Raw genomic sequence first — 72089 nt, forward strand, 5'->3', positions numbered from 1 at the left:
TATGCTCTCTGTTTTCCAACTAGTACTGTTCAGCTGAGTTGAAAAAACACATGTATCTCTTAGAGAAAACCAACTATGTTGCAAACTTCATCATCCAGCACATTGTTCCCCTTTTAGAAATGAATGAGTTGTCATAGAAATACTTCCTGGGAGTCAGGGTGTTCCAGGTGGACAAAGCCTCAGTTTGTGACCAATAGACTTATCCAGCTAAGTTGAAGAAACCCATGTGTATCTCGATCGAAAACCATGCGTGTTAGAAGCAGGAGCATCGAGCACGTTGGTTCCTTTTGAGAACTGAGTTGGTTTTACTAAGGAAAACCTTCTCACAATCAGAGATTTCAAGGTGGAGAAAGGCTCGTTTTGTCCCAAGTAGGCCTATCAAGCTAATTTGAACACATATATCTCTCCAAAGAAAACCATGTACGTTGGAAGGAGGAGGGTCTAGCATGCTGTTTCCCTGTGAGATCTGAGTGAGTTCTTGAAAGGAATACTTCCTGCAACTTACGTTGTTCAAGTTGGAGATGGGCTCTCTTTCTTCCAATAGGACTATTCAGAGGAGTGGAAGACACACCCATGTCTTTGGAAAGAAATCCGTCTGTGTTAGAAGCAGGAGTATCTAGGACATTGATTCCCTGTGAGAATTGAGATAGTTTTTGAAAAAAATACCTCCTGCAACTTAGGTTTTCCAAGGCTCAGATAGGCTCTCTTTTTTTTCCATTTAGGCGTATTCTTCTCAGTTGATGAAGCACATGTGTCTGTCCGAAGAAAACCTTCTATGTTAGAATGTGCAACACCTAGCATGTTGATTCCCTGTGAGAATTTACTTAATTTCTGAAAGGAATTGTTCCTGGAACTTAGGGTTTCCAAGGGGTAGATCGGATATTGTCCTTCCAAATAGGCCTTTTCAGCAGAGATGAAGAAACACATGCAATTCTCAAAAGAAAACCATTTGTGTCTGAAGCAGAAGCATCAGGCATATTGATTTTCTGTGAGAACTGAGTTAGTTTATGAAAGGAATACATCCTCCAGCCTTGGGTTTTCACAGTGGAGTTTAGCTCTTTTTATTTCTAGTAGACATTTTCAGGTTATTTGAACAAACACAAGTATCTCCTGAAAGAAAACCATCCACGTTAGAAGGAGGAACATCTAGCGCATTGTATCCCTGTGAGAACTGAATAGGTGTTTTAACAGACTACTTCCTGCAAGTTCGAATTTTTGAGGGTGAGATGAAATCACTTCCTTCCTCATAGGACTTTTCAGCTACTTTGAAGAAACACATTGATCTCTACAGGAAACCATCTGTGTTGGAAACTGCCACATCTAAAACATTGTTTTCTTTGAGAATTGAGTTAGTTTCTAAAAGGTACACTTCGGGTAATTCGGTTTTTCAAGGTGGATTTAGGTTCTCTGTTTTCCCACTAGGGCTGTTCAGCCGAGTTGAAAAAACACATTTATGTCTTAAAGAAAACCATTAATGTTGCAAACTTCAGCATCTAGCACATTGTTCGCCTTTGAGAAGTGAGTGAGTTTTCCCAGAAATACTTCCTGCCAATGAGAGTGTACAAGGTGGAGAAAGCCTCGTTTTGTCACAAATAGGTTTATCCAGCAACGTTGAAGAAACCCATGTGAATCTCCAAAGTAAATCACGTGTGTTAGAAGCATGAGCACAGAGCACATTGTTTCCTTTTGAAACTGAGCAGGTTTCACCAAGGAAAACCTTCCCACAATCAGAGATTTCAAGGTGGAGAAAGGTCATATTGTTCAAAATTGGCCTATTCAGCAAGTTGAAGGAACACATGTATATGTCGACAGAAAAGCATGTGTGTTAGAAGCAGAGCATTCAGCATAATTTTTAACAGTGAGAATTGGGTGTATTTGTCAAAGGAATATTTCGTACAACTTAGGATTATCAACGATGAGGTAGGCTTCCTTTGTTTATCGTGGGCACATTCATGTTAGTTGAAGAAACACATGTATCTCTAAAAGAAAACCATGTATGTTAGAAGCTCCAGTATGTAGCACATTGATTCCCTCTGAGAATGGAGCAACTTCTTAAAAAGAACACTTCAGTCAATTTAGGTTTTTCAAGGAGAAGATAGGCTCCCTTTCTTCCAGCTGAGTTGAAGAAACACATGTGTCTCTTGAAAGAACACCATCGGGTTTAGAAGCAGGAGCAACTACCACATGTTTCCAAGTGAGAACTGCATTAGGTTTTGAAAGGAAAATGTCCTGCCATTCAGAGTTTTCCAAAGGGAGATAGGTCCTCTTTGTTTCATGTAGGCCTATTCAGCTGATTTGAAGAAAATCATGTATCTCTCCAAAGAAAACCATGAATCATAGAAGTAGGAGGATCTAGCACATTGTTTCCCTCTGAAATTGAGTTAGTTTTTGAATGAAATACCTCCTGCAGCTTTGGTTTTCCATTATCAAGTGAGAATCTCTTTCTTCCAAATATGTCCTTTCAGATGAGGTGAAAAACACAGTTATGTCTCCAAGAGAACCATCTATGTTAGAAGCTGCAGTACCTAGCACATTTTCTCCCAGGGAGAAATGACTTCGTTTTTCAGAGGATTATTTCCTACAATTTAGGTTTTCAAGGTTCAGAGAGGCTCCCTTTGGTCCAAACAGACCTGTCCAGCTGAGTTGAAGAAACACATGTGTCTCTCACAAGCACACCATCTGGCCTTGAAGCAGGAGTATCTAGCACATTGCTTCCATGTGAGAATTGAGTTACTATTAGCTAGAAGACAGCCGGCAACTTTGCTTTTTCCAAGTGCACTTAGGCCTCTTTCTTCTAAATAGGCCTATTCTGCTGAGTTGAAGAAACACATGTATCTCTACAAGAAAACATTCCCCATTACAAGTAGGAACATCTAGCAGATTGCATCCCGGGGAGAATGGAGATAGTTTTTGGAAGACTATCTTCCTGCCAATCATAGTTTTCAAGATGGAGAAACTCGTTTTCTTCCAAATGGGCCTATTCAGCTAATTTGAAGAAGCACATATATCTCTCCAAAGAAAAGCATGTATGTTAGAAGCAGAAGGGTCTAGCACATGCTTTCCCTTTGAGATCTGAGTAAGTTTTTGAAAGAATACTTCCCTGAAACTTAGGTTGTTCAAGGTGGAGATGGGCTCTCTCTGTTCCAAACAGGCCTATTCAGCAGAGCAGAAGACCCACACGTATCTTTTGAAAGAAATCCATCTGTGTGCAAAGCAGGAGTATCTAGGACCTTGATTCCCTGTGAGAATTGAGGTAGCTTTGGAAAGAAATATCTCCTGCAACTTAGGTTTTTCAAGGATATGTTAGGCTCTCTTTTGTCCAATTAGTGCTATTCTGCTCAGCTGATGAAGCATATGTGTCTGTCCAACGAAAACCATCTGTGTGAGAACGTGCAGCACTCAGCACACATATTCCCTCTGCGAATTTATTTGCTTTTGGAAGGAATTGTTGCTGGAACTTAGGATTTCCAAAGGGTAGAGAGGCTATATTCCCTCCAAACAGGCCTTTTCAGCAGAGTTGAAGAAACACATGCAATGCTGAAAAGGAAACCATTTGTGTCTGAAGCAGTAGCATCAGACACATTGCTTTTCTGGGGGAACTGAGTTAGTTTTTGAAAGGAATACATCCTCCAGCATTGGCTTTTCAAGGTGGAGATCGTATTAGTTTTTGAAAGGAATACATCCTCCAGCATTGGCTTTTCAAGGTGGAGATCGGCTCCTTTTGCTTCTAGTAGACATCTTGAGCTTACTTGAACAAATACAGGTATCTCCTGAAAGAAAACTATCCAGGTTAGAAGCACGACCATCTAGCACATTGTTTCCCTGTTGGAATTGAAGAAGTGTTTTTCAAAGACTCCCTCCTGCAACTTAGGCTTCTTTAGGGTGAGATGGAATCACTTTCCTCCAAATAGGCCCTTTCAGCTCACTTGAAGAAACACATGTATCTCTACACGATAGCATCTATGTTAGAAGCTGAAGCATCTCGCACAGTGTTTTCTTTGAGAATTGAGTTAGTTTTGACAAGGCTTACTTTGGGTAATTCGGTTTTTGCAGGTGGATTTATGCTCTCTGTTTTCCAACTAGTACTTTTCAGCTGAGTTGAAAAAACACATGTATCTCTTAGAGAAAACCAACTATGTTGCAAACTTCATCATCCAGCACATTGTTCCCCTTTTAGAAATGAATGAGTTGTCATAGAAATACTTCCTGTGAGTCAGGGTGTTCCAGGTGGACAAAGCCTCAGTTTGTGACCAATAGACTTATCCAGCTAAGTTGAAGAAACCCATGTGAATCTCGATCGAAAACCATGCGTGTTAGAAGAAGGAGCATCGAGCACGTTGGTTCCTTTTGAGAACTGAGTTGGTTTTACTAAGGAAAACCTTCTCACAATCAGAGTTTTCAAGGTGGAGAAAGGCTCGTTTTGTCCCAAGTAGGCCCATCAAGCTAATTTGAACACATATATCTCTCCAAAGAAAACCATGTACGTTGGAAGGAGGAGGGTCTAGCACGTTGTTTCCCTGTGAGATCTCAGTGAGTTCTTGAAAGGAATACTTCCTGCAACTTATGTTGTTCAAGGTGGAGATGGGCTCTCTTTCTTCCAATAGGACTATTCAGAGGAGTGGAAGACACACCCATGTCTTTGGAAAGAAATCCGTCTGTGTTAGAAGCAGGAGTATCTAGGACATTGATTCCCTGTGAGAATTGAGATAGTTTTTGAAAAAAATACCTCCTGCAACTTAGGTTTTCCAAGGCTCAGATAGGCTCTCTTTTTTTTCCATTTAGGCGTATTCTTCTCAGTTGATGAAGCACATGTGTCTGTCAGAAGAAAACCTTCTATGTTAGAATGTGCAACACCTAGCATGTTGATTCCCTGTGAGAATTTACTTAATTATTGAAAGGAATTGTTCCTGGAACTTAGGGTTTCCAAGGGGTAGATCGGATATTGTCCTTCCAAATAGGCCTTTTCAGCAGAGATGAAGAAACACATGCAATTCTCAAAAGAAAACCATTTGTGTCTGAAGCAGAAGCATCAGGCATATTGATTTTCTGTGAGAACTGAGTTAGTTTATGAAAGGAATACATCCTCCAGCCTTGGGTTTTTACAGTGGAGTTTAGCTCTTTTTATTTCTAGTAGACATATTCAGGTTATTTGAACAAACACAAGTATCTCCTGAAAGAAAACCATCCACGTTAGAAGGAGGAACATCTAGCTCATTGTATCCCTGTGAGAACTGAATAGGTGTTTTAACAGACTACTTCCTGCAAGTTCGATTTTTTGAGGGTGAGATGAAATCACTTCCTTCCTCATAGGCCTTTTCAACTACTTTGAAGAAACACTTTGATCTCTACAGGAAACCATCTGTGTTGGAAACTGCCACATCTAAAACATTGTTTTCTTTGAGAATTGAGTTAGTTTCTAAAAGGTACACTTTGGGTAATTCGGTTTTTCAAGGTGGATTTAGGTTCTCTGTTTTCCCACTAGGGCTGTTCAGCCGAGTTGAAAAAACACATTTATGTCTTAAAGAAAACCATTAATGTTGCAAACTTCAGCATCTAGCACATTGTTTCCCTTTTGGAAGTGAGTGGGTTTTCCCAGAAATACTTCCTGCCAATGAGAGTGTACAAGGTGGAGAAAGCCTCGTTTTGTCACAAATAGGCTTATCCACAACGTTGAAGAAACCCATGTAAATCTCGAAAGTAAATCACGTGTGTTAGAAGCATGAGCACAGAGCACATTGTTTCCTTTTGAAACTGAGCAGGTTTCACCAAGGAAAACCTTCCCACAATCAGAGATTTCAAGGTGGAGAAAGGTCATATTGTTCAAAATTGGCGTATCCAGCAAGTTGAAGGAACACATGTATATGTCGACAGACAAGCATGTGTGTTAGAAGCAGGAGCATTCAGCATAATTTTTAACAGTGAGAATTGGGTGTATTTGTCAAAGGAATAATTCGTACAACTTAGGATTATCAACGATGAGGTAGGCTTCCTTTGTTTATCGTGGGCACATTCATGTTAGTTGAAGAAACACATGTATCTCTAAAAGAAAACCATGTATGTTAGAAGCTCCAGTATGTAGCACATTGATTCCCTCTGAGAATGGAGCAACTTCTTAAAAAGAACACTTCAGTCAATTTAGGTTTTTCAAGGAGAAGATAGGCTCCCTTTCTTCCAGCTGAGTTGAAGAAACACATGTGTCTCTTGAAAGAACACCATCGGGTTTAGAAGCAGGAGCAACTACCACATGTTTCCAAGAGAGAACTGCATTAGTTTTTGAAATGAAAATGTCCTGCCATTCAGAGTTTTCCAAAGGGAGATAGGTCCTTTTTGTTTCATGTAGGCCTATTCAGCTGATTTGAAGAAAAACATGTATCTCTCCAAAGAAAACCATGAATAATAGAAGTAGGATTATCTAGCACATTGTTTCCCTCTGAAATTGAGTTAGTTTTTGAATGAAATACCTCCTGCAGCTTTGGTTTTCCATTATCAAGTGAGAATCTCTTTCTTCCAAATATGTCCTTTCAGATGAGGTGAAAAACACAGTTATGTCTCCAAGAGAACCATCTATGTTAGAAGCTGCAGTACCTAGCACATTTTCTCCCAGGGAGAAATGACTTCGTTTTTCAGAGGACTATTTCCTACAATTCAGGTTTTCAAGGTTCAGAGAGGCTCCCTTTCGTCCAAATAGACCTGTCCAGCTGAGTTGAAGAAACACATGTGTCTCTCACAAGCACACCATCTGGCCTTGAAGCAGGAGTATCTAGCACATTGCTTCCATGTGAGAATTGAGTTCCTATTAGCTAGAAGACAGCCGGCAACTTTGCTTTTTCCAAGTGGACTTAGGCCCTCTTTCTTCTAAATAGGCCTATTCTGCTGAGTTGAAGAAACACATGTATCTCTACAAGAAAACATTCCCCATTACAAGTAGGAACATCTAGCAGATTGCATCCCAGGGAGAATGGAGACAGCGTTTGGAAGAATATCTTCCTGCCAATCATAGTTTTCAAGATGGAGAAACTCGTTTTCTTCCAAATGGGCCTATCCAGCTAATTTGAAGAAGCACATATATCTCTCCAAAGAAAAGCATGTATGTTAGAAGCAGAAGGGTCTAGCACATGCTTTCCCTTTGAGATCTGAGTAAGTTTTTGAAAGAATACTTCCCTGCAACTTAGGTTGTTCAAGGTGGAGATGGGCTCTCTCTGTTCCAAACAGGCCTATTCAGCAGAGCAGAAGACCCACAGGTATCTTTTGAAAGAAATCCATCTGTGTGCAAAGCAGGAGTATCTAGGACCTTGATTCCCTGTGAGAATTGAGGTAGTTTTGGAAAGAAATATCTCCTGCAACTTAGGTTTTTCAAGGATATGTTAGGCTCTCTTTTGTCCAATTAGGCCTATTCTGCTCAGCTGATGAAGCATATGTGTCTGTCCAAAGAAAACCATCTGTGTGAGAACGTGCAGCACTCAGCACACATATTTCCTGTGAGAATTTATTTGCTTTTGGAAGGAATTGTTCCTGGAACTTAGGATTTCCAAGGGGTAGAGAGGCTATATTCCTTCCAAACAGGCCTTTTCAGCAGAGTTGAAGAAACACATGCAATGCTGAAAAGGAAACCATTTGTGTCTGAATCAGTAGCATCAGACACATTGCTTTTCTGGGGGAACTGAGTTAGTTTTTGAAAGGAATACATCCTCCAGCATTGGCTTTTCAAGGTGGAGATCGTGTTAGTTTTTGAAAGGAATACATCCTCCAGCATTGGCTTTTCAAGGTGGAGATCGGCTCCTTTTGCTTCTAGTAGACATCTTGAGCTTACTTGAACAAATTCCGGTATCTCCTGAAAGAAAACTATCCAGGTTAGAAGCACGACCATCTAGCACATTGTTTCCCTGTTGGAATTGAAGAAGTGTTTTTCAAAGACTCCCTCCTGCAACTTAGGTTTCTTTAGGGTGAGATGGAATCACTTTCTTCCAAATAGGCCCTTTCAGCTCACTTGAAGAAACACATGTATCTCTACACGATAGCATCTATGTTAGAAGCTGCAGCATCTCGCACAGTGTTTTCTTTGAGAATTGAGTTAGTTTTGACAAGGCTTACTTCGGGTAATTCGGTTTTTGCAGGTGGATTTATGCTCTCTGTTTTCCAACCAGTACTGTTCAGCTGAGTTGAAAAAACACATGTATCTCTTAGAGAAAACCAAGTATGTTGCAAACTTCATCATCCAGCACATTGTTCCCCTTTTAGAAATGAATGAGTTGTCATAGAAATACTTCCTGTGAGTCAGGGTGTTCCAGGTGGACAAAGCCTCAGTTTGTGACCAATAGACTTATCCAGCTAAGTTGAAGAAGCCCATGTGTATCTCGATCGAAAACCATGCGTGTTAGAAGCAGGAGCATCGAGCACGTTGGTTCCTTTTGAGAACTGAGTTGGTTTTACTAAGGAAAACCTTCTCACAATCAGAGTTTTCAAGGTGGAGAAAGGCTCGTTTTGTCCCAAGTAGGCCTATCAAGCTAATTTGAACACATATACCTCTCCAAAGAAAACCATGTACCTTGGAAGGAGGAGGGTCTAGCACGTTGTTTTCCTGTGAGATCTGAGTGAGTTCTTGAAAGGAATACTTCCTGCAACTTACCTTGTTCAAGATGGAGATGGGCTCTCTTTCTTCCAATAGGACTATTCAGAGGAGTGGAAGACACACCCATGTCTTTGGAAAGAAATCCGTCTGTGTTAGAAGCAGGAGTATCTAGGACATTCATTCCCTGTGAGAATTGAGATAGTTTTTGAAAAAAATACCTCCTGCAACTTAGGTTTTCCAAGGCTCAGATAGGCTCTCTTTTTTTTCCATTTAGGCGTATTCTTCTCAGTTGATGAAGCACATGTGTCTGTCCGAAGAAAACCTTCTATGTTAGAATGTGCAACACCTAGCATGTTGATTCCCTGTGAGGATTTACTTAATTTCTGAAAGGAATTGTTCCTGGAACTTAGGGTTTCCAAGGGGTAGATCGGATATTGTCCTTCCAAATAGGCCTTTTCAGCAGAGATGAAGAAACACATGCAATTCTCAAAAGAAAACCATGTGTGTCTGAAGCAGAAGCATCAGGCATATTGATTTTCTGTGAGAACTGAGTTAGTTTATGAAAGGAATACATCCTCCAGCCTTGGTTTTTCACCGTGGACTTTAGCTCTTTTTATTTCTAGTAGACATATTCAGGTTATTTGAACAAACACAAGTATCTCCTGACAGAAAACCATCCACGTTAGAAGGAGGAACATCTAGCGCATTGTATCCCTGTGAGAACTGAATAGGTGTTTTAACAGACTACTTCCTGCAAGTTCGAATTTTTGAGGGTGAGATGAAATCACTTCCTTCCTCATAGGCCTTTTCAGCTACTTTGAAGAAACACATTTATCTCTACAGGAAACCATCTGTGTTGGAAACTGCCACATCTAAAACATTGTTTTCTTTGAGAATTGAGTTAGTTTCTAAAAGGTACACTTCCGGTAATTCGGTTTTTCAAGGTGGATTTAGGTTCTCTGTTTTCCCACTAGGGCTGTTCAGCCGAGTTGAAAAAACACATTTATGTCTTAAAGAAAACCATTAATGTTGCAAACTTCAGCATCTAGCACATTGTTTCCCTTTTAGAAGTGAGTGGGTTTTCCCAGAAATACTTCCTGCCAATGAGAGTGTACAAGGTGGAGAAAGCCTCGTTTTGTCACAAATAGGCTTATCCAGGAACGTTGAAGAAACCCATGTAAATCTCGAAAGTAAATCACGTGTGTTAGAAGCATGAGCACAGAGCACATTGTTTGCTTTTGAAACTGAGCAGGTTTCATCAAGGAAAACCTTCCCACAATCAGAGATTTCAAGGTGGAGAAAGGTCATATTGTTCAAAATTTGCGTATTCAGCAAGTTGAAGGAACACATGTATATGTCGTCAGAAAAGCATGTGTGTTAGAAGCAGGAGCATTCAGCATAGTTTTTAACAGTGAGAATTGGGTGTATTTGTCAAAGGAATAATTCGTACAACTTAGGATTATCAACGATGAGGTAGGCTTCCTTTGTTTATCGTGGGCACATTCATGTTAGTTGAAGAAACACATGTATCTCTAAAAGAAAACCATGTATGTTAGAAGCTCCAGTATGTAGCACATTGATTCCCTCTGAGAATGGAGCAACTTCTTAAAAAGAACACTTCAGTCAATTTAGGTTTTTCAAGGAGAAGATAGGCTCCCTTTCTTCCAGCTGAGTTGAAGAAACACATGTGTCTCTTGAAAGAACACCATCGGGTTTAGAAGCAGGAGCAACTACCACATGTTTCCAAGTGAGAACTGCATTAGTTTTTGAAAGGAAAATGTCCTGCCATTCAGAGTTTTGCAAAGGGAGATAGGTCCTCTTTGTTTCATGTAGGCCTATTCAGCTGATTTGAAGAAAAACATGAATCTCTCCAAAGAAAACCATGCATCTCTCCAAAGAAAACCATGAATCATAGAAGTAGGACTATCTAGCACATTGTTTCCCTCTGAAATTGAGTTAGTTTTTGAATGAAATACCTCATGCAGCTTTGGTTTTCCATTATCAAGTGAGAATCTCTTTCTTCCAAATATGTCCTTTCAGATGAGGTGAAAAACACAGTTATGTCTCCAAGAGAACCATCTATGTTAGAAGCTGCAGTACCTAGCACATTTTCTCCCAGGGAGAAATGACTTCGTTTTTCAGAGGACTATTTCCTACAATTTAGGTTTTCAAGGTTGAGAGCGGCTCCCTTTCGTCCAAATAGACCTGTCCAGCTGAGTTGAAGAAACACATGTGTCTCTCACAAGCACACCATCTGGCCTTGAAGCAGGAGTATCTAGCACATTGCTTCCATGTGAGAATTGAGTTCCTATTAGCTAGAAGACAGCCGGCAACTTTGCTTTTTCCAAGTGGACTTAGGCCCTCTTTCTTCTAAATAGGCCTATTCTGCTGAGTTGAAGAAACACATGTATCTCTACAAGAAAACATTCCCCATTACAAGTAGGAACATCTAACAGATTGCATCCCAGGGAGAATGGAGACAGCGTTTGGAAGAATATCTTCCTGCCAATCATAGTTTTCAAGATGGAGAAACTCGTTTTCTTCCAAATGGGCCTATCCAGCTAATTTGAAGAAGCACATATATCTCTCCAAAGAAAAGCATGTATGTTAGAAGCAGAAGGGTCTAGCACATGCTTTCCCTTTGAGATCTGAGTAAGTTTTTGAAAGAATACTTCCCTGCAACTTAGGTTGTTCAAGGTGGAGATGGGCTCTCTCTGTTCCAAACAGGCCTATTCAGCAGAGCAGAAGACCCACAGGTATCTTTTGAAAGAAATCCATCTGTGTGCAAAGCAGGAGTATCTAGGACCTTGATTCCCTGTGAGAATTGAGGTAGTTTTGGAAAGAAATATCTCCTGTAACTTAGGTTTTTCAAGGATATGTTAGGCTCTCTTTTGTCCAATTAGGGCTATTCTGCTCAGCTGATGAAGCATATGTGTCTGTCCAAAGAAAACCATCTGTGTGAGAACGTGCAGCACTCAGCACACATATTCCCTGTGCGAATTTATTTGCTTTTGGAAGGAATTGTTGCTGGAACTTAGGATTTCCAAGGGGTAGAGAGGCTATATTCCTTCCAAACAGGCCTTTTAAGCAGAGTTGAAGAAACACATGCAATGCTGAAAAGGAAACCATTTGTGTCTGAAGCAGTAGCATCAGACACATTGCTTTTCTGGGGGAACTGAGTTAGTTTTTGAAAGGAATACATCCTCCAGCATTGGCTTTTCAAGGTGGAGATCGTATTAGTTTTTGAAAGGAATACATCCTCCAGCATTGGCTTTTCAAGGTGGAGATCGGCTCCTTTTGCTTCTAGTAGACATCTTGAGCTTACTTGAACAAATACCGGTATCTCCTGAAAGAAAACTATCCAGGTTAGAAGCACGACCATCTAGCACATTGTTTCCCTGTTGGAATTGAAGAAGTGTTTTTCAAAGACTCCCTCCTGCAACTTAGGCTTCTTTAAAGTGAGATGGAATCACTTTCCTCCAAATAGGCCCTTTCAGCTCACTTGAAGAAACACATGTATCTCTACACGATAGCATCTATGTTAGAAGCTGCAGCATCTCGCACAGTGTTTTCTTTGAGAATTGAGTTAGTTTTGACAAGGCTTACTTCGGGTAATTCGGTTTTTGCAGGTGGATTTATGCTCTCTGTTTTCCAACTAGTACTGTTCAGCTGAGTTGAAAAAACACATGTATCTCTTAGAGAAAACCAACTATGTTGCAAACTTCATCATCCAGCACATTGTTCCCCTTTTAGAAATGAATGACTTGTCATAGAAATACTTCCTGTGAGTCAGGGTGTTCCAGGTGGACAAAGCCTCAGTTTGTGACCAATAGACTTATCCAGCTAAGTTGAAGAAACCCATGTGTATCTCGATCGAAAACCATGCGTGTTAGAAGCAGGAGCATCGAGCATGTTGGTTCCTTTTGAGAACTGAGTTGGTTTTACTAAGGAAAACCTTCTCACAATCAGAGTTTTCAAGGTGGAGAAAGGCTCGTTTTGTCCCAAGTAGGCCCATCAAGCTAATTTGAACACATATATCTCTCCCAAGAAAACCATTGGAAGGAGGAGGGTCTAGCACGTTGTTTCCCTGTGAGATCTCAGTGAGTTCTTGAAAGGAATACTTCCTGCAACTTACGTTGTTCAAGGTGGAGATGGGCTCTCTTTCTTCCAATAGGACTATTCAGAGGAGTGGAAGACACACCCATGTCTTTGGAAAGAAATCCGTCTGTGTTAGAAGCAGGAGTATCTAGGACATTCATTCCCTGTGAGAATTGAGATAGTTTTTGAAAAAAATACCTCCTGCAACTTAGGTTTTCCAAGGCTCAGATAGGCTCTCTTTTTTTTCCATTTAGGCGTATTCTTCTCAGTTGATGAAGCACATGTGTCTGTCCGAAGAAAACCTTCTATGTTAGAATGTGCAACACCTAGCATGTTGATTCCCTGTGAGAATTTACTTAATTTCTGAAAGGAATTGTTCCTGGAACTTAGGGTTTCCAAGGGGTAGATCGGATATTGTCCTTCCAAATAGGCCTTTTCAGCAGAGATGAAGAAACACATGCAATTCTCAAAAGAAAACCATTTGTGTCTGAAGCAGAAGCATCAGGCATATTGATTTTCTGTGAGAACTGAGTTAGTTTATGAAAGGAATACATCCTCCAGCCTTGGTTTTTCACCGTGGACTTTAGCTCTTTTTATTTCTAGTAGACATATTCAGGTTATTTGAACAAACACAAGTATCTCCTGAAAGAAAACCATCCACGTTAGAAGGAGGAACATCTAGCACATTGTATTCCTGTGAGAACTGAATAGGTGTTTTAACAGACTACTTCCTGCAAGTTCGAATTTTTGAGGGTGAGATGAAATCACTTCCTTCCTCATAGGCCTTTTCAACTACTTCGAAGAAACACATTGATCTCTACAGGAAACCATCTGTGTTGGAAACTGCCACATCTAAAACATTGTTTTCTTTGAGAATTGAGTTAGTTTCTAAAAGGTACACTTTGGGTAATTCGGTTTTTCAAGGTGGATTTAGGTTCTCTGTTTTCCCACTAGGGCTGTTCAGCCGAGTTGAAAAAACACATTTATGTCTTAAAGAAAACCATTAATGTTGCAAACTTCAGCATCTAGCACATTGTTTCCCTTTTAGAAGTGAGTGGGTTTTCCCAGAAATACTTCCTGCCAATGAGAGTGTACAAGGTGGAGAAAGCTTCGTTTTGTCACAAATAGGCTTATCCACAACGTTGAAGAAACCCATGTAAATCTCGAAAGTAAATCACGTGTGTTAGAAGCATGAGCACAGAGCACATTGTTTCCTTTTGAAACTGAGCAGGTTTAACCAAGGAAAACCTTCCCACAATCAGAGATTTCAAGGTGGAGAAAGGTCATATTGTTCAAAATTGGCGTATCCAGCAAGTTGAAGGAACACATGTATATGTCGACAGACAAGCATGTGTGTTAGAAGCAGGAGCATTCAGCATAATTTTTAACAGTGAGAATTGGGTGTATTTGTCAAAGGAATAATTCGTACAACTTAGGGTTATCAACGATGAGGTAGGCTTCCTTTGTTTATCGTGGGCACATTCATGTTAGTTGAAGAAACACATGTATCTCTAAAAGAAAACCATGTATGTTAGAAGCTCCAGTATGTAGCACATTGATTCCCTCTGAGAATGGAGCAACTTCTTAAAAAGAACACTTCAGTCAATTTAGGTTTTTCAAGGAGAAGATAGGCTCCCTTTCTTCCAGCTGAGTTGAAGAAACACATGTGTCTCTTGAAAGAACACCATCGGGTTTAGAAGCAGGAGCAACTACCACATGTTTCCAAGTGAGAACTGCATTAGTTTTTGAAAGGAAAATGTCCTCCCATTCACAGTTTTGCAAAGGGAGATAGGTCCTCTTTGTTTCATGTAGGCCTATTCAGCTGATTTGAAGAAAAACATGTATCTCTCCAAAGAAAACCATGAATCATAGAAGTACGATTATCTAGCACATTGTTTCCCTCTGAAATTGAGTTAGTTTTTGAATGAAATACCTCATGCAGCTTTGGTTTTCCATTATCAAGTAAGAATCTCTTTCTTCCAAATATGTCCTTTCAGATGAGGTGAAAAACACAGTTATGTCTCCAAGAGAACCATCTATGTTAGAAGCTGCAGTACCTAGCACATTTTCTCCCAGGGAGAAATGACTTCGTTTTTCAGAGGACTATTTCCTACAATTTAGGTTTTCAAGGTTGAGAGAGGCTCCCTTTGGTCCAAATGGACCTGTCCAGCTGAGTTGAAGAAACACTTGTGTCTCTCACAAGCACACCATCTGGCCTTGAAGCAGGAGTATCTAGCACATTGCTTCCATGTGAGAATTGAGTTACTATTAGCTAGAAGACAGCCGGCAACTTTGCTTTTTCCAAGTGGACTTAGGCCCTCTTTCTTCTAAATAGGCCTATTCTGCTGAGTTGAAGAAACACATGTATCTCTACAAGAAAACATTCCCCATTACAAGTAGGAACATCTAGCAGATTGCATCCCAGGGAGAATGGAGACAGCGTTTGGAAGAATATCTTCCTGCCAATCATAGTTTTCAAGATGGAGAAACTCGTTTTCTTCCAAATGGGCCTATCCAGCTAATTTGAAGAAGCACATATATCTCTCCAAAGAAAAGCATGTATGTTAGAAGCAGAAGGGTCTAGCACATGCTTTCCCTTTGAGATCTGAGTAAGTTTTTGAAAGAATACTTCCCTGCAACTTAGGTTGTTCAAGGTGGAGATGGGCACTCTCTGTTCCAAACAGGCCTATTCAGCAGAGCAGAAGACCCACAGGTATCTTTTGAAAGAAATCCATCTGTGTGCAAAGCAGGAGTATCTAGGACCTTGATTCCCTGTGAGAATTGATTTAGTTTTGGAAAGAAATATCTCCTGCAACTTAGGTTTTTCAAGGATATGTTAGGCTCTCTTTTGTCCAATTAGGCCTATTCTGCTCAGCTGATGAAGGATATGTGTCTGTCCAAAGAAAACCATCTGTGTGAGAACGTGCAGCACTCAGCACACATATTTCCTGTGAGAATTTATTTGCTTTTGGAAGGAATTCTTCCTGGAACTTAGGATTTCCCAGGGGTAGAGAGGCTATATTCCTTCCAAACAGGCCTTTTCAGCAGAGTTGAAGAAACACATGCAATGCTGAAAAGGAAACCATTTGTGTCTGAATCAGTAGCATCAGACACATTGCTTTTCTAGGGGAACTGAGTTAGTTTTTGAAAGGAATACATCCTCCAACATTGGCTTTTCAAGGTGGAGATCGTGTTAGTTTTTGAAAGGAATACATCCTCCAGCATTGGCTTTTCAAGGTGGAGATCGGCTCCTTTTGCTTCTAGTAGACATCTTGAGCTTACTTGAACAAATTCCGGTATCTCCTGAAAGAAAACTATCCAGGTTAGAAGCACGACCATCTAGCACATTGTTTCCCTGTTGGAATTGAAGAAGTGTTTTTAAAGACTCCCTCCTGCAACTTAGGTTTCTTTAGGGTGAGATGGAATCACTTTCTTCCAAATAGGCCCTTTCAGCTCACTTGAAGAAACACATGTATCTCTACACGATAGCATCTATGTTAGAAGCTGCAGCATCTCGCACAGTGTTTTCTTTGAGAATTGAGTTAGTTTTGACAAGGCTTACTTCGGGTAATTCGGTTTTTGCAGGTGGATTTATGCTCTCTGTTTTCCAACTAGTACTGTTCAGCTGAGTTGAAAAAACACATGTATCTCTTAGAGAAAACCAACTATGTTGCAAACTTCATCATCCAGCACATTGTTCCCCTTTTAGAAATGAAAGAGTTGTCATAGAAATACTTCCTGTGAGTCAGGGTGTTCCAGGTGGACAAAGCCTCAGTTTGTGACCAATAGACTTATCCAGCTAAGTTGAAGAAACCCATGTGTATCTCGATCGAAAACCATGCGTGTTAGAAGCAGGAGCATCGAGCACGTTGGTTCCTTTTGAGAACTGAGTTGGTTTTACTAAGGAAAACCTTCTCACAATCAGAGTTTTCAAGGTGGAGAAAGGCTCGTTTTGTCCCAAGTAGGCCTATCAAGCTAATTTGAACACATATACCTCTCCAAAGAAAACCATGTACCTTGGAAGGAGGAGGGTCTAGCACGTTGTTTTCCTGTGAGATCTGAGTGAGTTCTTGAAAGGAATACTTCCTGCAACTTACGTTGTTCAAGGTGGAGATGGGCTCTCTTTCTTCCAATAGGACTATTCAGAGGAGTGGAAGACACACCCATGTCTTTGGAAAGAAATCCGTCTGTGTTAGAAGCAGGAGTATCTAGGACATTCATTCCCTGTGAGAATTGAGATAGTTTTTGAAAAAAATACCTCCTGCAACTTAGGTTTTCCAAGGCTCAGATAGGCTCTCTTTTTTTTCCATTTAGGCGTATTCTTCTCAGTTGATGAAGCACATGTGTCTGTCCGAAGAAAACCTTCTATGTTAGAATGTGCAACACCTAGCATGTTGATTCCCTGTGAGGATTTACTTAATTTCTGAAAGGAATTGTTCCTGGAACTTAGGGTTTCCAAGGGGTAGATCGGATATTGTCCTTCCAAATAGGCCTTTTCAGCAGAGATGAAGAAACACATGCAATTCTCAAAAGAAAACCATGTGTGTCTGAAGCAGAAGCATCAGGCATATTGATTTTCTGTGAGAACTGAGTTAGTTTATGAAAGGAATACATCCTCCAGCCTTGGTTTTTCACCGTGGACTTTAGCTCTTTTTATTTCTAGTAGACATATTCAGGTTATTTGAACAAACACAAGTATCTCCTGACAGAAAACCATCCACGTTAGAAGGAGGAACATCTAGCGCATTGTATCCCTGTGAGAACTGAATAGGTGTTTTAACAGACTACTTCCTGCAAGTTCGAATTTTTGAGGGTGAGATGAAATCACTTCCTTCCTCATAGGCCTTTTCAGCTACTTTGAAGAAACACATTGATCTCTACAGGAAACCATCTGTGTTGGAAACTGCCACATCTAAAACATTGTTTTCTTTGAGAATTGAGTTAGTTTCTAAAAGGTACACTTCCGGTAATTCGGTTTTTCAAGGTGGATTTAGGTTCTCTGTTTTCCCACTAGGGCTGTTCAGCCGAGTTGAAAAAACACATTTATGTCTTAAAGAAAACCATTAATGTTGCAAACTTCAGCATCTAGCACATTGTTTCCCTTTTAGAAGTGAGTGGGTTTTCCCAGAAATACTTCCTGCCAATGAGAGTGTACAAGGTGGAGAAAGCCTCGTTTTGTCACAAATAGGCTTATCCAGGAACGTTGAAGAAACCCATGTAAATCTCGAAAGTAAATCACGTGTGTTAGAAGCATGAGCACAGAGCACATTGTTTGCTTTTGAAACTGAGCAGGTTTCATCAAGGAAAACCTTCCCACAATCAGAGATTTCAAGGTGGAGAAAGGTCATATTGTTCAAAATTGGCGTATTCAGCAAGTTGAAGGAACACATGTATATGTCGTCAGAAAAGCATGTGTGTTAGAAGCAGGAGCATTCAGCATAGTTTTTAACAGTGAGAATTGGGTGTATTTGTCAAAGGAATAATTCGTACAACTTAGGATTATCAACGATGAGGTAGGCTTCCTTTGTTTATCGTGGGCACATTCATGTTAGTTGAAGAAACACATGTATCTCTAAAAGAAAACCATGTATGTTAGAAGCTCCAGTATGTAGCACATTGATTCCCTCTGAGAATGGAGCAACTTCTTAAAAAGAACACTTCAGTCAATTTAGGTTTTTCAAGGAGAAGATAGGCTCCCTTTCTTCCAGCTGAGTTGAAGAAACACATGTGTCTCTTGAAAGAACACCATCGGGTTTAGAAGCAGGAGCAACTACCACATGTTTCCAAGTGAGAACTGCATTAGTTTTTGAAAGGAAAATGTCCTGCCATTCAGAGTTTTGCAAAGGGAGATAGGTCCTCTTTGTTTCATGTAGGCCTATTCAGCTGATTTGAAGAAAAACATGAATCTCTCCAAAGAAAACCATGCATCTCTCCAAAGAAAACCATGAATCATAGAAGTAGGACTATCTAGCACATTGTTTCCCTCTGAAATTGAGTTAGTTTTTGAATGAAATACCTCATGCAGCTTTGGTTTTCCATTATCAAGTGAGAATCTCTTTCTTCCAAATATGTCCTTTCAGATGAGGTGAAAAACACAGTTATGTCTCCAAGAGAACCATCTATGTTAGAAGCTGCAGTACCTAGCACATTTTCTCCCAGGGAGAAATGACTTCGTTTTTCAGAGGACTATTTCCTACAATTTAGGTTTTCAAGGTTGAGAGCGGCTCCCTTTCGTCCAAATAGACCTGTCCAGCTGAGTTGAAGAAACACATGTGTCTCTCACAAGCACACCATCTGGCCTTGAAGCAGGAGTATCTAGCACATTGCTTCCATGTGAGAATTGAGTTACTATTAGCTAGAAGACAGCCGGCAACTTTGCTTTTTCCAAGTGGACTTAGGCCCTCTTTCTTCTAAATAGGCCTATTCTGCTGAGTTGAAGAAACACATGTATCTCTACAAGAAAACATTCCCCATTACAAGTAGGAACATCTAACAGATTGCATCCCAGGGAGAATGGAGACAGCGTTTGGAAGAATATCTTCCTGCCAATCATAGTTTTCAAGATGGAGAAACTCGTTTTCTTCCAAATGGGCCTATCCAGCTAATTTGAAGAAGCACATATATCTCTCCAAAGAAAAGCATGTATGTTAGAAGCAGAAGGGTCTAGCACATGCTTTCCCTTTGAGATCTGAGTAAGTTTTTGAAAGAATACTTCCCTGCAACTTAGGTTGTTCAAGGTGGAGATGGGCTCTCTCTGTTCCAAACAGGCCTATTCAGCAGAGCAGAAGACCCACAGGTATCTTTTGAAAGAAATCCATCTGTGTGCAAAGCAGGAGTATCTAGGACCTTGATTCCCTGTGAGAATTGAGGTAGTTTTGGAAAGAAATATCTCCTGTAACTTAGGTTTTTCAAGGATATGTTAGGCTCTCTTTTGTCCAATTAGGGCTATTCTGCTCAGCTGATGAAGCATATGTGTCTGTCCAAAGAAAACCATCTGTGTGAGAACGTGCAGCACTCAGCACACATATTCCCTGTGCGAATTTATTTGCTTTTGGAAGGAATTGTTGCTGGAACTTAGGATTTCCAAGGGGTAGAGAGGCTATATTCCTTCCAAACAGGCCTTTTAAGCAGAGTTGAAGAAACACATGCAATGCTGAAAAGGAAACCATTTGTGTCTGAAGCAGTAGCATCAGACACATTGCTTTTCTGGGGGAACTGAGTTAGTTTTTGAAAGGAATACATCCTCCAGCATTGGCTTTTCAAGGTGGAGATCGTATTAGTTTTTGAAAGGAATACATCCTCCAGCATTGGCTTTTCAAGGTGGAGATCGGCTCCTTTTGCTTCTAGTAGACATCTTGAGCTTACTTGAACAAATACCGGTATCTCCTGAAAGAAAACTATCCAGGTTAGAAGCACGACCATCTAGCACATTGTTTCCCTGTTGGAATTGAAGAAGTGTTTTTCAAAGACTCCCTCCTGCAACTTAGGCTTCTTTAAAGTGAGATGGAATCACTTTCCTCCAAATAGGCCCTTTCAGCTCACTTGAAGAAACACATGTATCTCTACACGATAGCATCTATGTTAGAAGCTGCAGCATCTCGCACAGTGTTTTCTTTGAGAATTGAGTTAGTTTTGACAAGGCTTACTTCGGGTAATTCGGTTTTTGCAGGTGGATTTATGCTCTCTGTTTTCCAACTAGTACTGTTCAGCTGAGTTGAAAAAACACATGTATCTCTTAGAGAAAACCAACTATGTTGCAAACTTCATCATCCAGCACATTGTTCCCCTTTTAGAAATGAATGACTTGTCATAGAAATACTTCCTGTGAGTCAGGGTGTTCCAGGTGGACAAAGCCTCAGTTTGTGACCAATAGACTTATCCAGCTAAGTTGAAGAAACCCATGTGTATCTCGATCGAAAACCATGCGTGTTAGAAGCAGGAGCATCGAGCATGTTGGTTCCTTTTGAGAACTGAGTTGGTTTTACTAAGGAAAACCTTCTCACAATCAGAGTTTTCAAGGTGGAGAAAGGCTCGTTTTGTCCCAAGTAGGCCCATCAAGCTAATTTGAACACATATATCTCTCCCAAGAAAACCATTGGAAGGAGGAGGGTCTAGCACGTTGTTTCCCTGTGAGATCTCAGTGAGTTCTTGAAAGGAATACTTCCTGCAACTTACGTTGTTCAAGGTGGAGATGGGCTCTCTTTCTTCCAATAGGACTATTCAGAGGAGTGGAAGACACACCCATGTCTTTGGAAAGAAATCCGTCTGTGTTAGAAGCAGGAGTATCTAGGACATTCATTCCCTGTGAGAATTGAGATAGTTTTTGAAAAAAATACCTCCTGCAACTTAGGTTTTCCAAGGCTCAGATAGGCTCTCTTTTTTTTCCATTTAGGCGTATTCTTCTCAGTTGATGAAGCACATGTGTCTGTCCGAAGAAAACCTTCTATGTTAGAATGTGCAACACCTAGCATGTTGATTCCCTGTGAGAATTTACTTAATTTCTGAAAGGAATTGTTCCTGGAACTTAGGGTTTCCAAGGGGTAGATCGGATATTGTCCTTCCAAATAGGCCTTTTCAGCAGAGATGAAGAAACACATGCAATTCTCAAAAGAAAACCATTTGTGTCTGAAGCAGAAGCATCAGGCATATTGATTTTCTGTGAGAACTGAGTTAGTTTATGAAAGGAATACATCCTCCAGCCTTGGTTTTTCACCGTGGACTTTAGCTCTTTTTATTTCTAGTAGACATATTCAGGTTATTTGAACAAACACAAGTATCTCCTGAAAGAAAACCATCCACGTTAGAAGGAGGAACATCTAGCACATTGTATTCCTGTGAGAACTGAATAGGTGTTTTAACAGACTACTTCCTGCAAGTTCGAATTTTTGAGGGTGAGATGAAATCACTTCCTTCCTCATAGGCCTTTTCAACTACTTCGAAGAAACACATTGATCTCTACAGGAAACCATCTGTGTTGGAAACTGCCACATCTAAAACATTGTTTTCTTTGAGAATTGAGTTAGTTTCTAAAAGGTACACTTTGGGTAATTCGGTTTTTCAAGGTGGATTTAGGTTCTCTGTTTTCCCACTAGGGCTGTTCAGCCGAGTTGAAAAAACACATTTATGTCTTAAAGAAAACCATTAATGTTGCAAACTTCAGCATCTAGCACACTGTTTCCCTTTTAGAAGTGAGTGGGTTTTCCCAGAAATACTTCCTGCCAATGAGAGTGTACAAGGTGGAGAAAGCTTCGTTTTGTCACAAATAGGCTTATCCACAACGTTGAAGAAACCCATGTAAATCTCGAAAGTAAATCACGTGTGTTAGAAGCATGAGCACAGAGCACATTGTTTCCTTTTGAAACTGAGCAGGTTTCACCAAGGAAAACCTTCCCACAATCAGAGATTTCAAGGTGGAGAAAGGTCATATTGTTCAAAATTGGCGTATCCAGCAAGTTGAAGGAACACATGTATATGTCGACAGACAAGCATGTGTGTTAGAAGCAGGAGCATTCAGCATAATTCTAACAGTGAGAATTGGGTGTATTTGTCAAAGGAATAATTCGTACAACTTAGGGTTATCAACGATGAGGTAGGCTTCCTTTGTTTATCGTGGGCACATTCATGTTAGTTGAAGAAACACATGTATCTCTAAAAGAAAACCATGTATGTTAGAAGCTCCAGTATGTAGCACATTGATTCCCTCTGAGAATGGAGCAACTTCTTAAAAAGAACACTTCAGTCAATTTAGGTTTTTCAAGGAGAAGATAGGCTCCCTTTCTTCCAGCTGAGTTGAAGAAACACATGTGTCTCTTGAAAGAACACCATCGGGTTTAGAAGCAGGAGCAACTACCACATGTTTCCAAGTGAGAACTGCATTAGTTTTTGAAAGGAAAATGTCCTCCCATTCACAGTTTTGCAAAGGGAGATAGGTCCTCTTTGTTTCATGTAGGCCTATTCAGCTGATTTGAAGAAAAACATGAATCTCTCCAAAGAAAACCATGCATCTCTCCAAAGAAAACCATGAATCATAGAAGTAGGACTATCTAGCACATTGTTTCCCTCTGAAATTGAGTTAGTTTTTGAATGAAATACCTCATGCAGCTTTGGTTTTCCATTATCAAGTAAGAATCTCTTTCTTCCAAATATGTCCTTTCAGATGAGGTGAAAAACACAGTTATGTCTCCAAGAGAACCATCTATGTTAGAAGCTGCAGTACCTAGCACATTTTCTCCCAGGGAGAAATGACTTCGTTTTTCAGAGGACTATTTCCTACAATTTAGGTTTTCAAGGTTGAGAGAGGCTCCCTTTGGTCCAAATGGACCTGTCCAGCTGAGTTGAAGAAACACTTGTGTCTCTCACAAGCACACCATCTGGCCTTGAAGCAGGAGTATCTAGCACATTGCTTCCATGTGAGAATTGAGTTACTATTAGCTAGAAGACAGCCGGCAACTTTGCTTTTTCCAAGTGGACTTAGGCCCTCTTTCTTCTAAATAGGCCTATTCTGCTGAGTTGAAGAAACACATGTATCTCTACAAGAAAACATTCCCCATTACAAGTAGGAACATCTAGCAGATTGCATCCCAGGGAGAATGGAGACAGCGTTTGGAAGAATATCTTCCTGCCAATCATAGTTTTCAAGATGGAGAAACTCGTTTTCTTCCAAATGGGCCTATCCAGCTAATTTGAAGAAGCACATATATCTCTCCAAAGAAAAGCATGTATGTTAGAAGCAGAAGGGTCTAGCACATGCTTTCCCTTTGAGATCTGAGTAAGTTTTTGAAAGAATACTTCCCTGCAACTTAGGTTGTTCAAGGTGGAGATGGGCACTCTCTGTTCCAAACAGGCCTATTCAGCAGAGCAGAAGACCCACAGGTATCTTTTGAAAGAAATCCATCTGTGTGCAAAGCAGGAGTATCTAGGACCTTGATTCCCTGTGAGAATTGATTTAGTTTTGGAAAGAAATATCTCCTGCAACTTAGGTTTTTCAAGGATATGTTAGGCTCTCTTTTGTCCAATTAGGCCTATTCTGCTCAGCTGATGAAGCATATGTGTCTGTCCAAAGAAAACCATCTGTGTGAGAACGTGCAGCACTCAGCACACATATTTCCTGTGAGAATTTATTTGCTTTTGGAAGGAATTGTTCCTGGAACTTAGGATTTCCCAGGGGTAGAGAGGCTATATTCCTTCCAAACAGGCCTTTTCAGCAGAGTTGAAGAAACACATGCAATGCTGAAAAGGAAACCATTTGTGTCTGAATCAGTAGCATCAGACACATTGCTTTTCTAGGGGAACTGAGTTAGTTTTTGAAAGGAATACATCCTCCAACATTGGCTTTTCAAGGTGGAGATCGTGTTAGTTTTTGAAAGGAATACATCCTCCAGCATTGGCTTTTCAAGGTGGAGATCGGCTCCTTTTGCTTCTAGTAGACATCTTGAGCTTACTTGAACAAATTCCGGTATCTCCTGAAAGAAAACTATCCAGGTTAGAAGCACGACCATCTAGCACATTGTTTCCCTGTTGGAATTGAAGAAGTGTTTTTAAAGACTCCCTCCTGCAACTTAGGTTTCTTTAGGGTGAGATGGAATCACTTTCTTCCAAATAGGCCCTTTCAGCTCACTTGAAGAAACACATGTATCTCTACACGATAGCATCTATGTTAGAAGCTGCAGCATCTCGCACAGTGTTTTCTTTGAGAATTGAGTTAGTTTTGACAAGGCTTAGTTCGGGTAATTCGGTTTTTGCAGGTGGATTTATGCTCTCTGTTTTCCAACTAGTACTGTTCAGCTGAGTTGAAAAAACACATGTATCTCTTAGAGAAAACCAACTATGTTGCAAACTTCATCATCCAGCACATTGTTCCCCTTTTAGAAATGAAAGAGTTGTCATAGAAATACTTCCTGTGAGTCAGGGTGTTCCAGGTGGACAAAGCCTCAGTTTGTGACCAATAGACTTATCCAGCTAAGTTGAAGAAACCCATGTGTATCTCGATCGAAAACCATGCGTGTTAGAAGCAGGAGCATCGAGCACGTTGGTTCCTTTTGAGAATTGAGTTGGTTTTACTAAGGAAAACCTTCTCACAATCAGAGATTTCAAGGTGGAGAAAGGCTCGTTTTGTCCCAAGTAGGCCTATCAAGCTAATTTGAACACATATATCTCTCCAAAGAAAACCATGTACGTTGGAAGGAGGAGGGTCTAGCACGTTGTTTCCCTGTGAGATCTCAGTGAGTTCTTGAAAGGAATACTTCCTGCAACTTACGTTGTTCAAGGTGGAGATGGGCTCTCTTTCTTCCAATAGGACTATTCAGAGGAGTGGAAGACACACCCATGTCTTTGGAAAGAAATCCGTCTGTGTTAGAAGCAGGAGTATCTAGGACATTCATTCCCTGTGAGAATTGAGATAGTTTTTGAAAAAAATACCTCCTGCAACTTAGGTTTTCCAAGGCTCAGATAGGCTCTCTTTTTTTTCCATTTAGGCGTATTCTTCTCAGTTGATGAAGCACATGTGTCTGTCCGAAGAAAACCTTCTATGTTAGAATGTGCAACACCTAGCATGTTGATTCCCTGTGAGAATTTACTTAATTTCTGAAAGGAATTGTTCCTGGAACTTAGGGTTTCCAAGGGGTAGATCGGATATTGTCCTTCCAAATAGGCCTTTTCAGCAGAGATGAAGAAACACATGCAATTCTCAAAAGAAAACCATTTGTGTCTGAAGCAGAAGCATCAGGCATATTGATTTTCTGTGAGAACTGAGTTAGTTTATGAAAGGAATACATCCTCCAGCCTTGGTTTTTCACCGTGGACTTTAGCTCTTTTTATATCTACTAGACATATTCAGGTTATTTGAACAAACACAAGTATCTCCTGACAGAAAACCATCCACGTTAGAAGGAGGAACATCTAGCGCATTGTATCGCTGTGAGAACTGAATAGGTGTTTTAACAGACTACTTCCTGCAAGTTCGAATTGTTGAGGGTGAGATGAAATCACTTCCTTCCTCATAGGCCTTTTCAGCTACTTTGAAGAAACACATTAATCTCTACAGGAAACCATCTGTGTTGGAAACTGCCACATCTAAAATATTGTTTTCTTTGAGAATTGAGTTAGTTTCTAAAAGGTACACTTCGGGTAATTCGGTTTTTCAAGGTGGATTTAGGTTCTCTGTTTTCCCACTAGGGCTGTTCAGCCGAGTTGAAAAAACACATTTATGTCTTAAAGAAAACCATTAATGTTGCAAACTTCAGCATCTAGCACATTGTTTCCCTTTTAGAAGTGAGTGGGTTTTCCCAGAAATACTTCCTGCCAATGAGAGTGTACAAGGTGGAGAAAGCCTCGTTTTGTCACAAATAGGCTTATCCAGCAACGTTGAAGAAACCCATGTAAATCTCGAAAGTAAATCACGTGTGTTAGAAGCATGAGGACAGAGCACATTGTTTCCTTTTGAAACTGAGCAGGTTTCACCAAGGAAAACCTTCCCACAATCAGAGATTTCAAGGTGGAGAAAGGTCATATTGTTCAAAATTGGCGTATTCAGCAAGTTGAAGGAACACATGTATATGTCGTCAGAAAAGCATGTGTGTTAGAAGCAGGAGCATTCAGCATAATTTTTAACAGTGAGAATTGGGTGTATTTGTCAAAGGAATAATTCGTACAACTTAGGATTATCAACGATGAGGTAGGCTTCCTTTGTTTATCGTGGGCACATTCATGTTAGTTGAAGAAACACATGTATCTCTAAAAGAAAACCATGTATGTTAGAAGCTCCAGTATGTAGCACATTGATTCCCTCTGAGAATGGAGCAACTTCTTAAAAAGAACACTTCAGTCAATTTAGGTTTTTCAAGGAGAAGATAGGCTCCCTTTCTTCCAGCTGAGTTGAAGAAACACATGTGTCTCTTGAAAGAACACCATCGGGTTTAGAAGCAGGAGCAACTACCACATGTTTCCAAGTGAGAACTGCATTAGTTTTTGAAAGGAAAATGTCCTGCCATTCAGAGTTTTGCAAAGGGAGATAGGTCCTCTTTGTTTCATGTAGGCCTGTTCAGCTGATTTGAAGAAAAACATGAATCTCTCCAAAGAAAACCATGTATCTCTCCAAAGAAAACCATGAATCATAGAAGTAGGACTATCTAGCATATTGTTTCCCTTTGAAATTGAGTTAGTTTTTGAATGAAATACCTCATGCAGCTTTGGTTTTCCATTATCAAGTGAGAATCTCTTTCTTCCAAATATGTCCTTTCAGATGAGGTGAAAAACACAGTTATGTCTCCAACAGAACCATCTATGTTAGAAGCTGCAGTACCTAGCACATTTTCTCCCAGGGAGAAATGACTTCGTTTTTCAGAGGACTATTTCCTACAATTTAGGTTTTCAAGGTTGAGAGCGGCTCCCTTTCGTCCAATAGACCTGTCCAGCTGAGTTGAAGAAACACATGTGTCTCTCACAAGCACACCATCTGGCCTTGAAGCAGGAGTATCTAGCACATTGCTTCCATGTGAGAATTGAGTTACTATTAGCTAGAAGACAGCCGGCAACTTTGCTTTTTCCAAGTGGACTTAGGGCCTCTTTCTTCTAAATAGGCCTATTCTGCTGAGTTGAAGAAACACATGTATCTCTACAAGAAAACATTCCCCATTACAAGTAGGAACATCTAACAGATTGCATCGCAGGGAGAATGGAGACAGCGTTTGGAAGAATATCTTCCTGCCAATCATAGTTTTCAAGATGGAGAAACTCGTTTTCTTCCAAATGGGCCTATCCAGCTAATTTGAAGAAGCACATATATCTCTCCAAAGAAAAGCATGTATGTTAGAAGCAGAAGGGTCTAGCACATGCTTTCCCTTTGAGATCTGAGTAAGTTTTTGAAAGAATACTTCCCTGCAACTTAGGTTGTTCAAGGTGGAGATGGGCTCTCTCTGTTCCAAACAGGCCTATTCAGCAGAGCAGAAGACCCACAGGTATCTTTTGAAAGAAATCCATCTGTGTGCAAAGCAGGAGTATCTAGGACCTTGATTCCCTGTGAGAATTGATTTAGTTTTGGAAAGAAATATCTCCTGCAACTTAGGTTTTTCAAGGATATGTTAGGCTCTCTTTTGTCCAATTAGGGCTATTCTGCTCAGCTGATGAAGCATATGTGTCTGTCCAAAGAAAACCATCTGTGTGAGAACGTGCAGCACTCAGCACACATATTCCCTGTGCGAATTTATTTGCTTTTGGAAGGAATTGTTGCTGGAACTTAGGATTTCCAAGGGGTAGAGAGGCTATATTCCTTCCAAACAGGCCTTTTCAGCAGAGTTGAAGAAACACATGCAACGCTGAAAAGGAAACCATTTGTGTCTGAAGCAGTAGCATCAGACACATTGCTTTTCTGGGGGAACTGAGTTAGTTTTTGAAAGGAATACATCCTCCAGCATTGGCTTTTCAAGGTGGAGATCGTATTAGTTTTTGAAAGGAATACATCCTCCAGCATTGGCTTTTCAAGGTGGAGATCGGCTCCTTTTGCTTCTAGTAGACATCTTGAGCTTACTTGAACAAATACAGGTATCTCCTGAAAGAAAACTATCCAGGTTAGAAGCACGACCATCTAGCACATTGTTTCCCTGTTGGAATTGAAGAAGTGTTTTTCAAAGACTCCCTCCTGCAACTTAGGCTTCTTTAGGGTGAGATGGAATCACTTTCCTCCAAATAGGCCCTTTCAGCTCACTTGAAGAAACACATGTATCTCTACACGATAGCATCTATGTTAGAAGCTGCAGCATCTCGCACAGTGTTTTCTTTGAGAATTGAGTTAGTTTTGACAAGGCTTACTTAGGGTAATTCGGTTTTTGTAGGTGGATTTATGCTCTCTGTTTTCCAACTAGTACTGTTCAGCTGAGTTGAAAAAACACATGTATCTCTTAGAGAAAACCAACTATGTTGCAAACTTCATCATCCAGCACATTGTTCCCCTTTTAGAAATGAATGACTTGTCATAGAAATACTTCCTGTGAGTCAGGGTGTTCCAGGTGGACAAAGCCTCAGTTTGTGACCAATAGACTTATCCAGCTAAGTTGAAGAAACCCATGTGTATCTCGATCGAAAACCATGCGTGTTAGAAGCAGGAGCATCGAGCATGTTGGTTCCTTTTGAGAACTGAGTTGGTTTTACTAAGGAAAACCTTCTCACAATCAGAGTTTTCAAGGTGGAGAAAGGCTCGTTTTGTCCCAAGTAGGCCCATCAAGCTAATTTGAACACATATATCTCTCCAAAGAAAACCATGTACGTTGGAAGGAGGAGGGTCTAGCACGTTGTTTCCCTGTGAGATCTGAGTGAGTTCTTGAAAGGAATACTTCCTGCAACTTACGTTGTTCAAGGTGGAGATGGGCTCTCTTTCTTCCAATAGGACTATTCAGAGGAGTGGAAGACACACCCATGTCTTTGGAAAGAAATCCGTCTGTGTTAGAAGCAGGAGTATCTAGGACATTCATTCCCTGTGAGAATTGAGATAGTTTTTGAAAAAAATACCTCCTGCAACTTAGGTTTTCCAAGGCTCAGATAGGCTCTCTTTTTTTTCCATTTAGGCGTATTCTTCTCAGTTGATGAAGCACATGTGTCTGTCCGAAGAAAACCTTCTATGTTAGAATGTGCAACACCTAGCATGTTGATTCCATGTGGAATTTACTTAATTATTGAAAGGAATTGTTCCTGGAACTTAGGGTTTCCAAGGGGTAGATCGGATATTGTCCTTCCAAATAGGCCTTTTCAGCAGAGATGAAGAAACTCATGCAATTCTCAAAAGAAAACCATTTGTGTCTGAAGCAGAAGCATCAGGCATATTGATTTTCTGTGAGAACTGAGTTAGTTTATGAAAGGAATACATCCTCCAGCCTTGGGTTTTCACAGTGGAGTTTAGCTCTTTTTATTTCTAGTAGACATATTCAGGTTATTTGAACAAACACAAGTATCTCCTGAAAGAAAACCATCCACGTTAGAAGGAGGAACATCTAGCGCATTGTATCCCTGTGAGAACTGAATAGGTGTTTTAACAGACTACTTCCTGCAAGTTCGATTTTTTGAGGGTGAGATGAAATCACTTCTTTCCTCATAGGCCTTTTCAGCTACTTTGAAGAAACACATTGATCTCTACAGGAAACCATCTGTGTTGGAAACTACCATATCTAAAACATTGTTTTCTTTGAGAATTGAGTTAGTTTCTAAAAGGTACACTTCGGGTAATTCGGTTTTTCAGGGTGGATTTAGGTTCTCTGTTTTCCCACTAGGGCTGTTCAGCCGAGTTGAAAAAACACATTTATGTCTTAAAGAAAACCATTAATGTTGCAAACTTCAGCATCTAGCACATTGTTTCCCTTTTAGAAGTGAGTGGGTTTTCCCAGAAATACTTCCTGCCAATGAGAGTGTACAAGGTGGAGAAAGCTTCGTTTTGTCACAAATAGGCTTATCCACAACGTTGAAGAAACCCATGTAAATCTCGAAAGTAAATCACGTGTGTTAGAAGCATGAGCACAGAGCACATTGTTTCCTTTTGAAACTGAGCAGGTTTCACCAAGGAAAACCTTCCCACAATCAGAGATTTCAAGGTGGAGAAAGGTCATATTGTTCAAAATTGGCGTATTCAGCAAGTTGAAGGAACACATGTATATGTCGACAGACAAGCATGTGTGTTAGAAGCAGGAGCATTCAGCATAATTTTTAACAGTGAGAATTGGGTGTATTTGTCAAAGGAATAATTCGTACAACTTAGGATTATCAACGATGAGGTAGGCTTCCTTTGTTTATCGTGGGCACATTCATGTTAGTTGAAGAAACACATGTATCTCTAAAAGAAAACCATGTATGTTAGAAGCTCCAGTATGTAGCACATTGATTCCCTCTGAGAATGGAGCAACTTCTTAAAAAGAACACTTCAGTCAATTTAGGTTTTTCAAGGAGAAGATAGGCTCCCTTTCTTCCAGCTGAGTTGAAGAAACACATGTGTCTCTTGAAAGAACACCATCGGGTTTAGAAGCAGGAGCAACTACCACATGTTTCCAAGTGAGAACTGCATTAGTTTTTGAAAGGAAAATGTCCTGCCATTCAGAGTTTTCCAAAGGGAGATAGGTCCTCTTTGTTTCATGTAGGCCTATTCAGCTGATTTGAAGAAAAACATGTATCTCTCCAAAGAAAACCATGAATCATAGAAGTAGGATTATCTAGCACATTGTTTCCCTCTGAAATTGAGTTAGTTTTTGAATGAAATACCTCATGCAGCTTTGGTTTTCCATTATCAAGTGAGAATCTCTTTCTTCCAAATATGTCCTTTCAGATGAGGTGAAAAACACAGTTATGTCTCCAAGAGAACCATCTATGTTAGAAGCTGCAGTACCTAGCACATTTTCTCCTAGGGAGAAATGACTTCGTTTTTCAGAGGACTATTTCCTACAATTTAGGTTTTCAAGGTTCAGAGAGGCTCCCTTTGGTCCAAATAGACCTGTCCAGCTGAGTTGAAGAAACACATGTGTCTCTCACAAGCACACCATCTGGCCTTGAAGCAGGAGTATCTAGCACATTGCTTCCATGTGAGAATTGAGTTACTATTAGCTAGAAGACAGCCAGCAACTTTGCTTTTTCCAAGTGGACTTAGGCCCTCTTTCTTCTAAATAGGCCTATTCTGCTGAGTTGAAGAAACATATGTATCTCTACAAGAAAACATTCCCCATTACAAGTAGGAACATCTGGCAGATTGCATCCCAGGGAGAATGGAGATAGCGTTTGGAAGAATATCTTCCTGCCAATCATAGTTTTCACGATGGAGAAACTCGTTTTCTTCCAAATGGGCCTATCCAGCTAATTTGAAGAAGCACATATATCTCTCCAAAGAAAAGCATTTATGTTAGAAGCAGAAGGGTCTAGCACATGCTTTCCCTTTGAGATCTGTGTAAGTTTTTGAAAGAATACTTCCCTGCAACTTAGGTTGTTCAAGGTGGAGATGGGCTCTCTCTGTTCCAAACAGGCCTATTCAGCAGAGCAGAAGACCCACACGTATCTTTTGAAAGAAATCCATCTGTGTGCGAAGCAGGAGTATCTAGGACCTTGATTCCCTGTGAGAATTGAGGTAGTTTTGGAAAGAAATATCTCCTGCAACTTAGGTTTTTCAAGGATATGTTAGGCTCTCTTTTGTCCAATTAGGCCTATTCTGCTCAGCTGATGAAGCATATGTGACTGTCCAAAGAAAACCATCTGTGTGAGAACGTGCAGCACTCAGCACACATATTCCCTCTGAGAATTTATTTGCTTTTGGAAGGAATTGTTCCTGGAACTTAGGATTTCCCAGGGGTAGAGAGGCTATATTCCTTCCAAACAGGCCTTTTCAGCAGAGTTGAAGAAACACATGCAATGCTGAAAAGGAAACCATTTGTGTCTGAATCAGTAGCATCAGACACATTGCTTTTCTAGGGGAACTGAGTTAGTTTTTGAAAGGAATACATCCTCCAACATTGGCTTTTCAAGGTGGAGATCGTGTTAGTTTTTGAAAGGAATACATCCTCCAGCATTGGCTTTTCAAGGTGGAGATCGGCTCCTTTTGCTTCTAGTAGACATCTTGAGCTTACTTGAACAAATACCGGTATCTCCTGAAAGAAAACTATCCAGGTTAGAAGCACGACCATCTAGCACATTGTTTCCCTGTTGGAATTGAAGAAGTGTTTTTCAAAGACTCCCTCCTGCAACTTAGGCTTCTTTAGGGTGAGATGGAATCACTTTCTTCCAAATAGGCCCTTTCAGTTCACTTGAAGAAACACATGTATCTCTACACGATAGCATCTATGTTAGAAGCTGCAGCATCTCGCACAGTGTTTTCTTTGAGAATTGAGTTAGTTTTGACAAGGCTTACTTCGGGTAATTCGGTTTTTGCAGGTGGATTTATGCTATCTGTTTTCCAAATAGTACTGTTCAGCTGAGTTGAAAAAACACATGTATCTCTTAGAGAAAACCAAGTATGTTGCAAACTTCATCATCCAGCACATTGTTCCCCTTTTAGAAATGAATGAGTTGTCATAGAAATACTTCCTGTGAGTCAGGGTGTTCCAGGTGGACAAAGCCTCAGTTTGTGACCAATAGACTTATCCAGCTAAGTTGAAGAAACCCATGTGTATCTCGATCGAAAACCATGCGTGTTAGAAGCAGGAGCATCGAGCACGTTGGTTCCTTTTGAGAACTGAGTTGGTTTTACTAAGGAAAACCTTCTCACAATCAGAGTTTTCAAGGTGGAGAAAGGCTCGTTTTGTCCCAAGTAGGCCTATCAAGCTAATTTGAACACATATATCTCTCCAAAGAAAACCATGTACGTTGGAAGGAGGAGGGTCTAGCACGTTGTTTTCCTGTGAGATCTGAGTGAGTTCTTGAAAGGAATACTTCCTGCAACTTACGTTGTTCAAGGTGGAGATGGGCTCTCTTTCTTCCAATAGGACTATTCAGAGGAGTGGAAGACACACCCATGTCTTTGGAAAGAAATCCGTCTGTGTTAGAAGCAGGAGTATCTAGGACATTGATTCCCTGTGAGAATTGAGATAGTTTTTGAAAAAAATACCTCCTGCAACTTAGGTTTTCCAAGGCTCAGATAGGCTCTCTTTTTTTTCCATTTAGGCGTATTCTTCTCAGTTGATGAAGCACATGTGTCTGTCCGAAGAAAACCTTCTATGTTAGAATGTGCAACACCTAGCATGTTGATTCCCTGTGAGAATTTACTTAATTTCTGAAAGGAATTGTTCCTGGAACTTAGGGTTTCCAAGGGGTAGATCGGATATTGTCCTTCCAAATAGGCCTTTTCAGCAGAGATGAAGAAACACATGCAATTCTCAAAAGAAAACCATTTGTGTCTGAAGCAGAAGCATCAGGCATATTGATTTTCTGTGAGAACTGAGTTAGTTTATGAAAGGAATACATCCTCCAGCCTTGGTTTTTCACCGTGGATTTTAGCTCTTTTTATTTCTAGTAGACATATTCAGGTTATTTGAACAAACACAAGTATCTCCTGAAAGAAAACCATCCACGTTAGGAGGAGGAACATCTAGCTCATTGTATCCCTGTGAGAACTGAATAGGTGTTTTAACAGACTACTTCCTGCAAGTTCTAATTTTTGAGGGTGAGATGAAATCACTTCCTTCCTCATAGGCCTTTTCAGCTACTTTGAAGAAACACATTGATCTCTACAGGAAACCATCTGTGTTGGAAACTGCCACATCTAAAACATTGTTTTCTTTGAGAATTGAGTTAGTTTCTAAAAGGTACACTTCGGGTAATTCGGTTTTTCAAGTTGGTTTAGGTTCTCTCTTTTCCCACTAGGGCTGTTCAGCCGAGATGAAAAAACACATTTATGTCTTAAAGAAAACCATTAATGTTGCAAACTTCAGCATCTAGCACATTGTTTCCCTTTTAGAAGTGAGTGGGTTTTCCCAGAAATACTTCCTGCCAATGAGAGTGTACAAGGTGGAGAAAGCCTCGTTTTGTCACAAATAGGCTTATCCAGCAACGTTGAAGAAACCCATGTAAATCTCGAAAGTAAATCACGTGTGTTAGAAGCATGAGCACAGAGCACATTGTTTCCTTTTGAAACTGAGCAGGTTTCACCAAGGAAAACCTTCCCACAATCAGAGATTTCAAGGTGGAGAAAGGTCATATTGTTCAAAATTGGCCTATTCAGCAAGTTGAAGGAACACATGTATATATCGACAGAAAAGCATGTGTGTTAGAAACAGAGCATTCAGCATAATTTTTAACAGTGAGAATTGGGTGTATTTGTCTAAGGAATATTTCGTACAACTGAGGATTATCAACGATGAGGTAGGCTTCCTTTGTTTATCGTGGGCGCATTCATGTTAGTTGAAGAAACACATGTATCTCTAAAAGAAAACCATGTATGTTAGAAGCTCCAGTATGTAGCACATTGATTCCCTCTGAGAATGGAGCAACTTCTTAAAAAGAACACTTCAGTCAATTTCGGTTTTTCAAGGAGAAGATAGGCTCCCTTTCTTCCAGCTGAGTTGAAGAAACACATGTGTCTCTTGAAAGAACACCATCGGGTTTAGAAGCAGGAGCAACTACCACATGTTTCCAAGTGAGAACTGCATTAGTTTTTGAAAGGAAAGTGTCCTGCCATTCAGAGTTTTCCAAAGGGAGATAGGTCCTCTTTGTTTCATGTAGGCCTATTCAGTTGATTTGAAGAAAAACATGTATCTCTCCAAAGAAAACCATGAATCATAGAAGTAGGAGTATCTAGCACATTGTTTCCCTCTGAAATTGAGTTAGTTTTTGAATGAAATACCTCCTGCAGCTTTGGTTTTCCATTATCAAGTGAGAATCTCTTTCTTCCAAATATGTCCTTTCAGATGAGGTGAAAAACACAGTTATGTCTCCAAGAGAACCATCTATGTTAGAAGCTGCAGTATCTAGCACATTTTCTCCCAGGGAGAAATGACTTCGTTTTTCAGAGGACTATTTCCTACAATTTAGGTTTTCAAGGTTGAGAGAGGCTCCCTTTGGTCCAAATAGACCTGTCCAGCTGAGTTGAAGAAACACATGTGTCTCTCACAAGCACACCATCTGGCCTTGAAGCAGGAGTATCTAGCACATTGCTTCCATGTGAGAATTGAGTTACTATTAGCTAGAAGACAGCCGGCAACTTTGCTTTTTCCAAGGGGACTTAGGCCCTCTTTCTTCTAAATAGGCCTATTCTGCTGAGTTGAAGAAACACATGTATCTCTACAAGAAAACATTCCCCATTACAAGTAGGAACATCTAGCAGATTGCATCCCAGGGAGAATGGAGATAGTGTTTGGAAGACTATCTTCCTGCCAATCATAGTTTTCAAGATGGAGAAACTCGTTTTCTTCCAAATGGGCCTATCCAGCTAATTTGAAGAAGCACATATATCTCTCCAAAGAAAAGCATGTATGTTAGAAGCAGAAGGGTCTAGCACATGCTTTCCCTTTGAGATCTGAGTAAGTTTTTGAAAGAATACTTCCCTGCAACTTAGGTTGTTCAAGGTGGAGATGGGCTCTCTCTGTTCCAAACAGGCCTATTCAGCAGAGCAGAAGACCCACACGTATCTTTTGAAAGAAATCCATCTGTGTGCGAAGCAGGAGTATCTAGGACCTTGATTCCCTGTGAGAATTGATTTAGTTTTGGAAAGAAATATCTCCTGCAACTTAGGTTTTTCAAGGATATGTTAGGCTCTCTTTTGTCCAATTAGGCCTATTCTGCTCAGCTGATGAAGCCTATGTGTCTGTCCAAAGAAAACCATCTGTGTGAGAACGTGCAGCTCTCAGCACACATATTCCCTGTGAGAATTTATTTGCTTTTGGAAGGAATTGTTCCTGGAACTTAGGATTTCCAAGGGGTAGAGAGGCTATATTCCTTCCAAACAGGCCTTTTCAGCAGAGTTGAAGAAACACATGCAATGCTGAAAATGAAACCATTTGTGTCTGAAGCAGTAGCATCAGACACATTGCTTTTCTGGGGGAACTGAGTTAGTTTTTGAAAGGAATACATCCTCCAGCTTTGGCTTTTCAAGGTGGAGATTGTGTTAGTTTTTGAAAGGAATACATCCTCCAGCATTGGCTTTTCAAGGTGGAGATCGGCTCCTTTTGCTTCTAGTAGACATCTTGAGCTTACTTGAACAAATACCGGTATCTCCTGAAAGAAAACTATCCAGGTTAGAAGCACGACCATCTAGCACATTGTTTCCCTGTTGGAATTGAAGAAGTGTTTTTCAAAGACTCCCTCCTGCAACTTAGGCTTCTTTAGGGTGAGATGGAATCACTTTCTTCCAAATAGGCCCTTTCAGTTCACTTGAAAAAACACATGTATCTCTACACGATAGCATCTATGTTAGAAGCTGCAGCATCTCGCACAGTGTTTTCTTTGAGAATTGAGTTAGTTTTGACAAGGCTTACTTCGGGTAATTCGGTTTTTGCAGGTGGATTTATGCTCTCTGTTTTCCAACTAGTACTGTTCAGCTGAGTTGAAAAAACACATGTATCTCTTAGAGAAAACCAAGTATGTTGCAAACTTCATCATCCAGCACATTGTTCCCCTTTTAGAAATGAATGAGTTGTCATAGAAATACTTCCTGTGAGTCAGGGTGTTCCAGGTGGACAAAGCCTCAGTTTGTGACCAATAGACTTATCCAGCTAAGTTGAAGAAACCCATGTGTATCTCGATCGAAAACCATGCGTGTTAGAAGCAGGAGCATCGAGCACGTTGGTTCCTTTTGAGAACTGAGTTGGTTTTACTAAGGAAAACCTTCTCACAATCAGAGTTTTCAAGGTGGAGAAAGGCTCGTTTTGTCCCAAGTAGGCCTATCAAGCTAATTTGAACACATATATCTCTCCAAAGAAAACCATGTACGTTGGAAGGAGGAGGGTCTAGCACGTTGTTTCCCTGTGAGATCTGAGTGAGTTCTTGAAAGGAATACTTCCTGCAACTTACGTTGTTCAAGGTGGAGATGGGCTCTCTTTCTTCCAATAGGACTATTCAGAGGAGTGGAAGACACACCCATGTCTTTGGAAAGAAATCCGTCTGTGTTAGAAGCAGGAGTATCTAGGACATTGATTCCCTGTGAGAATTGAGATAGTTTTTGAAAAAAATACCTCCTGCAACTTAGGTTTTCCAAGGCTCAGATAGGCTCTCTTTTTTTTCCATTTAGGCGTATTCTTCTCAGTTGATGAAGCACATGTGTCTGTCCGAAGAAAACCTTCTATGTTAGAATGTGCAACACCTAGCATGTTGATTCCCTGTGAGAATTTACTTAATTTCTGAAAGGAATTGTTCCTGGAACTTAGGGTTTCCAAGGGGTAGATCGGATATTGTCCTTCCAAATAGGCCTTTTCAGCAGAGATGAAGAAACACATGCAATTCTCAAAAGAAAACCATTTGTGTCTGAAGCAGAAGCATCAGGCATATTGATTTTCTGTGAGAACTGAGTGAGTTTATGAAAGGAATACATCCTCCAGCCTTGGTTTTTCACCGTGGACTTTAGCTCTTTTTATTTCTAGTAGACATATTCAGGTTATTTGAACAAACACAAGTATCTCCTGAAAGAAAACCATCCACGTTAGAAGGAGGAACATCTAGCACATTGTATCCCTGTGAGAACTGAATAGGTGTTTTAACAGACTACTTCCTGCAAGTTCGAATTTTTGAGGGTGAGATGAAATCACTTCCTTCCTCATAGGCCTTTTCAACTACTTTGAAGAAACACATTGATCTCTACAGGAAACCATCTGTGTTGGAAACTGCCACATCTAAAACATTGTTTTCTTTGAGAATTGAGTTAGTTTCTAAAAGGTACACTTTGGGTAATTCGGTTTTTCAAGGTGGATTTATGTTCTCTGTTTTCCCACTAGGGCTGTTCAGCCGAGTTGAAAAAACACATTTATGTCTTAAAGAAAACCATTACTGTTGCAAACTTCAGCATCTAGCACATTGTTTCCCTTTTAGAAGTGAGTGGGTTTTCCCAGAAATACTTCCTGCCAATGAGAGTGTACAAGGTGGAGAAAGCCTCGTTTTGTCACAAATAGGCTTATCCACAACGTTGAAGAAACCCATGTAAATCTCGAAAGTAAATCACGTGTGTTAGAAGCATGAGCACAGAGCACATTGTTTCCTTTTGAAACTGAGCAGGTTTCACCAAGGAAAACCTTCCCACAATCAGAGATTTCAAGGTGGAGAAAGGTCATATTGTTCAAAATTGGCGTATTCAGCAAGTTGAAGGAACACATGTATATGTCGACAGACAAGCATGTGTGTTAGAAGCAGGAGCATTCAGCATAATTTTTAACAGTGAGAATTGGGTGTATTTGTCAAAGGAATAATTCGTACAACTTAGGATTATCAACGATGAGGTAGGCTTCCTTTGTTTATCGTGGGCACATTCATGTTTGTTGAAGAAACACATGTATCTCTAAAAGAAAACCATGTATGTTAGAAGCTCCAGTATGTAGCACATTGATTCCCTCTGAGAATGGAGCAACTTCTTAAAAAGAACACTTCAGTCAATTTAGGTTTTTCAAGGAGAAGATAGGCTCCCTTTCTTTCAGCTGAGTTGAAGAAACACATGTGTCTCTTGAAAGAACACCATCGGGTTTAGAAGCAGGAGCAACTACCACATGTTTCCAAGTGAGAACTGCATTAGTTTTTGAAAGGAAAATGTCCTGCCATTCAGAGTTTTCCAAAGGGAGATAGGTCCTCTTTGTTTCATGTAGGCCTATTCAGCTGATTTGAAGAAAAACATGTATCTCTCCAAAGAAAACCATGAATCATAGAAGTAGGATTATCTAGCACATTGTTTCCCTCTGAAATTGAGTTAGTTTTTGAATGAAATACCTCCTGCAGCTTTGGTTTTCCATTATCAAGTGAGAATCTCTTTCTTCCAAATATGTCCTTTCAGATGAGGTGAAAAACACAGTTATGTCTCCAAGAGAACCATATATGTTAGAAGCTGCAGTACCTAGCACATTTTCTCCCAGGGAGAAATGACTTCGTTTTTCAGAGGACTATTTCCTACAATTTAGGTTTTCAAGGTTGAGAGAGGCTCCCTTTGGTCCAAATAGACCTGTCCAGCTGAGTTGAAGAAACACATGTGTCTCTCACAAGCACACCATCTGGCCTTGAAGCAGGAGTATCTAGCAAATTGCTTCCATGTGAGAATTGAGTTACTATTAGCTAGAAGATAGCCGGCAACTTTGCTTTTTCCAAGTGGACTTAGGCCCTCTTTCTTCTAAATAGGCATATTCTGCTGAGTTGAAGAAACATATGTATCTCTACAAGAAAACATTCCCCATTACAAGTAGGAACATCTGGCAGATTGCATCCCAGGGAGAATGGAGATAGTGTTTGGAAGAATATCTTCCTGCCAATCATAGTTTTCAAGATGGAGAAACTCGTTTTCTTCCAAATGGGCCTATCCAGCTAATTTGAAGAAGCACATATATCTCTCCAAAGAAAAGCATGTATGTTAGAAGCAGAAGGGTCTAGCACATGCTTTCCCTTTGAGATCTGAGTAAGTTTTTGAAAGAAATCTTCCCTGCAACTTAGGTTGTTCAAGGTGGAGATGGGCTCTCTCTGTTCCAAACAGGCCTATTCAGCAGAGCAGAAGACCCACACGTATCTTTTGAAAGAAATCCATCTGTGTGCGAAGCAGGAGTATCTAGGACCTTGATTCCCTGTGAGAATTGAGGTAGTTTTGGAAAGAAATATCTCCTGCACCTTAGGTTTTTCAAGGATATGTTAGGCTCTCTTTTGTCCAATTAGGCCTATTCTGCTCAGCTGATGAAGCATATGTGTCTGTCCAAAGAAAACCATCTGTGTGAGAACGTGCAGCACTCAGCACACATATTTCCGGTGAGAATTTATTTGCTTTTGGAAGGAATTGTTCCTGGAACTTAGGATTTCCAAGGGGTAGAGAGGCTATATTCCTTCCAAACAGGCCTTTTCAGCAGAGTTGAAGAAACACATGCAATGCTGAAAAGGAAACCATTTGTGTCTGAAGCAGTAGCATCAGACACATTGCTTTTCTGGGGGAACTGAGTTAGTTTTTGAAAGGAATACATCCTCCAACATTGGCTTTTCAAGGTGGAGATCGTGTTAGTTTTTGAAAGGAATACATCCTCCAGCATTGGCTTTTCAAGGTGGAGATCGGCTCCTTTTGCTTCTAGTAGACATCTTGAGCTTACTTGAACAAATACCGGTATCTCCTGAAAGAAAACTATCCAGGTTAGAAGCACGACCATCTAGCACATTGTTTCCCTGTTGGAATTGAAGAAGTGTTTTTCAAAGACTCCCTCCTGCAACTTAGGCTTCTTTAGGGTGAGATGGAATCACTTTCTTCCAAATAGGCCCTTTCAGCTCACTTGAAGAAACACATGTATCTCTACACGATAGCATCTATGTTAGAAGCTGCAGCATCTCGCACAGTGTTTTCTTTGAGAATTGAGTTAGTTTTGACAAGGCTTACTTCGGGTAATTCGGTTTTTGCAGGTGGATTTATGCTCTCTGTTTTCCAACTAGTACTGTTCAGCTGAGTTGAAAAAACACATGTATCTCTTAGAGAAAACCAAGTATGTTGCAAACTTCATCATCCAGCACATTGTTCCCCTTTTAGAAATGAATGAGTTGTCATAGAAATACTTCCTGTGAGTCAGGGTGTTCCAGGTGGACAAAGCCTCAGTTTGTGACCAATAGACTTATCCAGCTAAGTTGAAGAAACCCATGTGTATCTCGATCGAAAACCATGCGTGTTAGAAGCAGGAGCATCGAGCACGTTGGTTCCTTTTGAGAACTGAGTTGGTTTTACTAAGGAAAACCTTCTCACAATCAGAGTTTTCAAGGTGGAGAAAGGCTCGTTTTGTCCCAAGTAGGCCTATCAAGCTAATTTGAACACATATATCTCTCCAAAGAAAACCATGTACGTTGGAAGGAGGAGGGTCTAGCACGTTGTTTCCCTGTGAGATCTGAGTGAGTTCTTGAAAGGAATACTTCCTGCAACTTACGTTGTTCAAGGTGGAGATGGGCTCTCTTTCTTCCAATAGGACTATTCAGAGGAGTGGAAGACACACCCATGTCTTTGGAAAGAAATCCGTCTGTGTTAGAAGCAGGAGTATCTAGGACATTGATTCCCTGTGAGAATTGAGATAGTTTTTGAAAAAAATACCTCCTGCAACTTAGGTTTTCCAAGGCTCAGATAGGCTCTCTTTTTTTTCCATTTAGGCGTATTCTTCTCAGTTGATGAAGCACATGTGTCTGTCCGAAGAAAACCTTCTATGTTAGAATGTGCAACACCTAGCATGTTGATTCCCTGTGAGAATTTACTTAATTTCTGAAAGGAATTGTTCCTGGAACTTAGGGTTTCCAAGGGGTAGATCGGATATTGTCCTTCCAAATAGGCCTTTTCAGCAGAGATGAAGAAACACATGCAATTCTCAAAAGAAAACCATTTGTGTCTGAAGCAGAAGCATCAGGCATATTGATTTTCTGTGAGAACTGAGTTAGTTTATGAAAGGAATACATCCTCCAGCCTTGGTTTTTCACCGTGGACTTTAGCTCTTTTTATTTCTAGTAGACATATTCAGGTTATTTGAACAAACACAAGTATCTCCTGAAAGAAAACCATCCACGTTAGAAGGAGGAACATCTAGCGCATTGTATCCCTGTGAGAACTGAATAGGTGTTTTAACAGACTACTTCCTGCAAGTTCGAATTTTTGAGGGTGAGATGAAATCACTTCCTTCCTCATAGGCCTTTTCAGCTACTTTGAAGAAACACATTGATCTCTACAGGAAACCATCTGTGTTGGAAACTGCCACATCTAAAACATTGTTTTCTTTGAGAATTGAGTTAGTTTCTAAAAGGTACACTTCGGGTAATTCGGTTTTTTAAGGTGGATTTAGGTTCTCTGTTTTCCCACTAGGGCTGTTCAGCCGAGTTGAAAAAACACATTTATGTCTTAAAGAAAACCATTAATGTTGCAAACTTCAGCATCTAGCACATTGTTCGCCTTTGAGAAGTGAGTGAGTTTTCCCAGAAATACTTCCTGCCAATGAGAGTGTACAAGGTGGAGAAAGCCTCGTTTTGTCACAAATAGGCTTATCCAGCAACGTTGAAGAAACCCATGTGAATCTCCAAAGTAAATCACGTGTGTTAGAAGCATGAGCACAGAGCACATTGTTTCCTTTTGAAACTGAGCAGGTTTCACCAAGGAAAACCTTCCCACAATCAGAGATTTCAAGGTGGAGAAAGGTCATATTGTTCAAAATTTGCCTATTCAGCAAGTTGAAGGAACACATGTATATGTCGACAGAAAAGCATGTGTGTTAGAAGCAGAGCATTCAGCATAATTTTTAACAGTGAGAATTGGGTGTATTTGTCAAAGGAATATTTCGTACAACTTAGGATTATCAACGATGAGGTAGGCTTCCTTTGTTTATCGTGGGCACATTCATGTTAGTTGAAGAAACACATGTATCTCTAAAAGAAAACCATGTATGTTAAAAGCTCCAGTATGTAGCACATTGATTCCCTCTGAGAATGGAGCAACTTCTTAAAAAGAACACTTCAGTCAATTTAGGTTTTTCAAGGAGAAGATAGGCTCCCTTTCTTCCAGCTGAGTTGAAGAAACACATGTGTCTCTTGAAAGAACACCATCGGGTTTAGAAGCAGGAGCAACTACCACATGTTTCCAAGTGAGAACTGCATTAGTTTTTGAAAGGAAAATGTCCTGCCATTCAGAGTTTTCCAAAGGGAGATAGGTCCTCTTTGTTTCATGTAGGCCTATTCAGCTGATTTGAAGAAAATCATGTATCTCTCCAAAGAAAACCATGAATCATAGAAGTAGGAGGATCTAGCACATTGTTTCCCTCTGAAATTGAGTTAGTTTTTGAATGAAATACCTCCTGCAGCTTTGGTTTTCCATTATCAAGTGAGAATCTCTTTCTTCCAAATATGTCCTTTCAGAGGAGGTGAAAAACACAGTTATGTCTTCAAGAGAACCATCTATGTTAGAAGCTGCAGTACCTAGCACATTTTCTCCCAGGGAGAAATGACTTCGTTTTTCAGAGGATTATTTCCTACAATTTAGGTTTTCAAGGTTGAGAGAGGCTCCCTTTGGTCCAAACAGACCTGTCCAGCTGAGTTGAAGAAACACATGTGTCTCTCACAAGCACACCATCTGGCCTTGAAGCAGGAGTATCTAGCACATTGCTTCCATGTGAGAATTGAGTTACTATTAGCTAGAAGACAGCCGGCAACTTTGCTTTTTCCAAGTGGACTTAGGCCTCTTTCTTCTAAATAGGCCCATTCTGCTGAGTTGAAGAAACACATGTATCTCTACAAGAAAACATTCCCCATTACAAGTAGGAACATCTAGCAGATTGCATCCCGGGGAGAATGGAGATAGTTTTTGGAAGACTATCTTCCTGCCAATCATAGTTTTCAAGATGGAGAAACTCGTTTTCTTCCAAATGGGCCTATCCAGCTAATTTGAAGAAGCACATATATCTCTCCAAAGAAAAGCATGTATGTTAGAAGCAGAAGGGTCTAGCACATGCTTTCCCTTTGAGATCTGAGTAAATTTTTGAAAGAATACTTCCCTGCAACTTAGGTTGTTCAAGGTGGAGATGGGCTCTCTCTGTTGCAAACAGGCCTATTCAGCAGAGCAGAAGACCCACACGTATCTTTTGAAAGAAATCCATCTGTGTGCAAAGCAGGAGTATCTAGGACCTTGATTCCCTGTGAGAATTGATTTAGTTTTGGAAAGAAATATCTCCTGCAACTTAGGTTTTTCAAGGATATGTTAGGCTCTCTTTTGTCCAATTAGGGCTATTCTGCTCAGCTGATGAAGCATATGTGTCTGTCCAACGAAAACCATCTGTGTGAGAACGTGCAGCACTCAGCACACATATTCCCTCTGCGAATTTATTTGCTTTTGGAAGGAATTGTTGCTGGAACTTAGGATTTCCAAGGGGTAGAGAGGCTATATTCCCTCCAAACAGGCCTTTTCAGCAGAGTTGAAGAAACACATGCAATGCTGAAAAGGAAACCATTTGTGTCTGAATCAGTAGCATCAGACACATTGCTTTTCTGGGGGAACTGAGTTAGTTTTTGAAAGGAATACATCCTCCAGCATTGGCTTTTCAAGGTGGAGATCGTATTAGTTTTTGAAAGGAATACATCCTCCAGCATTGGCTTTTCAAGGTGGAGATCGGCTCCTTTTGCTTCTAGTAGACATCTTGAGCTTACTTGAACAAATACCGGTATCTCCTGAAAGAAAACTATCCAGGTTAGAAGCACGACCATCTAGCACATTGTTTCCCTGTTGGAATTGAAGAAGTGTTTTTCAAAGACTCCCTCCTGCAACTTAGGCTTCTTTACGGTGAGATGGAATCACTTTCTTCCAAATAGGCACTTTCAGCTCACTTGAAGAAACACATGTATCTCTACACGATAGCATCTATGTTAGAAGCTGCAGCATCTCGCACAGTGTTTTCTTTGAGAATTGAGTTAGTTTTGACAAGGCTTACTTCGGGTAATTCGGTTTTTGCAGGTGGATTTATTCTCTCTGTTTTCCAACTAGTACTGTTCAGCTGAGTTGAAAAAACACATGTATCTCTTAGAGAAAACCAACTATGTTGCAAACTTCATCATCCAGCACATTGTTCCCCTTTTAGAAATGAATGAGTTGTCATAGAAATACTTCCTGTGAGTCAGGGTGTTCCAGGTGGACAAAGCCTCAGTTTGTGACCAATAGACTTATCCAGCTAAGTTGAAGAAACCCATGTGTATCTCGATCGAAAACCATGCGTGTTAGAAGCAGGAGCATCGAGCACGTTGGTTCCTTTTGAGAACTGAGTTGGTTTTACTAAGGAAAACCTCACAATCAGAGTTTTCAAGGTGGAGAAAGGCTCGTTTTGTCCCAAGTAGGCCTATCAAGCTAATTTGAACACATATATCTCTCCAAAGAAAACCATGTACGTTGGAAGGAGGAGGGTCTAGCACGTTGTTTTCCTGTGAGATCTGAGTGAGTTCTTGAAAGGAATACTTCCTGCAACTTACGTTGTTCAAGGTGGAGATGGGCTCTCTTTCTTCCAATAGGACTATTCAGAGGAGTGGAAGACACACCCATGTCTTTGGAAAGAAATCCGTCTGTGTTAGAAGCAGGAGTATCTAGGACCTTGATTCCCTGTGAGAATTGATTTAGTTTTGGAAAGAAATATCTCCTGCAACTTAGGTTTTTCAAGGATATGTTAGGCTCTCTTTTGTCCAATTAGGCCTATTCTGCTCAGCTGATGAAGCATATGTGTCTGTCCAAAGAAAACCATCTGTGTGAGAACGTGCAGCACTCAGCACACATATTTCCTGTGAGAATTTATTTGCTTTTGGAAGGAATTGTTCCTGGAACTTAGGATTTCCAAGGGGTAGAGAGGCTATATTCCTTCCAAACAGGCCTTTTCAGCAGAGTTGAAGAAACACATGCAATGCTGAAAAGGAAACCATTTGTGTCTGAATCAGTAGCATCAGACACATTGCTTTTCTGGGGGAACTGAGTTAGTTTTTGAAAGGAATACATCCTCCAGCATTGGCTTTTCAAGGTGGAGATCGGCTCCTTTTTCTTCTAGTAGACATCTTGAGCTTACTTGAACAAATACCGGTATCTCCTGAAAGAAAACTATCCAGGTTAGAAGCACGACCATCTAGCACATTGTTTCCCTGTTGGAATTGAAGAAGTGTTTTTCAAAGACTCCCTCCTGCAACTTAGGCTTCTTTAGGGTGAGATGGAATCACTTTCTTCCAAATAGGCCCTTTCAGCTCACTTGAAGAAACACATGTATCTCTACACGATAGCATCTATGTTAGAAGCTGCAGCATCTCGCACAGTGTTTTCTTTGAGAATTGAGTTAGTTTTGACAAGGCTTACTTCGGGTAATTCGGTTTTTGCAGGTGGATTTATGCTCTCTGTTTTCCAACTAGTACTGTTCAGCTGAGTTGAAAAAACACATGTATCTCTTAGAGAAAACCAACTATGTTGCAAACTTCATCATCCAGCACATTGTTCCCCTTTTAGAAATGAATGAGTTGTCATAGAAATACTTCCTGTGAGTCAGGGTGTTCCAGGTGGACAAAGCCTCAGTTTGTGACCAATAGACTTATCCAGCTAAGTTGAAGAAACCCATGTGTATCTCGATCGAAAACCATGCGTGTTAGAAGCAGGAGCATCGAGCACGTTGGTTCCTTTTGAGAACTGAGTTGGTTTTACTAAGGAAAACCTTCTCACAATCAGAGTTTTCAAGGTGGAGAAAGGCTCGTTTTGTCCCAAGTAGGCCTATCAAGCTAATTTGAACACATATATCTCTCCAAAGAAAACCATGTACGTTGGAAGGAGGAGGGTCTAGCACGTTGTTTTCCTGTGAGATCTGAGTGAGTTCTTGAAAGGAATACTTCCTGCAACTTACGTTGTTCAAGGTGGAGATGGGCTCTCTTTCTTCCAATAGGACTATTCAGAGGAGTGGAAGACACACCCATGTCTTTGGAAAGAAATCCGTCTGTGTTAGAAGCAGGAGTATCTAGGACCTTGATTCCCTGTGAGAATTGAGGTAGTTTTGGAAAGAAATATCTCCTGCAACTTAGGTTTTTCAAGGATATGTTAGGCTCTCTTTTGTCCAATTAGGCCTATTCTGCTCAGCTGATGAAGCATATGTGTCTGTCCAAAGAAAACCATCTGTGTGAGAACGTGCAGCACTCAGCACACATATTTCCGGTGAGAATTTATTTGCTTTTGGAAGGAATTGTTCCTGGAACTTAGGATTTCCAAGGGGTAGAGAGGCTATATTCCTTCCAAACAGGCCTTTTCAGCAGAGTTGAAGAAACACATGCAATGCTGAAAAGGAAACCATTTGTGTCTGAATCAGTAGCATCAGACACATTGCTTTTCTGGGGGAACTGAGTTAGTTTTTGAAAGGAATACATCCTCCAGCATTGGCTTTTCAAGGTGGAGATCGGCTCCTTTTGCTTCTAGTAGACATCTTGAGCTTACTTGAACAAATACCGGTATCTCCTGAAAGAAAACTATCCAGGTTAGAAGCACGACCATCTAGCACATTGTTTCCCTGTTGGAATTGAAGAAGTGTTTTTCAAAGACTCCCTCCTGCAACTTAGGTTTCTTTAGGGTGAGATGGAATCACTTTCTTCCAAATAGGCCCTTTCAGCTCACTTGAAGAAACACATGTATCTCTACACGATAGCATCTATGTTAGAAGCTGCAGCATCTCGCACAGTGTTTTCTTTGAGAATTGAGTTAGTTTTGACAAGGCTTACTTCGGGTAATTCGGTTTTTGCAGGTGGATTTATGCTCTCTGTTTTCCAACTAGTACTGTTCAGCTGAGTTGAAAAAACACATGTATCTCTTAGAGAAAACCAACTATGTTGCAAACTTCATCATCCAGCACATTGTTCCCCTTTTAGAAATGAATGAGTTGTCATAGAAATACTTCCTGTGAGTCAGGGTGTTCCAGGTGGACAAAGCCTCAGTTTGTGACCAATAGACTTATCCAGCTAAGTTGAAGAAACCCATGTGTATCTCGATCGAAAACCATGCGTGTTAGAAGCAGGAGCATCGAGCACGTTGGTTCCTTTTGAGAAATGAGTTGGTTTTACTAAGGAAAACCTTCTCACAATCAGAGTTTTCAAGGTGGAGAAAGGCTCGTTTTGTCCCAAGTAGGCCTATCAAGCTAATTTGAACACATATATCTCTCCAAAGAAAACCATGTACGTTGGAAGGAGGAGGGTCTAGCACGTTGTTTTCCTGTGAGATCTGAGTGAGTTCTTGAAAGGAATACTTCCTGCAACTTACGTTGTTCAAGGTGGAGATGGGCTCTCTTTCTTCCAATAGGACTATTCTGAGGAGTGGAAGACACACCCATGTCTTTGGAAAGAAATCCGTCTGTGTTAGAAGCAGGAGTATCTAGGACATTGATTCCCTGTGAGAATTGAGATAGTTTTTGAAAAAAATACCTCCTGCAACTTAGGTTTTCCAAGGCTCAGATAGGCTCTCTTTTTTTTCCATTTAGGCGTATTCTTCTCAGTTGATGAAGCACATGTGTCTGTCCGAAGAAAACCTTGTATGTTAGAATGTGCAACACCTAGCATGTTGATTCAATGTGAGAATTTACTTAATTTCTGAAAGGAATTGTTCCTGGAACTTAGGGTTTCCAAGGGGTAGATCGGATATTGTCCTTCCAAATAGGCCTTTTCAGCAGAGATGAAGAAACACATGCAATTCTCAAAAGAAAACCATTTGTGTCTGAAGCAGAAGCATCAGGCATATTGATTTTCTGTGAGAACTGAGTTAGTTTATGAAAGGAATACATCCTCCAGCCTTGGTTTTTCACCGTGGACTTTAGCTCTTTTTATTTCTAGTAGACATATTCAGGTTATTTGAACAAACACAAGTATCTCCTGAAAGAAAACCATCCACGTTAGAAGGAGGAACATCTAGCACATTGTATCCCTGTGAGAACTGAATAGGTGTTTTAACAGACTACTTCCTGCAAGTTCGAATTTTTGAGGGTGAGATGAAATCACTTCCTTCCTCATAGGCCTTTTCAACTACTTTGAAGAAACACATTGATCTCTACAGGAAACCATCTGTGTTGGAAACTGCCACATCTAAAACATTGTTTTCTTTGAGAATTGAGTTAGTTTCTAAAAGGTACACTTTGGGTAATTCGGTTTTTCAAGGTGGATTTAGGTTCTCTGTTTTCCCACTAGGGCTGTTCAGCCGAGTTGAAAAAACACATTTATGTCTTAAAGAAAACCATTAATGTTGCAAACTTCAGCATCTAGCACATTGTTTCCCTTTTAGAAGTGAGTGGGTTTTCCCAGAAATACTTCCTGCCAATGAGAGTGTACAAGGTGGAGAAAGCCTCGTTTTGTCACAAATAGGCTTATCCACAACGTTGAAGAAACCCATGTAAATCTCGAAAGTAAATCACGTGTGTTAGAAGCATGAGCACAGAGCACATTGTTTCCTTTTGAAACTGAGCAGGTTTCACCAAGGAAAACCTTCCCACAATCAGAGATTTCAAGGTGGAGAAAGGTCATATTGTTCAAAATTGGCGTATTCAGCAAGTTGAAGGAACACATGTATATGTCGACAGACAAGCATGTGTGTTAGAAGCAGGAGCATTCAGCATAATTTTTAACAGTGAGAATTGTGTGTATTTGTCAAAGGAATAATTCGTACAACTTAGGATTATCAACGATGAGGTAGGCTTCCTTTGTTTATCGTGGGCACATTCATGTTAGTTGAAGAAACACATGTATCTCTAAAAGAAAACCATGTATGTTAGAAGCTCCAGTATGTAGCACATTGATTCCCTCTGAGAATGGAGCAACTTCTTAAAAAGCACACTTCAGTCAATTTAGGTTTTTCAAGGAGAAGATAGGCTCCCTTTCTTCCAGCTGAGTTGAAGAAACACATGTGTCTCTTGAAAGAACACCATCGGGTTTAGAAGCAGGAGCAACTACCACATGTTTCCAAGTGAGAACTGCATTAGTTTTTGAAAGGAAAATGTCCTGCCATTCAGAGTTTTGCAAAGGGAGATAGGTCCTCTTTGTTTCATGTAGGCCTATTCAGCTGATTTGAAGAAAAACATGTATCTCTCCAAAGAAAACCATGAATCATAGAAGTAGGATTATCTAGCACATTGTTTCCCTCTGAAATTGAGTTAGTTTTTGAATGAAATACCTCCTGCAGCTTTGGTTTTCCATTATCAAGTGAGAATCTCTTTCTTCCAAATATGTCCTTTCAGATGAGGTGAAAAACACAGTTATGTCTCCAAGAGAACCATCTATGTTAGAAGCTGCAGTACCTAGCACATTTTCTCCCAGGGAGAAATGACTTCGTTTTTCAGAGGACTATTTCCTACAATTTAGGTTTTCAAGGTTGAGAGAGGCTCCCTTTGGTCCAAATAGACCTGTCCAGCTGAGTTGAAGAAACACATGTGTCTCTCACAAGCACACCATCTGGCCTTGAAGCAGGAGTATCTAGCACATTGCTTCCATGTGAGAATTGAGTTACTATTAGCTAGAAGACAGCCGGCAACTTTGCTTTTTCCAAGTGGACTTAGGCCCTCTTTCTTCTAAATAGGCCTATTCTGCTGAGTTGAAGAAACACATGTATCTCTACAAGAGAACATTCCCCATTACAAGTAGGAACATCTAGCAGATTGCATCCCAGGGAGAATGGAGACAGCGTTTGGAAGAATATCTTCCTGCCAATCATAGTTTTCAAGATGGAGAAACTCGTTTTCTTCCAAATGGGCCTATCCAGCTAATTTGAAGAAGCACATATATCTCTCCAAAGAAAAGCATGTATGTTAGAAGCATAAGGGTCTAGCACATGCTTTCCCTTTGAGATCTGAGTAAGTTTTTGAAAGAATACTTCCCTGCAACTTAGGTTGTTCAAGGTGGAGATGGGCTCTCTCTGTTCCAAACAGGCCTATTCAGCAGAGCAGAAGACCCACACGTATCTTTTGAAAGAAATCCATCTGTGTGCGAAGCAGGAGTATCTAGGACCTTGATTCCCTGTGAGAATTGAGGTAGTTTTGGAAAGAAATATCTCCTGCACCTTAGGTTTTTCAAGGATATGTTAGGCTCTCTTTTGTCCAATTAGGCCTATTCTGCTCAGCTGATGAAGCATATGTGTCTGTCCAAAGGAAACCATCTGTGTGAGAACGTGCAGCACTCAGCACACATATTTCCTGTGAGAATTTATTTGCTTTTGGAAGGAATTGTTCCTGGAACTTAGGATTTCCAAGGGGTAGAGAGGCTATATTCCTTCCAAACAGGCCTTTTCAGCAGAGTTGAAGAAACACATGCAATGCTGAAAAGGAAACCATTTGTGTCTGAAGCAGTAGCATCAGACACATTGCATTTCTGGGGGAACTGAGTTAGGTGTTGAAAGGAATACATCCTCCAGCTTTGGCTTTTCAAGGTGGAGATCGGCTCCTTTTGCTTCTAGTAGACATCTTGAGCTTACTTGAACAAATACCGGTATCTCCTGAAAGAAAACTATCCAGGTTAGAAGCACGACCATCTAGCACATTGTTTGCCTGTTGGAATTGAAGCAGTGTTTTTCAAAGACTCCCTCCTGCAACTTAGGCTTCTTTAGGGTGAGATGGAATCACTTTCTTCCAAATAGGCCCTTTCAGCTCACTTGAAGAAACACATGTATCTCTACACGATAGCATCTTTGTTAGAAGCTGCAGCATCTCGCACAGTGTTTTCTTTAAGAATTGAGTTAGTTTTGACAAGGCTTACTTCGGGCAATTCGGTTTTTGCAGGTGGATTTATGCTCTCTGTTTTCCAACTAGTACTGTTCAGCTGAGTTGAAAAAACACATGTATCTCTTAGAGAAAACCAACTATGTTGCAAACTTCATCATCCAGCACATTGTTCCCCTTTTAGAAATGAATGAGTTGTCATAGAAATACTTCCTGTGAGTCAGGGTGTTCCAGGTGGACAAAGCCTCAGTTTGTGACCAATAGACTTATCCAGCTAAGTTGAAGAAACCCATGTGTATCTCGATCGAAAACCATGCGTGTTAGAAGCAGGAGCATCGAGCACGTTGGTTCCTTTTGAGAACTGAGTTGGTTTTACTAAGGAAAACCTTCTCACAATCAGAGTTTTCAAGGTGGAGAAAGGCTCGTTTTGTCCCAAGTAGGCCTATCAAGCTAATTTGAACACATATATCTCTCCAAAGAAAACCATGTACGTTGGAAGGAGGAGGGTCTAGCACATTGTTTCCCTGTGAGATCTGAGTGAGTTCTTGAAAGGAATACTTCCTGCAACTTACGTTGTTCAAGGTGGAGATGGGCTCTCTTTCATCCAATAGGACTATTCAGAGGAGTGGAAGACACACCCATGTCTTTGGAAAGAAATCCGTCTGTGTTAGAAGCAGGAGTATCTAGGACATTGATTCCCTGTGAGAATTGAGATAGTTTTTGAAAAAAATACCTCCTGCAACTTAGGTTTTCCAAGGCTCAGATAGGCTCTCTTTTTTTTCCATTTAGGCGTATTCTTCTCAGTTGATGAAGCACATGTGTCTGTCCGAAGAAAACCTTCTATGTTAGAATGTGCAACACCTAGCATGTTGATTCCCTGTGAGAATTTACTTAATTTCTGAAAGGAATTGTTCCTGGAACTTAGGGTTTCCAAGGGGTAGATCGGATATTGTCCTTCCAAATAGGCCTTTTCAGCAGAGATGAAGAAACACATGCAATTCTCAAAAGAAAACCATTTGTGTCTGAAGCAGAAGCATCAGGCATATTGATTTTCTGTGAGAACTGAGTTAGTTTATGAAAGGAATACATCCTCCAGCCTTGGTTTTTCACCGTGGACTTTAGCTCTTTTTATTTCTAGTAGACATATTCAGGTTATTTGAACAAACACAAGTATCTCCTGAAAGAAAACCATCCACGTTAGAAGGAGGAACATCTAGCGCATTGTATCCCTGTGAGAACTGAATAGGTGTTTTAACAGACTACTTCCTGCAAGTTCGAATTTTTGAGGGTGAGATGAAATCACTTCCTTCCTCATAGGCCTTTTCAGCTACTTTGAAGAAACACATTGATCTCTACAGGAAACCATCTGTGTTGGAAACTGCCACATCTAAAACATTGTTTTCTTTGAGAATTGAGTTAGTTTCTAAAAGGTACACTTCGGGTAATTCGGTTTTTCAAGGTGGATTTAGGTTCTCTCTTTTCCCACTAGGGCTGTTCAGCCGAGTTGAAAAAACACATTTATGTCTTAAAGAAAACCATTAATGTTGCAAACTTCAGCATCTAGCACATTGTTTCCCTTTTAGAAGTGAGTGGGTTTTCCCAGAAATACTTCCTGCCAATGAGAGTGTACAAGGTGGAGAAAGCTTCGTTTTGTCACAAATAGGCTTATCCACAACGTTGAAGAAACCCATGTAAATCTCGAAAGTAAATCACGTGTGTTAGAAGCATGAGCACAGAGCACATTGTTTCCTTTTGAAACTGAGCAGGTTTCACCAAGGAAAACCTTCCCACAATCAGAGATTTCAAGGTGGAGAAAGGTCATATTGTTCAAAATTGGCGTATTCAGCAAGTTGAAGGAACACATGTATATGTCGACAGACAAGCATGTGTGTTAGAAGCAGGAGCATTCAGCATAATTTTTAACAGTGAGAATTGGGTGTATTTGTCAAAGGAATAATTCGTACAACTTAGGATTATCAACGATGAGGTAGGCTTCCTTTGTTTATCGTGGGCACATTCATGTTAGTTGAAGAAACACATGTATCTCTAAAAGAAAACCATGTATGTTAGAAGCTCCAGTATGTAGCACATTGATTCCCTCTGAGAATGGAGCAACTTCTTAAAAAGAACACTTCAGTCAATTTAGGTTTTTCAAGGAGAAGATAGGCTCCCTTTCTTCCAGCTGAGTTGAAGAAACACATGTGTCTCTTGAAAGAACACCATCGGGTTTAGAAGCAGGAGCAACTACCACATGTTTCCAAGTGAGAACTGCATTAGTTTTTGAAAGGAAAATGTCCTGCCATTCAGAGTTTTGCAAAGGGAGATAGGTCCTCTTTGTTTCATGTAGGCCTATTCAGCTGATTTGAAGAAAAACATGTATCTCTCCAAAGAAAACCATGAATCATAGAAGTAGGATTATCTAGCACATTGTTTCCCTCTGAAGTTGAGTTAGTTTTTGAATGAAATACCTCATGCAGCTTTGGTTTTCCATTATCAAGTGAGAATCTCTTTCTTCCAAATATGTCCTTTCAGATGAGGTGAAAAACACAGTTATGTCTCCAAGAGAACCATCTATGTTAGAAGCTGCAGTACCTAGCACATTTTCTCCCAGGGAGAAATGACTTCGTTTTTCAGAGGACTATTTCCTACAATTTAGGTTTTCAAGGTTGAGAGAGGCTCCCTTTGGTCCAAATAGACCTGTCCAGCTGAGTTGAAGAAACACATGTGTCTCTCACAAGCACACCATCTGGCCTTGAAGCAGGAGTATCTAGCACATTGCTTCCATGTGAGAATTGAGTTACTATTAGCTAGAAGACAGCCGGCAACTTTGCTTTTTCCAAGGGGACTTAGGCCCTCTTTCTTCTAAATAGGCCTATTCTGCTGAGTTGAAGAAACACATGTATCTCTACAAGAGAACATTCCCCATTACAAGTAGGAACATCTAGCAGATTGCATCCCAGGGAGAATGGAGACAGCGTTTGGAAGAATATCTTCCTGCCAATCATAGTTTTCAAGATGGAGAAACTCGTTTTCTTCCAAATGGGCCTATCCAGCTAATTTGAAGAAGCACATATATCTCTCCAAAGAAAAGCATGTATGTTAGAAGCATAAGGGTCTAGCACATGCTTTCCCTTTGAGATCTGTGTAAGTTTTTGAAAGAATACTTCCCTGCAACTTAGGTTGTTCAAGGTGGAGATGGGCTCTCTCTGTTCCAAACAGGCCTATTCAGCAGAGCAGAAGACCCACACGTATCTTTTGAAAGAAATCCATCTGTGTGCGAAGCAGGAGTATCTAGGACCTTAATTCCCTGTGAGAATTGAGGTAGTTTTGGAAAGAAATATCTCCTGCACCTTAGGTTTTTCAAGGATATGTTAGGCTCTCTTTTGTCCAATTAGGCCTATTCTGCTCAGCTGTTGAAGCATATGTGTCTGTCCAAAGGAAACCATCTGTGTGAGAAAGTGCAGCACTCAGCACACATATTTCCTGTGAGAATTTATTTGCTTTTGGAAGGAATTGTTCCTGGAACTTAGGATTTCCAAGGGGTAGAGAGGCTATATTCCTTCCAAACAGGCCTTTTCAGCAGAGTTGAAGAAACACATGCAATGCTGAAAAGGAAACCATTTGTGTCTGAAGCAGTAGCATCAGACACATTGCTTTTCTGGGGGAACTGAGTTAGTTTTTGAAAGGAATACATCCTCCAGCTTTGGCTTTTCAAGGTGGAGATCGTGTTAGTTTTTGAAAGAAATACATCCTCCAGCATTGGCTTTTTAAGGTGGAGATCGGCTCCTTTTGCTTCTAGTAGACATCTTGAGCTTACTTGAACAAATACCGGTATCTCCTGAAAGAAAACTATCCAGGTTAGAAGCACGACCATCTAGCACATTGTTTCCCTGTTGGAATTGAAGAATTGTTTTTCAAAGACTCCCTCCTGCAACTTAGGCTTCTTTAGGGTGAGATGGAATCACTTTCTTCCAAATAGGCCCTTTCAGCTCACTTGAAGAAACACATGTATCTCTACACGATAGCATCTATGTTAGAAGCTGCAGCATCTCGCACAGTGTTTTCTTTAAGAATTGAGTTAGTTTTGACAAGGCTTACTTCGGGTAATTCGGTTTTTGCAGGTGGATTTATGCTCTCTGTTTTCCAACTAGTACTGTTCAGCTGAGTTGAAAAAACACATGTATCTCTTAGAGAAAACCAACTATGTTGCAAACTTCATCATCCAGCACATTGTTCCCCTTTTAGAAATGAATGAGTTGTCATAGAAATACTTCCTGTGAGTCAGGGTGTTCCAGGTGGACAAAGCCTCAGTTTGTGACCAATAGACTTATCCAGCTAAGTTGAAGAAACCCATGTGTATCTCGATCGAAAACCATGCGTGTTAGAAGCAGGAGCATCGAGCACGTTGGTTCCTTTTGAGAACTGAGTTGGTTTTACTAAGGAAAACCTTCTCACAATCAGAGTTTTCAAGGTGGAGAAAGGCTCGTTTTGTCCCAAGTAGGCCTATCAAGCTAATTTGAACACATATATCTCTCCAAAGAAAACCATGTACGTTGGAAGGAGGAGGGTCTAGCACATTGTTTCCCTGTGAGATCTCAGTGAGTTCTTGAAAGGAATACTTCCTGCAACTTATGTTGTTCAAGGTGGAGATGGGCTCTCTTTCTTCCAATAGGACTATTCAGAGGAGTGGAAGACACACCCATGTCTTTGGAAAGAAATCCGTCTGTGTTAGAAGCAGGAGTATCTAGGACATTGATTCCCTGTGAGAATTGAGATAGTTTTTGAAAAAAATACCTCCTGCAACTTAGGTTTTCCAAGGCTCAGATAGGCTCTCTTTTTTTTCCATTTAGGCGTATTCTTCTCAGTTGATGAAGCACATGTGTCTGTCCGAAGAAAACCTTCTATGTTAGAATGTGCAACACCTAGCATGTTGATTCCCTGTGAGAATTTACTTAATTTCTGAAAGGAATTGTTCCTGGAACTTAGGGTTTCCAAGGGGTAGATCGGATATTGTCCTTCCAAATAGGCCTTTTCAGCAGAGATGAAGAAACACATGCAATTCTCAAAAGAAAACCATTTGTGTCTGAAGCAGAAGCATCAGGCATATTGATATTCTGTGAGAACTGAGTTAGTTTATGAAAGGAATACATCCTCCAGCCTTGGGTTTTTACAGTGGAGTTTAGCTCTTTTTATTTCTAGTAGACATATTCAGGTTATTTGAACAAACACAAGTATCTCCTGAAAGAAAACCATCCACGTTAGAAGGAGGAACATCTAGCTCATTGTATCCCTGTGAGAACTGAATAGGTGTTTTAACAGACTACTTCCTGCAAGTTCGATTTTTTGAGGGTGAGATGAAATCACTTCCTTCCTCATAGGCCTTTTCAACTACTTTGAAGAAACACATTGATCTCTACAGGAAACCATCTGTGTTGGAAACTGCCACATCTAAAACATTGTTTTCTTTGAGAATTGAGTTAGTTTCTAAAATTTACACTTTGGGTAATTCGGTTTTTCAAGGTGGATTTAGGTTCTCTGTTTTCCCACTAGGGCTGTTCAGCCGAGTTGAAAAAACACATTTATGTCTTAAAGAAAACCATTAATGTTGCAAACTTCAGCATCTAGCACATTGTTTCCCTTTTAGAAGTGAGTGGGTTTTCCCAGAAATACTTCCTGCCAATGAGAGTGTACAAGGTGGAGAAAGCCTCGTTTTGTCACAAATAGGCTTATCCACAACGTTGAAGAAACCCATGTAAATCTCGAAAGTAAATCACGTGTGTTAGAAGCATGAGCACAGAGCACATTGTTTCCTTTTGAAACTGAGCAGGTTTCACCAAGGAAAACCTTCCCACAATCAGAGATTTCAAGGTGGAGAAAGGTCATATTGTTCAAAATTGGCGTATCCAGCAAGTTGAAGGAACACATGTATATGTCGACAGACAAGCATGTGTGTTAGAAGCAGGAGCATTCAGCATAATTTTTAACAGTGAGAATTGGGTGTATTTGTCAAAGGAATAATTCGTACAACTTAGGATTATCAACGATGAGGTAGGCTTCCTTTGTTTATCGTGGGCACATTCATGTTAGTTGAAGAAACACATGTATCTCTAAAAGAAAACCATGTATGTTAGAAGCTCCAGTATGTAGCACATTGATTCCCTCTGAGAATGGAGCAACTTCTTAAAAAGAACACTTCAGTCAATTTAGGTTTTTCAAGGAGAAGATAGGCTCCCTTTCTTCCAGCTGAGTTGAAGAAACACATGTGTCTCTTGAAAGAACACCATCGGGTTTAGAAGCAGGAGCAACTACCACATGTTTCCAAGTGAGAACTGCATTAGTTTTTGAAAGGAAAATGTCCTGCCATTCAGAGTTTTCCAAAGGGAGATAGGTCCTTTTTGTTTCATGTAGGCCTATTCAGCTGATTTGAAGAAAAACATGTATCTCTCCAAAGAAAACCATGAATAATAGAAGTAGGATTATCTAGCACATTGTTTCCCTCTGAAATTGAGTTAGTTTTTGAATGAAATACCTCCTGCAGCTTTGGTTTTCCATTATCAAGTGAGAATCTCTTTCTTCCAAATATGTCCTTTCAGATGAGGTGAAAAACACAGTTATGTCTCCAAGAGAACCATCTATGTTAGAAGCTGCAGTACCTAGCACATTTTCTCCCAGGGAGAAATGACTTCGTTTTTCAGAGGACTATTTCCTACAATTTAGGTTTTCAAGGTTGAGAGAGGCTCCCTTTGGTCCAAATGGACCTGTCCAGCTGAGTTGAAGAAACACTTGTGTCTCTCACAAGCACACCATCTGGCCTTGAAGCAGGAGTATCTAGCACATTGCTTCCATGTGAGAATTGAGTTACTATTAGCTAGAAGACAGCCGGCAACTTTGCTTTTTCCACGTGGACTTATGCCCTCTTTCTTCTAAATAGGCCTATTCTGCTGAGTTGAAGAAACACATGTATCTCTACAAGAAAACATTCCCCATTACAAGTAGGAACATCTAGCAGATTGCATCCCAGGGAGAATGGAGACAGCGTTTGGAAGAATATCTTCCTGCCAATCATAGTTTTCAAGATGGAGTTTTCAAGATAGTTTTCAAGAAGGGTCTAGCACATGCTTTCCCTTTGAGATCTGAGTAAGTTTTTGAAAGAATACTTCCCTGCAACTTAGGTTGTTCAAGGTGGAGATGGGCTCTCTCTGTTCCAAACAGGCCTATTCAGCAGAGCAGAAGACCCACAGGTATCTTTTGAAAGAAATCCATCTGTGTGCAAAGCAGGAGTATCTAGGACCTTGATTCCCTGTGAGAATTGAGGTAGTTTTGGAAAGAAATATCTCCTGCAACTTAGGTTTTTCAAGGATATGTTAGGCTCTCTTTTGTCCAATTAGGCCTATTCTGCTCAGCTGATGAAGCATATGTGTCTGTCCAAAGAAAACCATCTGTGTGAGAACGTGCAGCACTCAGCACACATATTTCCTGTGAGAATTTATTTGCTTTTGGAAGGAATTGTTCCTGGAACTTAGGATTTCCAAGGGGTAGAGAGGCTATATTCCTTCCAAACAGGCCTTTTCAGCAGAGTTGAAGAAACACATGCAATGCTGAAAAGGAAACCATTTGTGTCTGAAGCAGTAGCATCAGACACATTGCTTTTCTGGGGGAACTGAGTTAGTTTTTGAAAGGAATACATCCTCCAGCATTGGCTTTTCAAGGTGGAGATCGTGTTAGTTTTTGAAAGGAATACATCCTCCAGCATTGGCTTTTCAAGGTGGAGATCGGCTCCTTTTGCTTCTAGTAGACATCTTGAGCTTACTTGAACAAATTCCGGTATCTCCTGAAAGAAAACTATCCAGGTTAGAAGCACGACCATCTAGCACATTGTTTCCCTGTTGGAATTGAAGAAGTGTTTTTCAAAGACTCCCTCCTGCAACTTAGGTTTCTTTAGGGTGAGATGGAATCACTTTCTTCCAAATAGGCCCTTTCAGCTCACTTGAAGAAACACATGTATCTCTACACGATAGCATCTATGTTAGAAGCTGCAGCATCTCGCACAGTGTTTTCTTTGAGAATTGAGTTAGTTTTGACAAGGCTTACTTCGGGTAATTCGGTTTTTGCAGGTGGATTTATGCTCTCTGTTTTCCAACCAGTACTGTTCAGCTGAGTTGAAAAAACACATGTATCTCTTAGAGAAAACCAAGTATGTTGCAAACTTCATCATCCAGCACATTGTTCCCCTTGTAGAAATGAATGAGTTGTCATAGAAACACTTCCTGTGAGTCAGGGTGTTCCAGGTGGACAAAGCCTCAGTTTGTGACCAATAGACTTATCCAGCTAAGTTGAAGAAACCCATGTGTATCTCGATCGAAAACCATGCGTGTTAGAAGCAGGAGCATCGAGCACGTTGGTTCCTTTTGAGAACTGAGTTGGTTTTACTAAGGAAAACCTTCTCACAATCAGAGTTTTCAAGGTGGAGAAAGGCTCGTTTTGTCCCAAGTAGGCCTATCAAGCTAATTTGAACACATATATCTCTCCAAAGAAAACCATGTACCTTGGAAGGAGGAGGGTCTAGCACGTTGTTTTCCTGTGAGATCTGAGTGAGTTCTTGAAAGGAATACTTCCTGCAACTTACGTTGTTCAAGGTGGAGATGGGCTCTCTTTCTTCCAATAGGACTATTCAGAGGAGTGGAAGACACACCCATGTCTTTGGAAAGAAATCCGTCTGTGTTAGAAGCAGGAGTATCTAGGACATTGATTCCCTGTGAGAATTGAGATAGTTTTTGAAAAAAATACCTCCTGCAACTTAGGTTTTCCAAGGCTCAGATAGGCTCTCTTTTTTTTCCATTTAGGCGTATTCTTCTCAGTTGATGAAGCACATGTGTCTGTCCGAAGAAAACCTTCTATGTTAGAATGTGCAACACCTAGCATGTTGATTCCCTGTGAGGATTTACTTAATTTCTGAAAGGAATTGTTCCTGGAACTTAGGGTTTCCAAGGGGTAGATCGGATATTGTCCTTCCAAATAGGCCTTTTCAGCAGAGATGAAGAAACACATGCAATTCTCAAAAGAAAACCATTTGTGTCTGAAGCAGAAGCATCAGGCATATTGATTTTCTGTGAGAACTGAGTTAGTTTATGAAAGGAATACATCCTCCAGCCTTGGTTTTTCACCGTGGACTTTAGCTCTTTTTATATCTACTAGACATATTCAGGTTATTTGAACAAATACAAGTATCTCCTGAAAGAAAACCATCCACGTTAGGAGGAGGAACATCTAGCGCATTGTATCCCTGTGAGAACTGAATAGGTGTTTTAACAGACTACTTCCTGCAAGTTCGAATTTTTGAGGGTGAGATGAAATCACTTCCTTCCTCATAGGCCTTTTCAGCTACTTTGAAGAAACACATTTATCTCTACAGGAAACCATCTGTGTTGGAAACTGCCACATCTAAAACATTGTTTTCTTTGAGAATTGAGTTAGTTTCTAAAAGGTACACTTCGGGTAATTCGGTTTTTCAAGGTGGATTTAGGTTCTCTGTTTTCCCACTAGGGCTGTTCAGCCGAGTTGAAAAAACACATTTATGTCTTAAAGAAAACCATTACTGTTGCAAACTTGAGCATCTAGCACATTGTTTCCCTTTTAGAAGTGAGTGGGTTTTCCCAGAAATACTTCCTGCCAATGAGAGTGTACAAGGTGGAGAAAGCCTCGTTTTGTCACAAATAGGCTTATCCAGCAACGTTGAAGAAACCCATGTAAATCTCGAAAGTAAATCACGTGTGTTAGAAGCATGAGCACAGAGCACATTGTTTCCTTTTGAAACTGAGCAGGTTTCACCAAGGAAAACCTTCCCACAATCAGAGATTTCAAGGTGGAGAAAAGTCATATTGTTCAAAATTGGCCTATTCAGCAAGTTGAAGGAACACATGTATATGTCGACAGAAAAGCATGTGTGTTAGAAGCAGGAGCATTCAGCATAATTTTTAACAGTGAGAATTGCGTGTATTTGTCAAAGGAATAATTCGTACAATTTAGGATTATCAACGATGAGGTAGGCTTCCTTTGTTTATCGTGGGCACATTCATGTTAGTTGAAGAAACACATGTATCTCTAAAAGAAAACCATGTATGTTAGAAGCTCCAGTATGTAGCACATTGATTCCCTCTGAGAATGGAGCAACTTCTTAAAAAGAACCACTTTAGTCAATTTAGGTTTTTCAAGGAGAAGATAGGCTCCCTTTCTTCCAGCTGAGTTGAAGAAACACATGTGTCTCTTGAAAGAACACCATCGGGTTTAGAAGCAGGAGCAACTACCACATGTTTCCAAGTGAGAACTGCATTAGTTTTTGAAAGGAAAATGTCCTGCCATTCAGAGTTTTCCAAAGGGAGATAGGTCCTTTTTGTTTCATGTAGGCCTATTCAGCTGATTTGAAGAAAAACATGTATCTCTCCAAAGAAAACCATGAATAATAGAAGTAGGATTATCTAGCACATTGTTTCCCTCTGAAATTGAGTTAGTTTTTGAATGAAATACCTCCTGCAGCTTTGGTTTTCCATTATCAAGTGAGAATCTCTTTCTTCCAAATATGTCCTTTCAGATGAGGTGAAAAACACAGTTATGTCTCCAAGAGAACCATCTATGTTAGAAGCTGCAGTACCTAGCACATTTTCTCCCAGGGAGAAATGACTTCGTTTTTCAGAGGACTATTTCCTACAATTTAGGTTTTCAAGGTTGAGAGAGGCTCCCTTTGGTCCAAATGGACCTGTCCAGCTGAGTTGAAGAAACACTTGTGTCTCTCACAAGCACACCATCTGGCCTTGAAGCAGGAGTATCTAGCACATTGCTTCCATGTGAGAATTGAGTTACTATTAGCTAGAAGACAGCCGGCAACTTTGCTTTTTCCACGTGGACTTATGCCCTCTTTCTTCTAAATAGGCCTATTCTGCTGAGTTGAAGAAACACATGTATCTCTACAAGAAAACATTCCCCATTACAAGTAGGAACATCTAGCAGATTGCATCCCAGGGAGAATGGAGACAGCGTTTGGAAGAATATCTTCCTGCCAATCATAGTTTTCAAGATGGAGTTTTCAAGATAGTTTTCAAGAAGGGTCTAGCACATGCTTTCCCTTTGAGATCTGAGTAAGTTTTTGAAAGAATACTTCCCTGCAACTTAGGTTGTTCAAGGTGGAGATGGGCTCTCTCTGTTCCAAACAGGCCTATTCAGCAGAGCAGAAGACCCACAGGTATCTTTTGAAAGAAATCCATCTGTGTGCAAAGCAGGAGTATCTAGGACCTTGATTCCCTGTGAGAATTGAGGTAGTTTTGGAAAGAAATATCTCCTGCAACTTAGGTTTTTCAAGGATATGTTAGGCTCTCTTTTGTCCAATTAGGCCTATTCTGCTCAGCTGATGAAGCATATGTGTCTGTCCAAAGAAAACCATCTGTGTGAGAACGTGCAGCACTCAGCACACATATTTCCTGTGAGAATTTATTTGCTTTTGGAAGGAATTGTTCCTGGAACTTAGGATTTCCAAGGGGTAGAGAGGCTATATTTCTTCCAAACAGGCCTTTTCAGCAGAGTTGAAGAAACACATGCAATGCTGAAAAGGAAACCATTTGTGTCTGAAGCAGTAGCATCAGACACATTGCTTTTCTGGGGGAACTGAGTTAGTTTTTGAAAGGAATACATCCTCCAGCATTGGCTTTTCAAGGTGGAGATCGTGTTAGTTTTTGAAAGGAATACATCCTCCAGCATTGGCTTTTCAAGGTGGAGATCGGCTCCTTTTGCTTCTAGTAGACATCTTGAGCTTACTTGAACAAATTCCGGTATCTCCTGAAAGAAAACTATCCAGGTTAGAAGCACGACCATCTAGCACATTGTTTCCCTGTTGGAATTGAAGAAGTGTTTTTCAAAGACTCCCTCCTGCAACTTAGGTTTCTTTAGGGTGAGATGGAATCACTTTCTTCCAAATAGGCCCTTTCAGCTCACTTGAAGAAACACATGTATCTCTACACGATAGCATCTATGTTAGAAGCTGCAGCATCTCGCACAGTGTTTTCTTTGAGAATTGAGTTAGTTTTGACAAGGCTTACTTCGGGTAATTCGGTTTTTGCAGGTGGATTTATGCTCTCTGTTTTCCAACCAGTACTGTTCAGCTGAGTTGAAAAAACACATGTATCTCTTAGAGAAAACCAAGTATGTTGCAAACTTCATCATCCAGCACATTGTTCCCCTTTTAGAAATGAATGAGTTGTCATAGAAATACTTCCTGTGAGTCAGGGTGTTCCAGGTGGACAAAGCCTCAGTTTGTGACCAATAGACTTATCCAGCTAAGTTGAAGAAACCCATGTGTATCTCGATCGAAAACCATGCGTGTTAGAAGCAGGAGCATCGAGCACGTTGGTTCCTTTTGAGAACTGAGTTGGTTTTACTAAGGAAAACCTTCTCACAATCAGAGTTTTCAAGGTGGAGAAAGGCTCGTTTTGTCCCAAGTAGGCCTATCAAGCTAATTTGAACACATATATCTCTCCAAAGAAAACCATGTACCTTGGAAGGAGGAGGGTCTAGCACGTTGTTTTCCTGTGAGATCTGAGTGAGTTCTTGAAAGGAATACTTCCTGCAACTTACGTTGTTCAAGGTGGAGATGGGCTCTCTTTCTTCCAATAGGACTATTCAGAGGAGTGGAAGACACACCCATGTCTTTGGAAAGAAATCCGTCTGTGTTAGAAGCAGGAGTATCTAGGACATTGATTCCCTGTGAGAATTGAGATAGTTTTTGAAAAAAATACCTCCTGCAACTTAGGTTTTCCAAGGCTCAGATAGGCTCTCTTTTTTTTCCATTTAGGCGTATTCTTCTCAGTTGATGAAGCACATGTGTCTGTCCGAAGAAAACCTTCTATGTTAGAATGTGCAACACCTAGCATGTTGATTCCCTGTGAGGATTTACTTAATTTCTGAAAGGAATTGTTCCTGGAACTTAGGGTTTCCAAGGGGTAGATCGGATATTGTCCTTCCAAATAGGCCTTTTCAGCAGAGATGAAGAAACACATGCAATTCTCAAAAGAAAACCATTTGTGTCTGAAGCAGAAGCATCAGGCATATTGATTTTCTGTGAGAACTGAGTTAGTTTATGAAAGGAATACATCCTCCAGCCTTGGTTTTTCACCGTGGACTTTAGCTCTTTTTATTTCTAGTAGACATATTCAGGTTATTTGAACAAACACAAGTATCTCCTGACAGAAAACCATCCACGTTAGAAGGAGGAACATCTAGCGCATTGTATCCCTGTGAGAACTGAATAGGTGTTTTAACAGACTACTTCCTGCAAGTTCGAATTTTTCAGGGTGAGATGAAATCACTTCCTTCCTCATAGGCCTTTTCAGCTACTTTGAAGAAACACATTAATCTCTACAGGAAACCATCTGTGTTGGAAACTGCCACATCTAAAATATTGTTTTCTTTGAGAATTGAGTTAGTTTCTAAAAGGTACACTTCGGGTAATTCGGTTTTTCAAGGTGGATTTAGGTTCTCTGTTTTCCCACTAGGGCTGTTCAGCCGAGTTGAAAAAACACATTTATGTCTTAAAGAAAACCATTAATGTTGCAAACTTCAGCATCTAGCACATTGTTTCCCTTTTAGAAGTGAGTGGGTTTTCCCAGAAATACTTCCTGCCAATGAGAGTGTACAAGGTGGAGAAAGCTTCGTTTTGTCACAAATAGGCTTATCCACAACGTTGAAGAAACCCATGTAAATCTCGAAAGTAAATCACGTGTGTTAGAAGCATGAGCACAGAGCACATTGTTTCCTTTTGAAACTGAGCAGGTTTCACCAAGGAAAACCTTCCCACAATCAGAGATTTCAAGGTGGAGAAAGGTCATATTGTTCAAAATTGGCGTATTCAGCAAGTTGAAGGAACACATGTATATGTCGTCAGAAAAGCATGTGTGTTAGAAGCAGGAGCATTCAGCATAATTTTTAACAGTGAGAATTGGGTGTATTTGTCAAAGGAATAATTCGTACAACTTAGGATTATCAACGATGAGGTAGGCTTCCTTTGTTTATCGTGGGCACATTCATGTTAGTTGAAGAAACACATGTATCTCTAAAAGAAAACCATGTATGTTAGAAGCTCCAGTATGTAGCACATTGATTCCCTCTGAGAATGGAACAACTTCTTAAAAAGAACACTTCAGTCAATTTAGGTTTTTCAAGGAGAAGATAGGCTCCCTTTCTTCGAGCTGAGTTGAAGAAACACATGTGTCTCTTGAAAGAACACCATCGGGTTTAGAAGCAGGAGCAACTACCACATGTTTCCAAGTGAGAACTCCATTAGTTTTTGAAAGGAAAATGTCCTGCCATGCAGAGTTTTCCAAAGGGAGATAGGTCCTCTTTGTTTCATGTAGGCCTATTCAGCTGATTTGAAGAAAAACATGTGTCTCTCCAAAGAAAACCATGAATCATAGAAGTAGGATTATCTAGCACATTGTTTCCCTCTGAAATTGAGTTAGTTTTTGAATGAAATACCTCATGCAGCTTTGGTTTTCCATTATCAAGTGAGAATCTCTTTCTTCCAAATATGTCCTTTCAGATGAGGTGAAAATCACAGTTATGTCTCCAAGAGAACCATCTATGTTAGAAGCTGCAGTACCTAGCACATTTTCTCCTAGGGAGAAATGACTTCGTTTTTCAGAGGACTATTTCCTACAATTTAGGTTTTCAAGGTTCAGAGAGGCTCCCTTTGGTCCAAATAGACCTGTCCAGCTGAGTTGAAGAAACACATGTGTCTCTCACAAGCACACCATCTGGCCTTGAAGCAGGAGTATCTAGCACATTGCTTCCATGTGAGAATTGAGTTACTATTAGCTAGAAGACAGCCGGCAACTTTGCTTTTTCCAAGTGGACTTAGGCCCTCTTTCTTCTAAATAGGCCTATTCTGCTGAGTTGAAGAAACATATGTATCTCTACAAGAAAACATTCCCCATTACAAGTAGGAACATCTGGCAGATTGCATCCCAGGGAGAATGGAGATAGTGTTTGGAAGAATATCTTCCTGCCAATCATAGTTTTCAAGATGGAGAAACTCGTTTTCTTCCAAATGGGCCTATCCAGCTAATTTGAAGAAGCACATATATCTCTCCAAAGAAAAGCATGTATGTTAGAAGCAGAAGGGTCTAGCACATGCTTTCCCTTTGAGATCTGTGTAAGTTTTTGAAAGAATACTTCCCTGCAACTTAGGTTGTTCAAGGTGGAGATGGGCTCTCTCTGTTCCAAACAGGCCTATTCAGCAGAGCAGAAGACCCACACGTATCTTTTGAAAGAAATCCATCTGTGTGCGAAGCAGGAGTATCTAGGACCTTGATTCCCTGTGAGAATTGAGGTAGTTTTGGAAAGAAATATCTCCTGCAACTTAGGTTTTTCAAGGATATGTTAGGCTCTCTTTTGTCCAATTAGGCCTATTCTGCTCAGCTGATGAAGCATATGTGTCTGTCCAAAGAAAACCATCTGTGTGAGAACGTGCAGCACTCAGCACACATATTCCCTGTGAGAATTTATTTGCTTTTGGAAGGAATTGTTCCTGGAACTTAGGATTTCCCAGGGGTAGAGAGTCTATATCCCTTCCAAACAGGCCTTTTCAGCAGAGTTGAAGAAACACATGCAATGCTGAAAAGGAAACCATTTGTGTCTGAATCAGTAGCATCAGACACATTGCTTTTCTAGGGGAACTGAGTTAGTTTTTGAAAGGAATACATCCTCCAACATTGGCTTTTCAAGGTGGAGATCGTGTTAGTTTTTGAAAGGAATACATCCTCCAGCATTGGCTTTTCAAGGTGGAGATCGGCTCCTTTTGCTTCTAGTAGACATCTTGAGCTTACTTGAACAAATACCGGTATCTCCTGAAAGAAAACTATCCAGGTTAGAAGCACGACCATCTAGCACATTGTTTCCCTGTTGGAATTGAAGAAGTGTTTTTCAAAGACTCCCTCCTGCAACTTAGGCTTCTTTAGGGTGAGATGGAATCACTTTCTTCCAAATAGGCCCTTTCAGTTCACTTGAAAAAACACATGTATCTCTACACGATAGCATCTATGTTAGAAGCTGCAGCATCTCGCACAGTGTTTTCTTTGAGAATTGAGTTAGTTTTTACAAGGCTTACTTCGGGTAATTCGGTTTTTGCAGGTGGATTTATGCTCTCTGTTTTCCAACTAGTACTGTTCAGCTGAGTTGAAAAAACACATGTATCTCTTAGAGAAAACCAAGTATGTTGCAAACTTCATCATCCAGCACATTGTTCCCCTTTTAGAAATGAATGAGTTGTCATAGAAATACTTCCTGTGAGTCAGGGTGTTCCAGGTGGACAAAGCCTCAGTTTGTGACCAATAGACTTATCCAGCTAAGTTGAAGAAACCCATGTGTATCTCGATCGAAAACCATGCGTGTTAGAAGCAGGAGCATCGAGCACGTTGGTTCCTTTTGAGAACTGAGTTGGTTTTACTAAGGAAAACCTTCTCACAATCAGAGTTTTCAAGGTGGAGAAAGGCTCGTTTTGTCCCAAGTAGGCCTATCAAGCTAATTTGAACACATATATCTCTCCAAAGAAAACCATGTACGTTGGAAGGAGGAGGGTCTAGCACGTTGTTTCCCTGTGAGATCTGAGTGAGTTCTTGAAAGGAATACTTCCTGCAACTTACGTTGTTCAAGGTGGAGATGGGCTCTCTTTCTTCCAATAGGACTATTCAGAGGAGTGGAAGACACACCCATGTCTTTGGAAAGAAATCCGTCTGTGTTAGAAGCAGGAGTATCTAGGACATTGATTCCCTGTGAGAATTGAGATAGTTTTTGAAAAAAATACCTCCTGCAACTTAGGTTTTCCAAGGCTCAGATAGGCTCTCTTTTTTTTCCATTTAGGCGTATTCTTCTCAGTTGATGAAGCACATGTGTCTGTCCGAAGAAAACCTTCTATGTTAGAATGTGCAACACCTAGCATGTTGATTCCCTGTGAGAATTTACTTAATTTCTGAAAGGAATTGTTCCTGGAACTTAGGGTTTCCAAGGGGTAGATCGGATATTGTCCTTCCAAATAGGCCTTTTCAGCAGAGATGAAGAAACACATGCAATTCTCAAAAGAAAACCATTTGTGTCTGAAGCAGAAGCATCAGGCATATTGATTTTCTGTGAGAACTGAGTTAGTTTATGAAAGGAATACATCCTCCAGCCTTGGTTTTTCACCGTGGACTTTAGCTCTTTTTATTTCTAGTAGACATATTCAGGTTATTTGAACAAACACAAGTATCTCCTGAAAGAAAACCATCCACGTTAGAAGGAGGAACATCTAGCACATTGTATCCCTGTGAGAACTGAATAGGTGTTTTAACAGACTACTTCCTGCAAGTTCGAATTTTTGAGGGTGAGATGAATTCACTTCCTTCCTCATAGGCCTTTTGAACTACTTTGAAGAAACACATTGATCTCTACAGGAAACCATCTGTGTTGGAAACTGCCACATCTAAAACATTGTTTTCTTTGAGAATTGAGTTAGTTTCTAAAAGGTACACTTCGGGTAATTCGGTTTTTCAAGGTGGATTTAGGTTCTCTGTTTTCCCACTAGGGCTGTTCAGCCGAGTTGAAAAAACACATTTATGTCTTAAAGAAAACCATTAATGTTGCAAACTTCAGCATCTAGCACATTGTTTCCCTTTTAGAAGTGAGTGGGTTTTCCCAGAAATACTTCCTGCCAATGAGAGTGTACAAGGTGGAGAAAGCCTCGTTTTGTCACAAATAGGCTTATCCACAACGTTGAAGAAACCCATGTAAATCTCGAAAGTAAATCACGTGTGTTAGAAGCATGAGCACAGAGCACATTGTTTCCTTTTGAAACTGAGCAGGTTTCACCAAGGAAAACCTTCCCACAATCAGAGATTTCAAGGTGGAGAAAGGTCATATTGTTCAAAATTGGCGTATTCAGCAAGTTGAAGGAACACATGTATATGTCGACAGACAAGCATGTGTGTTAGAAGCAGGAGCATTCAGCATAATTTTTAACAGTGAGAATTGGGTGTATTTGTCAAAGGAATAATTCGTACAACTTAGGATTATCAACGATGAGGTAGGCTTCCTTTGTTTATCGTGGGCACATTCATGTTTGTTGAAGAAACACATGTATCTCTAAAAGAAAACCATGTATGTTAGAAGCTCCAGTATGTAGCACATTGATTCCCTCTGAGAATGGAGCAACTTCTTAAAAAGAACACTTCAGTCAATTTAGGTTTTTCAAGGAGAAGATAGGCTCCCTTTCTTCCAGCTGAGTTGAAGAAACACATGTGTCTCTTGAAAGAACACCATCGGGTTTAGAAGCAGGAGCAACTACCACATGTTTCCAAGTGAGAACTGCATTAGTTTTTGAAAGGAAAATGTCCTGCCATTCAGAGTTTTGCAAAGGGAGATAGGTCCTCTTTGTTTCATGTAGGCCTATTCAGCTGATTTGAAGAAAAACATGTATCTCTCCAAAGAAAACCATGAATCATAGAAGTAGGATTATCTAGCACATTGTTTCCCTCTGAAATTGAGTTAGTTTTTGAATGAAATACCTCATGCAGCTTTGGTTTTCCATTATCAAGTGAGAATCTCTTTCTTCCAAATATGTCCTTTCAGATGAGGTGAAAAACACAGTTATGTCTCCAAGAGAACCATCTATGTTAGAAGCTGCAGTACCTAGCACATTTTCTCCCAGGGAGAAATGACTTCGTTTTTCAGAGGACTATTTCCTACAATTTAGGTTTTCAAGGTTGAGAGAGGCTCCCTTTGGTCCAAATAGACCTGTCCAGCTGAGTTGAAGAAACACATGTGTCTCTCACAAGCACACCATCTGGCCTTGAAGCAGGAGTATCTAGCACATTGCTTCCATGTGAGAATTGAGTTACTATTAGCTAGAAGACAGCCGGCAACTTTGCTTTTTCCAAGTGGACTTAGGCCCTCTTTCTTCTAAATAGGCCTATTCTGCTGAGTTGAAGAAACACATGTATCTCTACAAGAAAACATTCCCCATTACAAGTAGGAACATCTGGCAGATTGCATCCCAGGGAGAATGGAGATAGTGTTTGGAAGAATATCTTCCTGCCAATCATAGTTTTCAAGATGGAGAAACTCGTTTTCTTCCAAATGGGCCTATCCAGCTAATTTGAAGAAGCACATATATCTCTCCAAAGAAAAGCATGTATGTTAGAAGCAGAAGGGTCTAGCACATGCTTTCCCTTTGAGATCTGTGTAAGTTTTTGAAAGAATACTTCCCTGCAACTTAGGTTGTTCAAGGTGGAGATGGGCTCTCTCTGTTCCAAACAGGCCTATTCAGCAGAGCAGAAGACCCACACGTATCTTTTGAAAGAAATCCATCTGTGTGCGAAGCAGGAGTATCTAGGACCTTGATTCCCTGTGAGAATTGAGGTAGTTTTGGAAAGAAATATCTCCTGCAACTTAGGTTTTTCAAGGATATGTTAGGCTCTCTTTTGTCCAATTAGGCCTATTCTGCTCAGCTGATGAAGCATATGTGTCTGTCCAAAGAAAACCATCTGTGTGAGAACGTGCAGCACTCAGCACACATATTCCCTGTGAGAATTTATTTGCTTTTGGAAGGAATTGTTCCTGGAACTTAGGATTTCCCAGGGGTAGAGAGTCTATATCCCTTCCAAACAGGCCTTTTCAGCAGAGTTGAAGAAACACATGCAATGCTGAAAAGGAAACCATTTGTGTCTGAATCAGTAGCATCAGACACATTGCTTTTCTAGGGGAACTGAGTTAGTTTTTGAAAGGAATACATCCTCCAACATTGGCTTTTCAAGGTGGAGATCGTGTTAGTTTTTGAAAGGAATACATCCTCCAGCATTGGCTTTTCAAGGTGGAGATCGGCTCCTTTTGCTTCTAGTAGACATCTTGAGCTTACTTGAACAAATACCGGTATCTCCTGAAAGAAAACTATCCAGGTTAGAAGCACGACCATCTAGCACATTGTTTCCCTGTTGGAATTGAAGAAGTGTTTTTCAAAGACTCCCTCCTGCAACTTAGGCTTCTTTAGGGTGAGATGGAATCACTTTCTTCCAAATAGGCCCTTTCAGTTCACTTGAAAAAACACATGTATCTCTACACGATAGCATCTATGTTAGAAGCTGCAGCATCTCGCACAGTGTTTTCTTTGAGAATTGAGTTAGTTTTGACAAGGCTTACTTCGGGTAATTCGGTTTTTGCAGGTGGATTTATGCTCTCTGTTTTCCAACTAGTACTGTTCAGCTGAGTTGAAAAAACACATGTATCTCTTAGAGAAAACCAAGTATGTTGCAAACTTCATCATCCAGCACATTGTTCCCCTTTTAGAAATGAATGAGTTGTCATAGAAATACTTCCTGTGAGTCAGGGTGTTCCAGGTGGACAAAGCCTCAGTTTGTGACCAATAGACTTATCCAGCTAAGTTGAAGAAACCCATGTGTATCTCGATCGAAAACCATGCGTGTTAGAAGCAGGAGCATCGAGCACGTTGGTTCCTTTTGAGAACTGAGTTGGTTTTACTAAGGAAAACCTTCTCACAATCAGAGTTTTCAAGGTGGAGAAAGGCTCGTTTTGTCCCAAGTAGGCCTATC

Source organism: Castor canadensis, chromosome 17, assembly GCF_047511655.1.
Source record: "Castor canadensis chromosome 17, mCasCan1.hap1v2, whole genome shotgun sequence".
Taxonomy (NCBI): domain Eukaryota; kingdom Metazoa; phylum Chordata; class Mammalia; order Rodentia; family Castoridae; genus Castor; species Castor canadensis.